At 40.9% G+C, this 72,089-nt stretch overlaps 1 protein-coding gene across 1 annotated transcript; it reads right to left on the reverse strand.

The window, feature by feature from the left end:
• Positions 1-30,546: 30,546 nt before the first annotated feature.
• LOC147884803 (17.4 kDa class I heat shock protein-like) lies at positions 30,547-31,450 on the reverse strand. The gene is made up of 2 exons (XM_087397908.1): positions 31,223-31,450; positions 30,547-30,969 (listed from the first exon to the last, which is right to left on the reverse strand). Exons 1-2 carry the CDS (start codon positions 31,311-31,313, stop codon positions 30,716-30,718), a joined length of 345 nt encoding a protein of 114 aa, XP_087254034.1. The 5' UTR covers positions 31,314-31,450; the 3' UTR covers positions 30,547-30,715.
• Positions 31,451-72,089: the final 40,639 nt, after the last annotated feature.

The following is a 72,089-nucleotide window of genomic DNA, read 5'->3' on the forward strand; positions in this document are numbered from 1 at the left end:
ATAATGAACAGGACTCCCACTGTAGCAATACATGGCATGACGCCAGAGGAGATGTATACTGGTAGGAAACCAGATATTTCGCATTTGAAAATTTTTGGTTGCAGTGCCTATGTCCATGTGCCAGATGAGTTGAGGTCCAAGTTGGATCCAAAAGCTGAGAAGTGCATCTTTATTGGTTATTCTCTACATAGCAGAAAGGGTATAGATGCTATAACCCTTCTACACGTAAGTTCACAGTGAGCAGAGATGTTGTTTTTGATGAGATGAGCAGCTGGTATAAACCAGTAAATGTGATGATTGATGTAGATGCACAAAATGGTAATGCTGCACAAAATTCACAGCAGCAATCACAAAATATCAGTGGACCTAGAGTGTCCTCTAGCACTGGATCACATACTTCGCCATGGACAGGCAGATTGAGATCAGGAGAATCTCCTCAAAGCAATACAGAGAGTGGTACACGGGTATCATGAAAAGGAAAAGAGAAGGTAGATCAGCCCATGTTTGATGTGAATGCAGGTCACTCTTATGTGTATGGTGAATCCAGTGGCTCAGAACAGAGCATTGATGATGAGTTGGGTATTCCTTCTGTTGTTACACCTAGAGCAAGGAAGACCAGGGATGTTTTGAGAGCACCTGGAAGTGAGCCTATTTTGCGCAGGTCTACCAGGGTTAGGTATCCTGTGGATAGGCTAAAATATGATGGATTTACAGCCATTCACTATGCCTATATGGTCAAAGTGATACAGGAACCAGAACCCACTTCTTTTGAGCAAGCTATGGGGAATGAAAAATGGGAGAAAGCCATGGATGAAGAAATGGATGCCTTGGATGCTAATGCTACATGGGAATTGGTGCCTTTGCCTAAAGGCAAGAATGCAATTGGCTGTAAGTGGGTTTATAAGATCAAGCACAATGCAGATGGTTCTGTGAATAGATACAAGGCAAGATTAGTTGTCAAGGGGTATGCACAGACATATGGCATTGATTATGAAGAAACTTTCAGCCCGGTTGCAAGGATGGCAACCGTAAGAGCAGCCATTGCTATGGCTGCATCAAAGGGATGGTCTTTACATCAGATGGATGTAAAGAATGCCTTCTTGCATGGTGATTTGCAAGAAGAGGTCTTTATGGAGCAGCTAGTAGGTTACCTTGCATTTGGACAGCAGAGGCTGTAGGTTTGCATCTAGTTGATATCAACTTGGAGGCTGTTGAGAGTGCAGGCCCATGGGCTGAGTTCATTGGGCTTGGCTAATTGCATCACTTCATCATCCTGAGGATAATGGGTGGACTCTGTGATGGCCCGGCACCACACCTGGAAGTTGAGCAGGATGGGGTGGGTAGCAAGAATTTGAAGATTAGAGGGACAGAGGAGGAAGAGGCTGGCGGGTAAAGGTCGAGGGAAAAATATCACATGGTGAGGATGGGGTGGCAATGGTTGAGATTGTGGAGGAGGATGATTTGGAGTGCATTGAGAGGAAGGGGGTGGTGAGGTTTATGTGGAAGATGAGGTTTTGTGCACAGAGTGCATTGAAGTGAATTTGGAGTGTTTGAGGGATGATGCATGGGGTGAGAGTGTATGTGGCAAGTTGTGCAGAGACCTGTCAGTACATCTAGAACTCTTGTTGCTCCCTATCTTCCAATGCTACTTCCTTTGGGTAGCTAGAGGTATGCAGGCTCCCATTTTCTACCTGCATGGTTATGGTGAGGGCACACTCCTGTGCTAAGAGATATTGGAGGGTTTGAATCTACCTCCCTGAGTCTAGCTTGTTGCTCCTCAGCTTGCGCCCTACATTCTTCCGCGGTATGAAGGCTGGATTCTACCTTGTCCAACTAGGCCATGAGGGTTTGGACCAGGGATTCACTAGCAAAAAGCTCATCCTTGAGCTTGGTGATAGAGACTTCTAGCTCTTTGGCCTTGGCTTTTGATACTCCTCCACTCTGTCAAGGGTGGTTTGCCTTATAGTTTGTGCGACGACCATACGCATGTGGCTATCGCACATGTTGAGTTGTGCTTAGAGGAGAGTAGAGGATAGCTAGGAGGCATGCTCTTGCCTCCTTTGCAAAATTGTTCGCACCACCTATGGGAACTGGGCCATTGCATCCAGTAGAGAGCTCCATTTGATTGGCACAAGAGAGTTGCTCGTTGGCTGATATTGTGTTGTAGCCCCTGTGGTCTAATACTAGGGTGCGCTACAAAATTGGAGGGCTTTTATGAGCTCAGCCCATGGGGATGAGGAGGAGGTAGTCTCCTAGGGGTGGGCAGAAGCTAAGGTCGAGACTTGGGGAGCACAGGGGGTGGCCTAAGTGCCTTGGGCTTTGAGGTGGAGGCCAATGTGAACGGTGTTGTCCCCACAGAAGTCATCGACATTGATAGGGTTCTGGGGAGTAGCCTTGCCCTTAGAGTGCGGATCGAGGAGTGCTTGATTAGGTTTTACTTGCATAGGAATTCCTGCACCTGTCGGTATTCATATTGGACATGCAGCTGGTTGTTAAGGGGCGGCTAAGTGGGATGGCTGGCAAGGGTGGCACTCAGCTCTGTCCTTGGTCGCTTAGGTACTATGACGCCAAAAATTGATATTTCTTATTTGGCATTGGTATTGTTTTCTTCTATGTTTGATAAGAGTTTGAGTATCAAGTGATAGCCTAGTGGCTCTCACTTATTTCTATTTTCTAAGATATTTATGGCATTGAGAGGAGAGTGGAATGGATCATTGTAAATACCATAGGTATGAATTATAAATACCTTGGTATGGGGTGAGAGTTATTTGTGTATGGGATATTATGGGGTTTTTGAAAAATAGGAAGAGTGAGTCATATAAAGAGGTGGGCTCATGTCCATGTGTTCCAATAATATAAGAGAGGCCACATGCCAAGTGTGTGGAAGGCATGTCGAGGAGTGTGGAGTCAAGAGGAATCCTTCTAGAATTCCCATGTGGAATAAGGAGGATGTGGACATATGAAAAGAGAGGGTCCCTATGGGCTCCATGTGGGGAGACTCTTGACTTTCTCAATATTTTAAGAGTCTTGAGCATCTTTTGATGGGACACATGGCAAGAGTAGCCAAAAAGGACATGGATGGTGACATATAGGCTTATGTGATTGATGGGGAAAGGAATCTATAGGCAGCAATTGTAAATGGGTGAAGGAGGGTGACAAAATTTCTATAAAAGGAGCCCTCCTCTCCCTTGTTCATCATTATCTCTTCCACCATTAAGCCTCATATTGTTGTAGCTCATCTCCTCAAGCCTCTTCCATGAGCCTTTTCTCCCTCTTGTAGATATTTGTAGACTCTTGAGTCCATCTCTCTCTAGTTCATTCTCTCTCTATGAGTAGTCTTGGAGCTTCCGCTCCCTCTTGTACATATGAAACCTCTTCTTCTCCCTTGTGTTTATAGTATTTTGAGTTGCATTGGAGTGGAGTCTCACTCTATTGATAATGAAGATCACTTCGTATTCCCTCTCTTTGAGTCTCTCTTCCCTTTTCTTCCTTTCAAAGCCTTAAAAGTTCCTTCTATTCGGCTGCTCATTGCACACACATGGTCCATCCATTTCCTGAGCCACCAAGGAATTAATCTATTCTAGGTGAAATCTATGAGTGGTGAATCATTTGATGAGGTGGAGTCTTGAGGGAGCATCCTGCTCAGGCGAAATTAGCATGGGTGGAGGGTAGTTTTCATGATAGTTTGACCCCCTGTTAGTATTTTGCTCATAACTTTCCACTCGTTAGTCCGATTTTGATGAAACTTATATCAGCATGAAGCTCTCTTAAAAACGCATGTCTTTGTGTTATTACTGTGTCTAATGATAGTCTGTAGAGTGCTTTGAGCTAAGTGTAAAGGTATCTATGAAGGAGGTGCAATGTTTCCTCAGATTCTACCCACCGGACCCAATTAGACACTTCAAGCTCCTTGATATATATCAGTTCATGTCATGTTGAGCCGCAAGATCTTCTTTCAACAACGTATTGCTCTTCTCTTTGGTGCAGACCAGCTTGCTGAGATTATAGCCTCTGTTGATCCTTTCCTTCTCCCTATGCTTGAGTACATCACTTGGGATGTTATCATCTTCATTCTCATCTAAGGGAGGAAAGTATGGTGTGGTATCTTGATATAAAAGCTTCTTTTTAACATCCCTTTCCCAATGATGAATATCTCTATCACTCAGTTTGAAAGCAGTAGGAAGTGAAGAGGTGCGTGAACTTTATTACCCCCAACTTCATGTCACATCTTTTTGGTGGAGACGCCCGGTACGTATGGTATTGGATTCATCCCACCTTACTAAATGGTCTCGGGTGTACTTGATTGCGTGTTATGCCTAGTATAGGCATGTGTTTTTTGATGTGATAAAGAAGATGCCTGGAAGAACTCCGTTAGAAGAGATTGCAACCCGTTTAAGAGAACTAGAAGATTGTGAAGGTGATGCTCAAGCTATTCACATGGTCATCATGATCATATCCTTTATGTTTGTGCTCTTGAATATGTTGGTGAATTGACAACACTGGCAATAGGTACAATGATAGATTGGGGATTACTTCATGCACTAGCAGCTTTGTGTCAAGAAGAGTTGAGTCTTTAGGTAGTTTTTGACTATAACAATGGAGTGGTGATTCTCAATGCTTTCAACTTCTTTTGCTATGCAAATGATGAAGCGTACAATATCTTGAAGCTATTATATGCACTTCCAATTGTGAGAAGTGTGATTCTTGAATGCATGTATACACAATGTTTTCATGGTGTCGGTTGGTCACTTATTTTGGAAGATTTTGTTGAGGATCACATTGTGGAGGGTTTTCAACAAGTGGTTATGCATAATATCTTGTTTGGATCTTGCTTGGGATATAAGTTGTGGATCTTGGTGTTTCCTTTTTGTGTTTCATCATGGTGAAGATTCCAATGTTTTGAGGGACCCAAGGGGAACACTCGGAGTCTTATCTTTGAGGTTTTGTTCGAGAATGCTAGCTTTCTGGATGGTCCATGAAGGATCGGGCAGAGATTTTGCCTGATTTTCTTGAAGGTGTGCCCTTGAGTTGGCATGAGGCCTTGCCGGACTCTACCAAGGAGGACTGGGACCAAGTGGTGGCAGCAATGAAGCAGAGATTTGGGGCAGTGGAGTCACCAAATGCTTTCATGTTGCAGTTGGAATGGTTCTATCAAGGAGAGGGTGAGATGGTCTCTACGTTGGCAATCCAATATGAAACTTTATGGACAAAGTATGAAAGGGCATCTTTGCAAGATGTGGCATCTGCATCATCGGCTCCTCAAAGTCTCTCAAGGATGGAGCACTTAAAGATGAGCAGATTTGTTATGGCTTTGGAGCCTCGTCTTTGCTCAAAAGTAATGAGTAAAGATCCAACAACATACATGGAGGCACTTTGCATTGCGACCAAGAAAGAAGCTTCTCTAAAGATCGAATCCTCTTTTGTGTCTTCAACAGCTTCAACTCCTAAGGTACCAAAATCCTCTGAGTTAGATCATAATATCTCTCAATTGATGGCAGAGTTTTCTAATTTGAAATTGCATTTGGTTAATGCACGATAACCTAGAGCACTAAAGAGTGAGGATAAGCCTCGAGATAAGAGTGGGGTCACTTGCTATGAATGTAATGAAAAAGGTCACTATTGCCCCAAGTATCATAGATTGAGAAAGAAAGAAGAAAAACAAGTATCCTTCTTAGAAGCTTCTTCAGGGGATGAGGAAAGAGAGGTAATGATGGCTAAATGGGGGCATGGTAAAGCAAAAGAAGAAGAAGAAAGCAAGGAAGAAGCAGATGAGGAACATCAAGAAGAGGAACACCGTATTAAGAAAAAGAGGGCATCTAGAAGGAGAATTAGCCAATCAGACTTTCCTTTAGGACAAGGCATTGGAAGCTATGACTTGTTATCCGACCTTAAAGAAAAGGAAGCTTATATCACCTTTGGTCAATTACTTGCTTTGTCTCCAAAACTACGGAAGGAATGGGGAAAGCTAGCAAGCACAAGAGTGTCAAAGAAGAAAAAGAAGAAAAGTGACATTCTTGTTGTTCAAAAGGTAGATATAGATGTTGGTGATGATGTACCTATGGTTGATGTGATCATTGATGGTCAAGTGATTTCTAATGTGTACATTGATGGAGGTGCATCGATTAATGTCATGAGTGAGAAGACCATGATAGATGCTAATTTAAAATACTCTAGTACTACCTCTCCTTATCACACCAAATTGGTTGACAACACTAGGGTAAAGACCTTGGGAGGTGAAGAATCTAGAAGTGGATGTATGTGGAATTTTTGTGCCAACTGCTTTTCAGGTGATCCCTACCAAGCCAGATGCATGTGCCTATCCATTGAGTTTGGAAAGCCTTGGCTACACAAGGTGAAGGCTGTTCAAAAGTGGGATACTAGAGAATTAATTTTGTAGGGAAATGATAAGAAGGTGTGCTACAACATTAGAAGCTACAAAAAGGAAGTTGTCAAGGAGGAGTTTTCAACATCAGACAGTTCAACCGATGAAGAAGAAGAGACAGGGTGTAGCTCCGAGGAGTCCAACGTAGAGGGTGAGGTGGAAGGAGTGGCCTTTGGTCTTTGTCTTGGCGTTGATCGAGATGAGTCAGGAAGGAACAAGGTGGTGGTGCAAGATCCTGTAGAGACACTTCATGTGGAGGATGTGGAGCACACTAAACAATGCCAATGCAATGAAGAGCTTGTTGGTGATTCTCTATCAAGTAGTGAGAAGCTCGAGTACTTGGATATGTTAGATGATTTTCCATATCTCTTTACAACAAGCTATTCACAGGTTCAACCAATCTCTGTTGTGGAGCACAAGATTGAAATGAAGCCAAAAGGCAAGCCAGTTGTGCAATGCTTAAGGCGATTGGGGGTGATCCAGTTGTGCAATGCTTAAGGCGATTGGGGGTGAGGCACTAAAGAAAGAGGTAACACAATTACTTGAGGTGGGATTCATCTTTCCTATTAATGATTCAGAATGGATATCTCCTATAGTGGTCACACCAAAGAAAGGAAATAAAGTGGTGAGTTTGTGTGGACTTTCATCCTTTGAATGCATGCACTAAGAGGGATCATTTTCCTTTGCCATTCCAAGATGAAATACTAGACCAAGTAGCAGGGCATGAGATGTATTCTGTATGTGATGGGCATTTTGGGTACTTTCAAATTCGTATTCGGGAGAAACATCAAAAGAAAACATCACTTGTCAATGTACAAATTCATTTTTACATATACTTTTGGAGTAGTTTTCGGATAAAATTTAAGAAAAACCCAATCTTCAAAGCACATATAAAAACATAAAACAAGCATTTTTAAATATATTTTTAAAGAAGATGAAACTCAAATTATAAAATTTAACGCAGCCTAGATAAGTTACAAGAAAAAATAAGATTCAGTAGTTGTAAACTCTCTTAATATTTAATGGTGTTAATAGACACCTTCAAAAGTTACAAACTCTCTTGATATTTAATGGTGTTAATAGACACCTTCAAAAGTTACAGGAAACTCTCACCATATTTATAAAGGTGTTAAAAAACACCAAAAGTTACAATAAGCCTCAGATAAGTTACACAAAAAAATAAGATCTAGTAATTGTAAACTCTCTGAATATTTAATGATTGTGTTTAGGAAGCACTTTCAAAAGTTACAAGTGGAAGTAGCAAACTCTCACAATTTTTATAAAGGTGTTTACAAACACCAAAAGTTACAATAAGCCTCTCACTGGAAGGCAAATCCATTTTCTCTCTCCATCCTAAATTCAACCCATTCAAGAGCTTGAGCTCATCTCATCCTCATCGATGTAGTTAAAATTATAGAAGAGAAGTAAGGATTGATGAATTTTCTCCTTCATAACACTTTGCTTATTCCGAATGGCTTGCACTTCCTGGGGTGAAAATCTTCCATAACGAGCCACACGTGAAGATATCTCACTTAGAAAGTCTATTAGCTCTCTCCTATATGACTGCAATTTATCTATTTCACTAGTAGCCATACTTATTTTTCTTTTCTCCTCCTTCTCTAAGTCCTTCTGACAAGCAAAGTCATCATTCTCGTACTGGGTTAATGGAGCTAGATTTTGCTTTCTCTCCTCTCTCTTTCCCTGGGGTTCTCAGTAATCCATAGTTTGTTGATGCCAATGGCTTCCTCGACGAAATCGTTTACTTCAAAAAGATCCATGGAAACGAGAGGAGGAAGGTAACGAGAGCAAGGAAGGTAACTAGAGGAGGTAAGGCAAGTTGGAAGGAGTATGCTTGAGGACAGGAGGTAAGGCTATGGGCAACCAAGATGGAAGGAGTAAGCTTGAGGAGAGGAATAAGGTAAGAAGAGCAAAGTGGAAGAAGTATTTGCTGCGAGCAAGATATAGAAGACTAATGACTACTAAGGGGTTTATAGAAGTGCAGACTCAAAATGTGAGATGAAAGGAGTAAGCTTGAGGAGAGGAGTAAGGTAAGAAGAGCAAAGTGGAAGAAGTGTTTACTACGGGCGAGATATAGAAGACGAACGACTACTAAGGGATTTATAGAACTACAGACTCATAATGTGAGATGAAAGATTTAGAATAAAGAATTGGTAGAGGCTAAGATGACTAGATTATCTAAAGTAATAGATGCAAGACCGTAATGTGAGACATGTGAGACATGTAAGACAGTGAGTACATTGAAATCTATAAAATAAATTGATGGGATGTAAGACCGTTATGCGAGACATGTGAGACATGTAAGACAATGATTAGTACATTGAAATCTATAAAATAAAATGATGGAACACAAGAATGATATAATTATTAGAATCTCATCATGAGATATTTTTTTAATATAATAAGTTAGACAAATAAAATCATGGAACACAAGAATGACATAATTATTAGAATCTCATCATGAGATATTTTTTTAATATAATAAGTTAGACTTGCTGATGCAAGACCGTAATGCGAGACATGTGAGATGATAGATTTTGAGTACATTGAAATCTATAAAACAAAGTGATGGAACACAAGAATGATATAATTATTAGATTCGCATCATAAGATATTTATTGTATATAATAAGTTAGACTTCAAAAAAAGTAAAACCAATTTAATAAATCTAGAGAGGTGAGTTGTCCATTGAGTGAAGTAAAAAATAAAAGACCCTAAATGTGAGAGACACATGAGATGATAGATTTTGAATCGGTTTAAATCTATGAAATAAAGTGGTTGAAGACAAGAATAATATAATTAGACTCTAGTGGAAGAGACAGGATATTCTAGATGTATACCCTAATGCTTAGATTAGTAAAGATGGTGGAGTCAAGATTTTGAGCTTGCCAACAGACCTCCAAGATGTGCTGAAGAAGACCATTCACTTATTTCTTGATATGAGAGGAACCTGCAAGTTTTGGCAGGTTTAGAGCAACTAAAAGGACATGATGTATCTTTCTCAAGGGCGATCTCAGTCCACTAGAGTTACAATGCACCTGATGGCATCTACCCTCAAAGGGATTTTTGAGCAATACGATAAGGAGATGTCTCAAAAGGTGACTTTTCTACAAGAGAAAGTCACCGATGCAGCAAAGGCAATGCAACTTGAAAAAAGACTCAGGGAAGATGTAGAAGCCTTTCATCCATCCTAGTCCTTCTACAAGCACATTCTTCGTTTATCACTCTTAATTTATCATCTCTCCACCCACCATGGATGTCCTTGGCATCATCAAAGACATGGAGTCCAGAATCAATAGTCTCAAACAATGGGTTGCTGACCAAGGAGCAAGGAGAGATGCAAGAATTCGACAGGGCTCTCCACTGACACGGATGGAGAGAGAGGAATTCGATGCATAGAGGCAGACAAAGAGGGAGGAGACTCAGAAGAAAGCAGAGAGCAAAAGACTTATACAATGTATTATAAAAGCACGACAAGATCTCTTGGACTTCTTAAGCAACCTACGTTATCGAAGCACCCGGTATGGTCGATTTGATCGAGATGTTAAAAGAACAATAAAGACCTCCCAGAGAGATTATAAAGAAACAATTTGTGACTGTTTGAATTTCTTCCTTCATTGTAATTATGTTGACGATACGAAAGTGGAGTCCATGGAAGATTGGATTGTTGAGAAGATAAGAGATACTAACTCGAGGGGGTCACTCATCATATGTAACCCTATCACGTGAGTTCAATAGAAGGATATTTTTTATTTCTAAAATTTACAAAATTAGATATACATAAGGGACTATTTAAAATAGTTTTGGAAAAAATTTACAGATTTGTATAGAAAAGGGGTACATTTTATTAATGAAAATTTTACAAATAAGGGATTTTAGAAATAGGCCTTGAACGCACGTGATATAGAGGGTTTATACATAGTGACCCCCCCGAGGATACTAATGATGAGATCTTCTATGTGATCTCGGCCTCTGTGGCCTGTCCATCATGATTGCTTGAATTTCTTCCGTCATTGTAATTATGTTGAGGATATGGACATGGAGTCTATGGAAGATTGGATTGTTGAGAAGATAAGAGATACTAATTATGAGATCTTCTAGTGTGATCTTGGCTTCTATGGCTTGTAATAGTTTTGTATTCTCTGCAACAAGTTTGGTAGGGCTGACCAGATCATATTAGAACTACTAATACAATTTATTTTTTTAGAATTTCTAAAATAATACAAATTAAATAAATATCAAAAGTAAATATCCTAATGTATTGTAACATTTAACATAAGTTTAAAAAACACTATCATTAGTCAACACGAACAAGATAAAAATATTCAAGGACTCATGTTTCTTTCTACATGCTTTACAACTGAATAGAGTCTAATGAGACCTCTTGAGGCTGTGATGCTCTAAGAGTACATTGAGTCTCTACTTCTTGTGTGGATGGTGTACATTGAGATTCTACTTCTGGTGCAATCGGGATAGACTCAATCTCTTCCTCCTTTGCAAGATGTGATGTTGTGAGAGTGCTCTCAACGGAAGCATGAACGGAAGAGGGAGAGAGAGAAATAGAGAGCCACACAAGTTTTGGTGGGTGCAGAACCACCTAATCTTCTTTTTCATTCATTTATATATGTGTTTGAGTATTGTATGTTGAGATATCGAGCTCCACTCGCGATATGCCAGGGTGACCGTTGTGTATTTATGTCACCGACTTGTTAGCTGGAGATGCGGTTGGTACACCACCCACGAATAATAGCTGGATGACAGCTATCCTTATCTACTCTAGTTTGTGGCTCAGTTAGTATGCCACCTTAGTTAGTTGAGTTTGGTTTGAGACCCACATATAGGGTTCTTCTATTTTCTTTGTACTAGAGTTCTTTTGGCTTTCACAACTAAGAAGAGGAAAACTGTTTTCAGCCTCCACCTTTGTGTGTATTCCCCCATTGTGCATGTGAGAAAGCCGCAAGTGAGACTCCTTCCCTCTCTCCCACTTTCTTCACATTGTACATAACCAAGGTAAAGGTACAGTGACCTTTAACCCCCACAACCTCCCACTTAAAGGACAATGTGCCTTTAAGGGAGAACAACCAGTGAGCATGCTATCCAATGCCCATCAATACATGACAATACTCAAACTACTGACCAGGTAGACTCTTCGTCATTATATCTGCAGGGTTATCATCTATATGAACCTTGACAAGCTCTATGCGCTTGTCCTCAAGTACCTCCCTTATGAAATGGTAGTTGACCTCAATGTGTTTGGTCTTTGCATGAAAGACCGGATTTCGTGCTAGCTGAATAGCACTCATGGAATCACTATACAATGTCAGTACACCTATATGAATCCCCAAATCTCCCACTAGCCGATCAAGCCATATAGCCTCCTTGCAACCATTTGTGGCTACAACATACTCAGCCTCTGTGGTAGACAAAGCAATGCACTTCTGTGCGCGAGACATCCACGACACTGCACCACCTACAAAGGTGAACACATAACCAGAAGTGGATCTCCTACTATCCACATGCCCTGCATAGTCTGAATTGTGTACCCAAGTACACGCGTGTCTCCTCTACCAATGTAGATGCACATCTCCTTGGTACCCTTCATGTACCTCATGATGCACTTAACTGCCTCCCAATGCCTCTTTCCTAGATTATCCATATACCGGCTAACAACTCCCACTGCAAATGCAATGTCTGGTCTAGTAGCTATCATAGCATACATAAGACTCCCAACTGCTGATGCATAAGGAACCTTGGCCATCATGGCCCTTTCCTCATCTGATTTGGGACTATCTGTATGACTTAGTTTCACATATGGAGGCAATGGAGTACTCACTGCCTTCCCCCCCTCCATATTGAAATGCTGCAATACTTTTGTAACATACTCCTTCTGTGAAAGCCAAAGGAACCAAGTCCCAAGTCTTATTCTTCATAAGTGAACTCCTCTCTAATTGCATAGCATACTCCCACTTGCGTTCATCCTCACGCATCATAGCCTCTCTGTAGCAAGAAGGCTCCCTGCAATCAGCAAGCATCACAGTCGAGACTCCTGGAACAAACCTATCAAGCGGTCTAGACACTCTAGATGATTTTCTCAAGGGCATTTCAGCTTGCTGTCCCACCTGCGTATCAGCCACATTTGGCTCATCATTTCCACTAATACATGATCCATCATCTACCCTTGATTGTATACTTGTGGGAGTACTTGGTGGCACCATTTCTTGCACATTTGATACATGGACAGCTTGTTGTCTATCAACATATGCAGGTGGATTCACATCCTGGAAAGTGATTCTCCTCATTTCCACATCTCTCATGGGTGCCTTATGCATCTTCTTCTCATTGAAGACTACATCATGGCTGCGTATGATCTTCTTTGCTTCTAGATCCCAAAGATGATAGCCCATCTCTCCACTTTCACCATAACCTAGAAAGATGCATTTCCTAGACTTAGGATCTAGCTTCTTTCGAAGCTCTTTTGGCACATGTGCATATGCCTCACACCCAAATATATGCAAATGAGAGTAAGAGTGCTTCTTGCCACTCCATGCCTCTTCAGGAATACCACCATCCAAACTCTTACTAGGTGATCTATTGATCACATGCACTGCAGTCTTCATTGCCTCAGCCCAAAATCCACCAGAAAGACTTGCATTGGAAAGCATGCATTGCAAACTTTCTTGAATGGTATAATTCATCTTTTCTACAACTGGATTTTGCTCTGGAGTACGAGGGGAGGTGAGCTCCCTCTTAATCCCACGTGTATCACAGAAATGCTGAAAGTCATGAGAGAGATACTCTCCACCATTGTCAGTCTGTAAGCATTTAAGCATTCTACTTGACTGATTCTCAACCAAGGCCAGCCATTTTTAAAATACCTGGAACACATCACTCTTCCGAGCTATAGCATAAGCCCACACTTTCCTAGTTGCATCATCAATGAATGTCACATAGTATTCAGCCCCGCCTACTGACCGTGTAGGCATCAAACCACATATGTCTGAATGCACCAAATCAAGCTTTTCAAACTCTTTCTTTCCCCTTCTTTTATGGGCTGATTTAGTCTGCTTCCCATAGAGACAATGCTCACAAAATTCAAAATCAGAGAAACTCAAATGCGGTACATAACCCAAATGGCATAAGAGTTTCATTCCATTCTGGCTCATGTGCCCCAACCTGCAATTCCACAAAGAAGTGCTTGGCTACTCAGTTATTGCAACAACATGATCAAATACCCCTGATACATGTAAGGGATACAAATTCCCACACTTGGCACCCCTGGCCAAAAGCATAGAGCCCTTCTGAATTTTCCAACTCTGAAAGCCAAAAGTGGTGTGGAAACCAGCATCATCTAGCTGACCCACTGAAATAAGACTCTTGGTCAACTTAGGCACATGTCTCACATGTTTCAAAATAAGTGCAGACCCATTTGCAAAAGAAAACTTTATGTCACCTACTCTCATTATGTCACATGCATAGTCATTTCCAAGATGCACACAACCTGTCTTTCCACTGTCATAAGTGGAGAACCATTCCCTATGGGGAGTAACATGGAATGAAGCACTAGAATCCAAAATCCAATCCTGGGAATATGCATCATTTGAAGTGGTAAGCAACTCTACAGATAAGGTAGACATGATGAGAACGCCATTGTCACTATCATGTGTGACTGCTTTGATCTCCTCGATCTTCACTTTTCCTTTGTCCTCCCTTGGGCTCTCTTCCTTTTGATTTGCACCCTAATTTGCATTCTTTTTCTTATCCTTTTGCTCTCTTTTTAGCTTGTAGCAATCCTTTTTCATATGGCCCTTCTTGTCACAATGGTAACACTCAATGTTCCATGCCTTGGATTTGCTACAAGACTTCCCTCTTTCTTGGGACTTCCCCTTGAACTGTGATCTTCCCCTTTGCACATTTAAGGCTGCATCCTGCTTGTTGCCATCCATAGACTTCCATCTAATATCCTCGGCCAACAAGCTACCCACAACATCATCAAATTTCAGTACTCCACCAGGTGCAGAGTTAGTGACAGCTGTACAGAAGGTATCCCATGAGGATGGCAATGAACATAAGACAAATATTACCTTAGTCTCCACATCAAAATTCATCTTCTGAGCCTAAAGCTGGCTGAAAATAATATTGAATTCATTCAAGTGAGAAGTAATGGAGACCCCTTCCTTCATCTGCAGCTCAAACAACCTCTTCATGAAGTAAACTTTATTAGAGGTAGTTTCCTTTTCATAAGTGGCACACAGTTTCTTTCACAAATCTTCCATAGTCTACTCATTTACTATTGTGAAATAAACTGACTCTATAAGATGAAGTCTAATAGTAGATTTTGCTAATGCATCCAACTCAGTCCAATCATCCTCAAACATATTTGCAGGCTTAGCTTCAATCCCTGCCAAGGGTTTAATCTGCTTCTTTTGAATAAGCACATCCCTTATTTGTTCTTTCCACAAAGAAAATTTTTGTCCCATCAAACTTTTTAATGCTAAAAGACTCCTTTTCAGACATGGAAGAGGATGCCATGATGCAAATGAAGCAAAAATCCCAAATGCTAGTGCCTACAAGAGAGAATCACACCAAATACCAGATGCACCCAAATGTGTATGCCACAATAGAGTGAAATATTACCAAAACTCCTATCTTAAAGCATCTGACTCATGTGCATATACTATGCATCCATATGAGCAAATGTGGCCCAAAAGAAAATGCCAACTACAATGGCAATCCAAAATGCCAATAAGTGCCAAATGACTCAAGCATAAACACCGTCCACTGGCATATGCATTAATAATATCTCATCCAAGAAAGCATAGCACTATCAGTGCATCACCTGCAATGTGTCAAAGCTGTCTCTCAACATAAAATAGCATCCATGTGCAAAGCGTCCATTAAAAAAATAGCATCCCACAAGGCAATTTGGGCCTATCAATGCATCCAATAAGGACCACAATACATCCAAATGGCATATAAATCATCCACTACAACCCAATGCACACCACAAATGAGCGCACACTGCTCAAATTGCAACCAGAGTGATCTGCATAAGGTATGCTCAAGAAATCATAGTCCCACGGTAATGACCGCTACTGAAAATAGAACCTGAGATGCCTCAAAACATGGGTGCCATTGCATAATCGGACTCAGCAAGAAAATCTACAAATATCTCTCTTCTGCTGAAACTCCAAAATCCCAACCAATGAGTGAGAAATGGGAGTCAACACTTATCCATTGCCACGTGGCATAAATCTAAGGTTTCAAAACCTTAGAATGAAAAATGCATAATAGAGAGATGAAATTGAATACACAGAGATCTATAAATCTAAAAATCCTCCATTGAATCACATAAGAACTGACAAGTAGGGGTTTTTGGGCGTTCGGAACGCAATTGGATAGACGGTCTTGGAAACCGTGGTCTCAATCATTGGGTCCAACACACGGACTAAAAAACGCTTTTGGAAATAGAGATATTTGTAAACTCCACCAGAGTGTGGATGATGAGCAACATAGAAGTTTTAGACCTCTTGAGTCCACCGAAACTGACAGATCTGCAAATGGTTGCTCCAAACTTGAGTTCCAACACCCGGGCAAAAAAACGTAGAAACTGACACAGTGAGTCAAAAATCCAATGAAATGATCCCAGATTCAAGAATGAAGGTGTTTCCAAGCTCCTGAAGTGAAGTGGATAGCAAAAGCAAGTAGTAGTTGCCTCTACAGGTCAATACGGAGTCTATGTCATCGAACAGAATGGGGAAAGCTCAAAAAACGACTTTTTCTTTGAAAACACTTAACAGCCTCTCAAAACCACTTCGCAAAACCAAAGTGACTTTGTATATGTCAACAATGAGGTTTCACCACCGCTCAAATTAAAAATTTGAGCAAGGAGCAAAAAGCAATTATATCTAACACTCCACTCACAACTGTGGTCATCATTTTGCTTTGCTGCGGGGCATGTTACATACTCTATTTGATCTTCTAAGTCACCTTCCATTTGCATAAGTGCATCTATAGCACCTACCAACTTTCGAGCCGATCTACACATCAAAATAGATAACATAAATGAATGTGCACATTGCATAGGATGCATCTCATTGATGTAATTGTGACAAAAGTAGGTTATACTTACTCTGACACACTGCCATGGATAGATGCTATTGAATTGACAAAGAAACATTGCTTGGCTAAGATGTCCACAGTCACCAAGCTCTAATGCGAGCTGCATTATCAATTAAGAATAATTATTATTTGATATAATCCTCCACAACGTAAGAGATAAGCTAAGTAGGGATTGATACTCACTCCTCGTGATATGCAGTAAAGTTAACTCACGCTGCAGTCAAATCAACAGGTTGCAACCACTTAAAAACATCATCTATGGTCTTCTACTTATTGCTAGAAACAAGAGGATCGACCATATATGCACATCTCTGTATATATAGGGGAAGCTATTCTAAAACCATCAATAAAAAGAAAAGAATTTTAGTTCATTTGATCCAATGGAAATACAAAAGCATAAAGTCAAGAAAAAGTTTGTGTCAAACCTGAGGATGGGCTATTATGACCTTGTCATTAACCTCTTTCTTGAAGTTTAAAAGGATTGAAATGTCCTCTTCATCGAATGGAAAAGTAAGAGGTTGTTCTCGAACTTGAAAACTAACTTGAAATGACTTCTCCATTTGCTGCAAGGTATGATTATTTTCTAGAGTCATCCGATGGATAGCCACAGTAGCTTTGCTTTCTTGAGATGAGCTTCCTATATTCTCTACTCTAGCTATGTCCTCCTCATCCTCCTCCTTTTCCTCCTCCTATAAAAGGATAAAATAATTATGAAATTCAAAAGTTTAAATTAATTATAATTTTAAAAAGGCTTTTAAATGAATAAAGAAAATTAAAGATAAGTTTTCATACCTCTAGATATCTTCATGGTCTTTTTATGTAACCTTCTGAGGCAAGGTTAGTGTCATATCCATCTCCTTCAGCTTCCTTACTATCGCTGGTGTCCTCACTATCATATCCAGAGCTTTTAGCATTTTCATCATTTTTCTTGCTCTCATCATACATGGCCATCTCTATGTCAGCATCCTCTTCATGTGAGATCGGACCTTTCTTATCATACTTTATTATGAGAGAAGCCACGGTATCAAGGTGTTCCAAGCAAGCAGGGCACTCAATAATATTTACATGGTGTCCTTTTCTGATAAGAGCTTCAAACAAATGTCCCATTTGACACAATGTGACTTCCCATCCAGACGGCAGCAAAAATTTCATCATACTAATTAAAAGATCAGCACTTTTTGCTGGCCTTTCATAGTGATTTGTGTTGTGATGGAGGGGACTTGGAGCTTCATGCTCTTCTAGTAGTAGTTGCAATCTCTTTGTATTCCCTCTTATGTTGTTCTATAAGGAGTGATCATTGTAAGGGCTCTTCATGCACAAGAAAAAGTTTTCAAGAATCTGTATCTTGAGACCGCATTCTCTCTTGTCCCTCTTTCTTGAGTATATACCATTGTAAATCTTAAGCTCATTGCCATATTGTTTTTCTAGGGTAGTAGACATTTTTCCTCGTCATCTTTATCAGCAAATATGACTATGTTACATAGTCCCACTCTACTAATGGTGGTATGTAATATTCTGTCAAGGAGTTGATGAATGTCATTCGGTGATATTTCATAGAGAAAGAAAAGCTGAGGCCTCTCCCAAGCAGTGTCATCGGACAAAAAATCATTCAATGAAACTCCCTTGCACTCAACACTCTTTCTAGACTCTGAAATGATTTCACGTATGAAAAAAAAGCCCTTGTTCAAAGTTTTTGCTTTTCTGAGAGTGTGCTTATTGATGACTTTTTGTGCATATGCATACACATTTTCCGAAATGTCACTTGCCATAGGAGTAATTTCAGATCCATCATCTTCTACCTTCACCCATTTATGCACCCAAGCCTTTTGTTTAGCTGACGGTAAAGCTGATGCAATCTGCCTCACAATGCTATGATCAACTTTACATTGGCTAATTGGAATGTCTTTTTTCAACCAGCAGATACTCAATTGCACTCTTTACTGCATCACGCTTGACCTGTTGGATGATGCAATCTTCCATGCAATGATCCTTATCCTTTTTGCCAAAAAACCATTCTTTGGACATTAATTTCTCTGCAGCAAGACTTGCATATTTGTCTGGCAAGTTTCTTAGAGGCCTCCACATCCGAGCCATCATCTCTTTTTTCTCAATCTTCTTTGCCTTGTCTTTAATCAATGATGGAGCCTCATATGTGACATCTCCCTTCTCACATGCAAGACACATGTCTTTGATCTGATGAAAAACTTTATCACTATGGAAAAGTATGCTTGTGTAGTCTTGATACCTATCCCTTACTATCTTAAAGCTTGTTCCTGCTTTCCCCTTGGTACAATGGCACTCAAGCATGTGTAGAAGTCAAAAAGATTATCTGCTTCCACTTTAGTTGCAGTTCTTTTGAGAGTGGTCATAGGAGAATGAAAAGTTCTCCAAATGGTCCTAGCTTTGAGCAACATCTCTGAAGTTGAGGTGATCTTTCGTAGTGCATGAATGTCATGATTATGTCTTTCCGACTCAATCAAATATTTTTTCTCGTTCTTGAAAATACAAATGCATGCAGAATAGTAGTAAAATCAAGGCACACTCGCGAAGGTTTGATAAGTAATTTCTCCTTTGTTATATGCCTCTCTAGAAGGCTCATTACAAGCATAGGCATAGTGCTGACCATCTATTGCCTCAAATGTGCAATGAGCTAGGAAATTTCTCTTGGCATCCTTTATATGTCATTGTGGATCATTCACTGAACTGTGTCCTTCTTGAAGTGAGGGAATTTGTTTTTCGAGGAACTTAGTGAATTGCATCTCAAAATCTATAGGCTGAGAGAAATTGATGGATTGACTAGAATCTCCTCTGACTGGCCAAAATGCCCTTGGACGGAGTACCAAATTAGAAACAACTAGTTTTTTCCATTAATCAAAGCCTGAAAAATATTTTTAGTATAGACAATATCTAAGGTCCTGCTGTTGGTGAAGACGCTTGCTTTGACCACCGTTGAAGCATGTATAACTTGAGTCTTCTCGCCCCATATATATCCTGGATCCTCATCTGTCATAGCCTCATTCAAGCGAAGATTTAGGTTCTTCATTGATAACATTTCTGCCTCTGAATCTAACTCCATTTCAAGACCCTCTACATCCTCTTCGTGTTCTTCCTCTTCTCTTCTTTGCCCTTTCTTTATATATGAATGACCTCTCTTTCGAGTTATAGGACTTGGAACTGTAGCTCGTGAAGTACTTGCCTTTTGCATTTGACATCGGGGTTTATTTTTTAGGGGCTCTATGTGAACTGCTTTAGATTACCCTACTTCTTCTTCTATTGCCTCAACTTCAAGTATACTTAAGGGCTGCACTTGTTCTGTTATTCCATCAACTTCATGAGTTACACCATCTAAGTGAGTAATACCATGAACAAGAGATGCATGTGCATGTCTTGTCTTATCTAATGCATGTCATGTCTCAGTCAATTCAATTCCTGTTTGAGATGCATGTGCATGTCCTATATCATCTGATGCATGTCGTGTCTCAGCCAACAATTTAGTTCCTGTCTCAGATGTAGATCCCTTGTAAGCATCCATGTGTACAAGACCCTCATCCAATGCTACAATGTGTTCTATCTCATCCACTCTAGTTCGTCTCTCAGTTGTATTAGCATGAACCAAGTCTACATGGCATGTCTCATCACTTCCTTTCTCATGTGTGGATTCTTGCACCTTAGGTCCCTCCAATGAAGTTGAACCTTGTTCAATGACACCCTAAAAGTATTCAAGGATAATCTTTGACTGCATTTTTCTTGCTTCCTCAATGGGAAATTCCTCCCACACATGTTGGAGGATCTCTAATGCAGGAACCAATTCAAGAAATCTAGGTGCTTTTGGCGGCGGCATCACAAAGTGCATTGCATCTTTCTTTGAAAGAAGAACCAATCTGTTGCTCATTCTTGACTTTGTGTAAATCATCATTGTACTACTATCTTTTTCAATTTTTATTCCTAGTAAGGTGCCCCCTTGAATCAAATTGCTCTTTGAGACTGATGCCCATTCATCTTTCTCCAACTCTCTCTTTGTCATCACTAGGATGAGATTGCCTTTACTCAATACCAAGAACCAATGTGGATATTGTGGCAAGCTTGGACATAGAGAAGAATATTGCTTCAAAAAGTGAGATGATATTGCTCAGAAGAACAAAGGAGAAAGTGCACATGTAGCAGAGGAGGTCGTGGGACTGTGTGTTGCAAGTTCAAGCAACAGAGATGAATGGGCATTTTGAATTCCGTGTTCATACGTAGTCGACAACATAGATTAGATTCTTGATTTGCATAATAATAATACCTAAGTTTGTCTTGTCCAAAGGCATGATGATTAGAGTTCTCTCTTGCTTTGAGAAGATGTTTACTTTATGTTCACTTATTGTGTGGATGATAATTAAAAAAAACTTCTTGCTATCCCTGACTTGCTATGTCGGGAAGCATTCTTTGATGTACATTGCCCTCCCTTTTGCTTGAGGGGGGTGTTGGTGTAAGCAAACTCTAGGTTGGTCAATATTAGAGCATGGTTGAAAGGAGGGACTGGATCAGCCTCTTGTCACTTGCATGGTTGGCTGCATGGAGTACCTTGAGAGAGAGATTAAGGGCCGTAGTCTCTCCTGTAATCACGGGTTGTTGGTGGCACAGTTGTCTCTCGAGTTGGTGCACTTGATTATGCCTTGGAAGTCGACCATGATGAGCATGGCCACAGTCTCCCATATAGTTCGTGGCTCGGTGCCTCTGTCAATCAGTCATTGTAGCTAAGTGTGTGTGAGTTGTAACTCCAACAAGCTCGGTTGAGCTGAGGAGATGAATAAAGCTATCACCTACGAATAAACGAGACTATTTTTCATATCTTTCACTATTATTTCATGCACTATTTCATTCACTAGTTGCTCAGACAGCCCTTGGAATAGATAGCGATCTCCCTTTTTCTTACTGCATGCAATAGTTTTATACGAGTTGAGATCCATCACAACTCTGGCAAGATACGCAGTTCAAGATGTGCCTTGCCAATTTTCCCCGTGACACTATTGTATCTGTCATAGATTTTGCAAAAAATTATTCTTTTCAAGAACAAGATGAGATACATAGTGCTGATTGGTACAACAAGCACATAACAATTCTTGTGCATATCACGTATAGTCATTTGCTTGATTCTTCCACACATGATGCCAATCTACTTGATGACTCACAAGAGTCCAAATCAGTGCAATGCACTTACCATTTCTACATTTCAGATGATAGGGAATATGACACTCTATTTGTGCAGCATAGTTTTCTACTACATTGGGAATGTCTGAAAAAGAAAAATCCCCATGCAGAAAATATAAAACAACATTGGGTGTGGTCAGATGGTACTGCCTCTCAATTTAAATCAGCATGTGGATTCTACTTCTTCTCAAGGTTCAAATCCCTAATTGGTCTAGAAATGATGTGGAATTTCTTTGGATCTAGCCATGGGGTGAACATGATGGATGCGGTGCTATTATTAAGCAAGCTCTGTTTAAACACCAATTAGCATGCCCTCAAGAAAAACTCAATGATGCCCATGATGCTGTAACATGGATTACAACCAACCTCTCCATGGGAGTGCATTCAACATATAGTAAACAAAGCCTTAAGAATACTATAGTATGCAGAGTGTTCCATGAAGTGAAAGTGGATGAAGTGCAAAGGAGAAGATGGCACGATTGCAAGAAAAGTAAAGGAGTTCATGGTCTGCATAGCATATGGGACTTTTCAAACAACTAGTTAATTAAAATGAGAAAACTTTCTTGTGTCTGCAGTGCGCGCATCATAGGGGATCATGACGATTGTGAGAACATTGCAACTACGAAGACATGGGATCGAGTTCAAGTTTTTCCTCTATGTTCAGATGGAGTCACAAACAATGGAGAGACAAACGAATCGCCACAGTTTGGGGAGTGCTTCGATGACCTCACTGACTGTCTGGAAGAGGGGGATAACTTTGCAGTTGTCATTGATTCTCAAGAGAATGAGGAAGATGACCCATACTTTTTTGTTGCAGTGCACAAAACCTAAGTACAAGGTTGGGGAAACATTTAAGGATAATTGGGGAACAACCTATTAGAAGTGGGATGTAGTAGTTGGAGCTTTTTGGTACAAAAAAACATCCAAGAGAGGCCGGATTACAAAATGCTACATAAGAGTCCACAAACACTCTCATCTAGTAAGAGCTATTAAGTTCCAGATGCAACCTATACCACAACGAAAGAAGGGAAAGAGTGTCTTCAAATTGGATTTAGACATGCATGAGCACAACTTGGGGTGTCTTGGAGCAGTGGATGAGGATGACTGAGATAGTACTAAGAAAATGTATGTAGTCTCATTGCAAGAAAACAATATGTCCACTTGTCCTACAAAATGGAATTTGTATTGAGACTGCTTCTTATATCCCAAACAACCATTGTGTTGGTTTTAGTAAAACCCAAATGGTAAAACCCATGCTTGTTTTTAGTATATCCCAACAACCACCGTGCTGGTTTCGCATAATGAATCCACACATCCTACAAATCCATTCATCTTGTAATAATAGAAGCAAACCACCGAGCTAATGGCTGTTCATATCCTAGAGCAAACCAATTACTGCACTCGCGATAACTTATCCTGCACTACTACCATGCTATCCTAAAATTTGTTGCATAGTGCTATACTAAAACAGTGCCCTTTAGACTTTATATAATTTCGTTAACTATCAGATTTCATCCCATTCTTGCCTCGGGTATATCCTAACAACCAGCGCACTAGTTTCCCATAATGAATGATCCATTCATCTTGTAATCATAGAAGCAAACCACCGTGCTGGTGGCTATTCATATTCTAGTACAACCAACCACCACGCTGGCAATAACTCATCCTACACGAATCTTGCACAACTACAGTGCTATCCCTACACTACTGCCATGCTATCCTAAAATTTGTTGCACAATCCTAGTGCCATTTAGACTGGTTATTGTTAATTTTCAGATTTCAATCACCAGGCTACTTAAAATATTTAAGTACTAACATGGAAGCAGGTCGATACAAAATCAGGTATTACGAGCACCATGAGAACATCCACAAGTTCAAGAAATGTCTGCAAGATTTATTTCAAGGAAATTTCAGACTCACAATTATCTTATCAACCTCCCTATGCAAGCATCTCCCAGCTCTAGAGGCCAGTCTACTGCACTATGGCAGACCTCTTCTCACACTCGAATCACACACTGCTTGCTTGACTCTCCTGACTTATACACCCTTATTAACTCCTCCTTTCACTGGGGGTCCTCTTCATCCTACTCTTTGCACTCTATACATATTTGAGCCTCTTTCATGTCCTGTCAAAAGAAACCTACATCATGAGCTTGACAAGTACCTTAAAGGAGCATAAAAAACAATAGCCAGGGAAATTACTAATCACCATCTGTGCCGACTCCAAGTAATACACCCACTATCGAAGTAGGTCCTCCTTGCAGCTATTTTCCTCCTTCTTCTTAGGGTCTGTTTCTGTGAGAATGCCATCCAACATTGTTTTCAGATAGAACAAAAGCATTCCAAAGACTTTTGGGTATGCCATAGACTCATAGGAGGTGGATCAATGTATAGAGTTTTGGGGCTAGATTTTGTAATGGGCTCTTAGTTGTGTCTGCACTGCACTTAAGTAGGGACAGAGTTCATTGAGCCCAACCTTCTCATTCTTCAGTCTCATGTTAGTTATCTAATCTAAATCTTTCATCTCACATTAGTTGTCTAATTGAAATCTTTCGTGGTACAATAGTTCACTAATCGAAATCTTTCACTCTCACATTAGTGATCTAATCAAAATCTTTCATCTCACATTACGTGTCAAATCGAAATCTTTCATCTCATTATTATCACCGCACTGGCATGGATCAGAGGACACTATCTAGTCACTTAGCTGAGAAAACATTGCCCAAGTAAACTCTGGAGAAGATTAAAAATTCAATAGATTACAATTTCAAAGACTCCTTCCCTTCATGCCACTTCCTCTTTCCTTGATTTGAGCTTCCTAGTTGTAGGATCACAGCCCTTTTTGCTCCTTTTTGGAAGGGGGTTGGTTCCTCCCTTCAGGCTCCTTTTCCTCGCAGTCAAGTTCTCGGTCTTGGCCTTCTTCAATTTGAGCTCCTTGTCTTTAAGAACTTTTGCCCAAATGGCAAATTGAGCTGTAGCATCTACTTTCTCGTCATAGATAGCTATACAGGAGGCAAGCACATTTGATCTATCCATGACCTGGGCAATGGCAAATGGCATTCTCTACATAGCAATTTTGTATGCACCTACACTCCAAAGCAAAAGAAGTGCACAGGGTGGTAGCATGCAAGCCATCAGATATAGTAGTCATCTATGATGGGGGTATGGCAAACCATGCATTTTAGACATTGCTGCATAGTAGGATAGGCATCTAATTTAACTATTGTGGCCGTCAATACCACAGTCTTGCTCTGTACATGATGAAGTTGCTTCTTGATTCCTTCCTCCCTCATCCTAAGGTTGCGGATGTTCTCCTTCATCTCCTCCACTTTTGCTCACTATGTGCAATAGATGCATCAGAATCCCTCATCATTTGTTGAACTTTTGTAAATTTCTGGAAAACTTCTTCATGGGCGGTCTCCAAGACTTCCACTCTAGTTTGAAATCTCGCAGGGCGACGGACTGCTTTCCATAACTATCAAAAGCCATGGCAAGCCTGTGCAAACATCTATCGTGATCTTTTTGCAGGGTATTGTAGGCTTCTCTTTAGACTTCCAATAGTGTTTCATAAAAACAACCCTCACTGTGGCTACTGCAAATTTCTCCACCACGATGGTTGGAACTTGCTCCACTGTGGTGGCTGCTCTCTGCATCCTTCCTAGCCTGGGGAGCTGCCTCGTTGTCTTCTCTACCCCGATTGTTCTTTGCCCCATCCTTCTTGGCCTCGAAGCTCTCTCGTAGTTCTTGTGATGTCACCTTTTTGCTTTTTGCATTCTCCCTTTTTAGCTCCTCCATCATCTGGTCTTTTTCAATGTTCAATGAGTTTTGCATGTTGCACCGTAGTGGTTGGCCCGAATTTTGAATAATTCAAGGTGGTAGTACTGACTTGCATGGTAATGAATGATTAGATGTGGTGGCATCTAAGATTGCTAGCCACGTTTGTCAGTTAATTACCAGCCACCGCAATGGCCTACAATTACTCAGCTTCTAGTTACCACCATCGAGTTTGCATGCATGATTACTACGAGTGTAGTAAATTATGGGAATGAGGGATTAGAGGTGATAAGGCTTCATGATTTACTTTTGTGGGAATTATTGCCTGATTATGGTGGTTGTCATTAGCCATGGTATAATTCCACCGTGCCACCGCTCACCCAGCACTGCACTTTAGCATGCATGATCACTACAAGAGTAGTAAAAATTACTAGTCATGCCACCGGTCACCTACCACCACGCTTTAGCATGCATGATTAATATATATGAGTGTAGTAAATTACAATAATGAGGGATTATAGGTGATTAGGCAAATTATTGCCCGATGGTGGTGGTTGTTATCAGTCATGGCTACGATTCCACCGTGCCGCCACACCATGCTTTAGCATGCACGATCACTATGAATGCAGTAAAAATTACCAGTCATGCCACTGCTCACCCACCACCGTGCTCTAGCATGCATGATTACTACGAGTGCTGTAAAAATTACCAATCATGCCACCGCTCACCCACCACCATGCTTTAGCATGCATGATCACTATGAGTGCAGTAAAAATTACCAGTCACCGGGAATGAGTGATTAGACATGGTATTGAGAATTATTGCCTGGTGGTGGTGGCTCTCATCAGCCATGTCTGTCATGGCTAAGTTGATTACTAGCCACCGAAGTGGCACCACATGGCGTCTTCTTCATGATTACCAGCCCCGTCTGGGGGATTCCACCGTGGTGGCTTGCAATTATGGATGGAACCCTGGGCTCTAGGTACCATGGTGGCTTGAACTTTATATATATATAAGATCTGTGGCATTTGGCATTTTACTATGTTGCTCTGATCCACCCATGCTCTGCTACTTTTCTCCACACCCCTTCTCTATCCTCTATCTCTTTTCTGCCTCTACTCTACTTTGCTCCATGCTCCCTCTCCAACTCTCATCATTGAATCTACTCCCCTGCTCATCCTCTGCTCACCCACTCATCTTCAGCATGCCTAGTTGGTCCCCCCCTTGATGCTCTGTGATTCCAATAATATCTTCCTTCACATATAAGGTCATTGTGTTGCACTCACATGGAATATAAATGCTCGCACTAGTGGAGACTCTTCGTTCCCACAGGCGACTCCCCATGCATTTGAATGTCATCACCTTGGATAACATGCTCACAGAGGGCCTCTTTGTGGTGGCTGTGCTGTATGGGTTCCCCCTAGATGTCAACAAAGCACTCAATATTTTCTTATCAGAGTACTCTCGACTTGCTAGGGGGGTAATTCACTGAGTCCTGGCAATGTGCATGGTCTTCAGCCTCTCCATCATATCGTCCTTTGGCTCCCTCAAAATTGCTAATGCAACAAGCTAGACTGGCTGAAACTGAGTTATACAAATTCCTCACTGTATGTAATGTTTTGGTCTCTAAGAGACTAAGGCAGTTATGTAATCTTCTTTTGTTCAATTTGAGGCTCTCAGTATGCACTGTTGTTAACTTTTATATTTGTATTTGAATGGTTATGGCCGCTACCTATAATCTTTTGTTTAAGGCTCTTAGCAATTGTTGATTTTTTATAAATGTAAGATCCTCCGTTCAATTTTTGCTCGGTATAAGTTGATAATTTTTATATAACCTGTTATTGGACGTAAATGTACATTGTAATCTCTTTTGCTCAATTTTCACTCAATAAATTATACTTTTGCCATCATTTATATTTTGAGTAACAAGGACTAAATACCAAGAAAAAAGGACTACAATTTCCTTGGTTTATGACCAAAATAGTGCTAAAATAACTCCAACAACCCCATCGTTGTGGTTGCATGGAGATACATCTCGAAAAATACAATTAAACTTTTAGAAAATGCAATTGATGATATGGCCCTTGAGGGGTCCCCTTTAGGGGCAAGGGTCATATCGACATGCCATTTCTGTCCAGTGACATCCTAGATCTTGTATATTGCACGTAGATATGGCCCTTGCCCCTAAAGGGGACCCCTCAAGTGCCATATCGTCAATTGTATTTTGCTTGGTTGCACAACAGAATACATTTTCCTTGGTAGACAAATATGTAACACCAAGAACTGGCACGGTGGCTTTCATAGATCTCCTCCCATAATACATAAAAATAGGTAATGGAGCTATAACTCCAAGAACCAGCGCGGTGGTCTCTCCAAGAGAACCTTGAATTCTGGGCGATGATAGGTGGTCATGCCAGAGACTGTGCTGAGGCGATGCTCATAATGATAGATTGTGTCTCATTATTACGCCAAAAACCAGCACGGTGGTCTCTCTAAGCCAACCTATGATTTGCATGGGCTGCCGGCAAAGAAGTCGCAAAAGGCTGCATGATGATACGTGGTCACTATGCTATGCGACAGTGTTTTGAATGATAGGTTGTGTCTAATTATTATGACAAGAACCAATGCAGTGGTCTCTCCACTGAGCCAACCTTCAATTTTAATGATTTGCATGGGTGTGTGCCCAGTGATAGGGGGCAAAGCTACAGCAAAAGGCTATGCGATAATAAGTAATCAGGCGGCGTAGGCCAGAGACTGCACTATGTGAAGCAGTGCAGAGATGCCATGTGTCGAGCTATGTGGTGTTCTAAACAAATAGATTGCATCTCATTATTATTATGCCAGTGCACCTTCATAACGCCGAAAAAAATTTCAACGAGAATGTGGGTCCGTGCAAAATTCAAATATTCACCCAAAAGCGCATCATGTCGCAGCCCCAAAATGGCCCCAAAAATAGTTTTGCGATTGGCTACACCAAAGCTAATGTTGACCCCAAACCAAAGTTTGCGCAAGGTCATGTCGAGGTGCGTGTGGGTTGCAAGGCATTTGCAGGGCGGGGCAGGTTGCAGGTACTTAATCTTCCAAGATTTGATGGGTAGAAGGTGTGAAAATTCGAAATGCATGGGAGTAGCAAAATTTCAGCCATCGATTTTCTCCCCTCTGGTGATACACGTCAACAGAATTTGATATCCCAAATAAGTGCAATGTGGCCTAAAATGCTTCAAAACACAAATAGGCCAAAGGACACACTATCGGGTTTGATGCTATGTATTATTAAATGCAATTACCTTTGGCATGCTTATGAGACATATAGCAAGCAAGTGCATGGAAAAAGAATTGTAAATAGTGTTGGATTTATTAAAATATATTTTGACGTGCACAAATTACACTTTTCCAACTTCTTCCATTTTAGGGTGAATCTAGATACCAATAACAACAACTATCAATGTTTTAAGACCACCATGCACTAGTCCCACTAGTTTGGATTCCAAATTTTCAATCCGTTTTGGTTGTCAACAAATCAAAAAAAAGTTATGGATTGAGGAGAAGCTCACGTAGTGTACTTTTGAATGATTACTTGGTTGCATGTACGTATAGAATAAAATTTTGATGTTTTTGAATAAATTACTATATCCTGTAGTCTTTAGGATGCATTCTTCACATGTAACATAGCAGTTGTAATGCTTTAATGGTCTTGTTCCAAATCCTTATTTCATAATTTTTTGTTGTCATGTTCAAGTTTGGAATGTGTACTACAACTTGAAGACAAAGTTTACTGAATTCTATTGAGCAATGCATAAGTTATGGGTCATGCAAGATACCTATATATAGAAAAGTCCTTGAACCTCACCAAAAATGGCTACACCCAAGCAAACAATGACCACCAGGCACTCTTTTGCAAAATGCCTGCTTCTTTTACAAAAATAGCAAGCATCCAAGAAAGCACCAAAATAGATTTCCATGAAAAGATTCCACCCATTAAGCAAGACAAGTTCCAGAGCCTCTAACAATTCCTTGCATCTATCTCACAGCATGCATACCTTTGGTGAAGCTCTTTTCGGCTACACAACCTTTTCAAAGAGACTTGAAATGATATTGAGCTGAGGGTGAAGGATTTCATTAAGTCTCCGAAAGTGGACCCAAACTGGGCATTCATGTTGGAAGACCTCCTCTAGAGTGAAGGAGGCATCACGTAGACCAGATTTCCCTGATACCCAACCGGACTAAAAATGAGCCACTCCCTTTCACGTGCAGACTCCACGGTAGCTTGAAAAAATCCCCTTCCAATGAAGCGAAAGTTGACCAAGGAAGATTTTCCCTGGTAGGCTAATAAGAACCAACGAGGGAACTTGTCTTCACTCAAGATTCTCCCAAGGAACAACATATGCACACCATAATCGAGAAGCTGCGGCTGTACTCTGTACAGAGAGCCTCCAGTTGGATATCAAGTTAAAACCTGGCAACTCTCCGGTTAGAGCCCTCGCATGCCTGAAATGACTCCCTCTTATAGAGCTTAATGCGTTGGAGATCATTCCCCAAACAAGCAAGGTCTATCACACCGCAACTTTCAACTCTCTCCTTAACTACCTTGGCTAACCTGTCAGGAGGAATGCACTCAGTTAAGTCATCTCCCTCTCCACCAGCTCGCTCCTTTCTTGACATCAAACGTGCAAAAATGTTTGCATTGAGAGCTAAATGGGATGAACAAGAAACTGAACATAAATGCTATTGATCGAGAGAACAAAACGTAATCATGTAGATGAATGATTAACAAAGTTTCTAAACACACATTTGGAGTTATGAGCTTCTTTATACACCTAGAAGAGATGTTCTCAAGTGCATACAATTGCATATGTTTGTACACAATTGTTTACATGTTTGCAATGACTACTTATACAAGCATAATTGATATTATGGATGGAGAATTTGCATGATTTATAGATAAAATAGCATGTGCGTGTAATGATGCAAGGAGACATTTATACTCGTGTCCCACGTATAGTATGTTGCATAATGTATATACTTATTACACTTCAAGAACTTATATTTACACTCATCGTATTCTCATAAAATCTTGATACCATACACCCCGAGGCAGAGTGTGCCCGTTTTGTTAAGTCCGGTGATATGGGAATACATCAATTGCATTTTGTTACGAAGAACACACACGTCGTAGATCTTATTGCGATATCAAACTCTACAGCTGTGGCATGCAAAAGCTGGCACAATCTAGAGCATGGCTATGGGAATGGTGCGAACACGTTTCTTCGGCACTTTCACAATCAGAACGCCGTCTGCATCGTAAGCCTTCACCTCCTCAGCACGAACCTCGCCTGGCAGCTGGAATTTCCGAAGGAAGCTGCCCGTCTGCCTCTCCTTAATGTGCCATTTGCCATAGAACTTATTGGTGCTCTTGCGTGTGCCGCTCACTTGTAAAGTGTCACCGCCCAGAATTTGCACTTTGACGTCCTCAGTTTTCAAACCTGGAAATCAAGGCATCTCTCAGAGGTTACTCAGAGAAAACTTGTAGGTGTTCCAATAGCAGAAATCCCATAGAGGGAAAAGTTATTGCGTTGTATGACTAGTGCACCATCATTCTAGATCGAACACGATCAAACCGTATTAGGAGACTTCGAATGGCACTAAAAGGCACGAAAGACCTTAATAACAAATTCTGCAGATGAATTTGAAACTCGAAAGGAGGAAAAAATGTAGCTCTGCCCGCGGCTAACTGACCAGGGAGATCAAATTTGAAGACGTGGACCTCGTCATCTTCAACCCAGTCAACATCAATTCCTCCGTAGGTGGAAGCCGTGAAGCTGTCCATGGCTGCGTGGTGGTAAGGTCGACGTCGAAGGGATGGAGGATAGAACGAACGCAACGGTGTGGCAAGCAAAGAAAGGCGATCAATTTATGAGGGGAAGAGAAAACGTCGAGGGGTTGGAAGCATCTTCCGTTGCAGTAGCTTTAATGAGTCGACAACAGTATAGCTTTAGAGCTTTAATGGCTCGACAGCAATTTCTAAACCCTCACCGTAAAGAAAGAGCTGGATGCCTGAGCTTTTCTAGCTTTACGCAACAACATGTTTCTTGCCAGCCAAGGAAATCCTGTTCCGCAGAGACCTTTCCGTCCTCGGTTACATCTCTATTCTATTCTTTGCATTCCTTTATTGCCGGGGTTTCAAAGGATAGGGGCCTTATCATCAGTATATGTATGTATCTCTGTCTCTCTCTCTCTCTCTCTCTCTCAATACTTCGCTTGATTACCAAGTTTTAAATTTCCCTACGCTCTTCATTATATATATATATATCTCTCAATACTTCGCTTGATTACCAAGTTTTAAATTTCCCAACCCTCTTCATTCTTCAATATTGTGACATGAGTGCAAAAGTGCACGAGGGCACTACCTCCTAGTATAGTGGTAAAGCAAGCCTTCTGGGGTGGGGAGAGGGGGCGAGGGACAAGCGGAGGGGGGGGTGTCGATTTGCCACTCATAAATATGTACGAGCATATTACATGGGTTCAATAGAGGGGTTTTTTTTAATATTTCTTTTGCATAGTTTTTACACACAAAAGGGTACCATTTAAAAGGACTATTCACAAATTGAATAGCATTTTATTCACAAAGAATTCATAGATAAGGGATTTTTAAATCAAGCCTTGATGCACGTGATATAGAAGATTTGCATAGAGTGAACCCCCCAGAAAGAGAAGCAAACTATTTTTCAAAAGGTGTTGCCCAGCTATTAAAAGGCAATTTTTATAGGATGATCTCAATTTTTAATTTTTTGGAAATTCACAACAGAGTTTCAATCCTCCACCATAGCACTACCTTTAAGGAGGCAATGCTAACAAGTAAAAGACACTTTCTTCCAATTAGTTGTTGCCACCAGGCAACTTATGGGAAACAACCATGGAAAAATGGGATGGATAAAGTTCTAGAGACATTATCAAAATTTAGAAAACAATCTTGCTCAAAAGTGCCAAGAAGAAGTGAGGGAGAGATGGGACATCGCATTTGAAAGCATTTCTCCTAAGAGATGGTGCTACATAACAAGTTTATGAAGGTTGTTTTTTCACAATGGTATTATTCGATGATTAATTTTATAAATTGTGTTTCAATGATCACTCTCATTTCAAGAAGCCCACATGCTAAGTTTCTATTTAAAGATTAAGGTTTGCAACTTCTATTATGTGGTATCAGTCCAATTTTATGAATTTTTATCTCACATATTAATAAAGGGTTTTGTTATCTATGATAAAATAAAAGGGTCTACTAAAGCTATTTCCTTATTATCATGAGTAGCAATAGTCCAATTACTAATTAATAATTCTAATAGATAACTTACAATAAGTCCTAAAAAACATTTTTAAAAATATTATGTATTTCTTAAAAGCACTCTCCTTGTTTGTCATCCCTCTTTCCTAGCTGCCCTCACAAACTCATGTCATAGCATGAGCTTTCTCTTTAAAAAAATGCTTAACACCTTATTGCATGCTTACATTATTCCATACTTTAGTAACTCCTTTATTTATACACCCCATTGGATCTTACCGAATTCCTTCATTAGTTTGTTCATCTATACTTCTCATCTACCTATTCTTAAGTCCCTTAATCTCAACAGATTATTCTTAGGGATTTGGGGGAGATTGAAATTACTCAGTTCAAATTGATGATTTAAATATTTTAAAGCATTTAAATTTTACAATAAACCACAGTTCCACCCTCGTCTCCTACTCCACCCTACTCGTACTTCCACCCTTGTCTCCACCCTCTAGCTATGTGGGTATAAGCATGATTGGGTGGTATACTAGCTAGCACTTTTTGTAGTGATTACATTAAGGATGGCTTGCTACCATAATTAGTAGAGCTGGTAGTCAGTGCCAATTTGAATAAAACTCTACAGCTTTGTTGGATTCAATGCTAGTTTCCATTTTTAGCTCTACCATTCTATTGTTGGAGGCTCACCTCTATTGCACACAGTCGAGGCATCATGAAGATGCACGGGATAGAGAAACCCTCTGCCTCCTCCTTTCGTCTCCCTCTCTTGACTCAGTGATTCCTTATCCTTGACTCCTCCTTTGTTCCCAGACCACATGAAATAGAAGGTATCTCACCCTTTTGGGCTAGCTAAAGAAAAGGAGACAACTGGGTATACCTTCATCCTCTAGAAAATAGAAGGCAATGACTCCACCTTCACCTTAACCACCATCACCATCACCATCTCCTTAAGGAAAGGAACACCATCGAAAGTGCTGGAGGTTGATAGTCCATCTCCTCTGGTTTGGTTTCTAATTTCATTTCTATGTTGTGTCAATTTATCTCGTTCAAGATCGGATTTTCTTTTAAAGCATATGCATGCAAGGTTAGATGCACGTTCTTATAGCATGCAATCTTCTCCAAATATTACGGAGTATATCTTTAGTTCCAGCTATGCAAGGGTGTCGTTGAAGCTTTCCCAACTATGCAATATTGTCTTTGTGTTGTCGCTCAAGGATTGTGAGGTAGCATTCAATAGGCAATCCATGTTGTTGAGAAGAGCTAGAGCGGCTATTATGACATTTCACAATACCTTGAAAGCCATGAAGCCAAGCAACCTAAATGTAGCAACTTCGTGGGGGTTGTTTCTATTCTCTTGCGGTCACAGTCACTTGTGCAGCATTCGGACTACTTCTAGATAAGAAAGCAACATTACCTAACGCTGCTATATCTGAGTAGAGGATGCAAGCTTAAAATGTTTGGTTATGTGTGTGGTTTGCAGTAGAGAAAGAATTCCAGAGAAAGCATTCTAGGGCATGATGGAAAGGTGTGGGCAGCTTAAAACAAAACTATTAATTTCTTTGAATTCAAGTGCTTATATTCAAGTCATATCTTTCAATCCATTGTTTCTAATTCAAGTCATATCTTTCAAGTCATTGTAGAGAAAGAATTATAGGGCACAATGGAAAGATGTTTGCAACTTAAAACAAAACTCTTAAGTTTGTTGAATCAATTAAGTGCTCATATTCAAGCCATTCTTGAATTACTTAAGTGCTTAGATTGAAGTCATATCTTTCAAGCCATTGTTTCTAACTAAATAGTCAATAGTTCATGGATTTGATAGTCCCTTTGGTTCATTTTCATTTGTTTGCTAGTTTCTACTTTATCTGAGTATATTCAAGGTTAATTGAGTACATCTTTGTTTTCCCACTGTGTCTTTGAGAATGGGTGGCATCCTCCATTTGTGGCATTCAAGATGAAAAAATTCTTTTGCATGACTAATGCCCAAGTGCATGAGGTATACAACCTCTATGACAGTATGCATGATGCACAACTCCTTGGCGAGGATGATTTCACTGTGCAAGATTGGTTGGTTTGTTTTGAGGTTGTGCCTAAGAGAGGATCTAAGGTTAAGTATTGGACAGTGGGGCTAGAGTTTTGGGCAAGTTTCTATACTTTACTTATGACTGTATACCAAGAACCTCCTAGGAATTATGGTCTAGAGGTCATGAAATCATTTGCAAGGGGGTTTCTCTTTGAACATCTATTTAGGGGGCCAATTGATTGGGTCGATTTCTCTGAGAGCGTGTTATGCAAATATGGAACTTGGAAAGCTAATGCAGAAGTGATAGAGGTGGGCACCTTTTTGCTCTATGGATGCACCTCCAAATTCTTATTGAATGGAAAAGGTTGTGCCAGTTGAGGTAGGGGATACACCCACAGGGTCAGGTCAAAGTTTGAAGAAGAAAATGTTTGATGCCCTCCCTCTTGTAGACTTAGATAGTGTGCTAGTACAAGTTTTCAAAATGCATTCATTAGCACTATTAGGCTAGGTTCACACCACTTGCCCGGCCACATATAATGAAAATGGGGAGGAAGATGGGCACCAAGTGTGGTAATTCACACCATCTAGTGGCATGATATAAATAAAAGATGCCTCATTATTGCTTCAATGAATGATTGACCTGAAAAGAATATTTTGGAGACACTCTGCCCTCACTCTGCTTGGGTTCAATACTCAGTAAGAATGGTTCGCATGTTTTCTCACTCCTGGCCCAATGAGTTGGATGGCCCTCTAGATTTACCCATGCTTTTTCCCCCTCTGTATCTAGACCCCCATCCGCGATTGGACCATGTTTGAAAACAAACATGTACTTCATTTTTTGCACAATGGGTGAGCCACTGGTGAGCCTTAGAAACAAATGGGGTAGTGAAGGCACTTGAGGCACAGAAGGCAGATATGCATCATGATAAGGGAGAGCGAGAGCACTAGTAGATACTTTTATGGCACAGTTGGAGACTCTGTGTTCAAGATGTAGCATGCCTTGTAGGTGGAGGAGAGTGCTAGGATAGGTGATGCAAGCAATATGGACCAACTAAGGCACACAATTGGGAGGTTGATGTTGAACATTGATACACTTCACGATTCTTTGGTAGACACAAAATCTATTGATCTTATGGCTAGGGATGAAGTGGAGTTTGACTTTCAAGAAAGACATGAGAGTAATGTGTGTATCTGTTGATATCGACACATATGATTTATGTTATGTTTGTACAACTTTTGGCTTGTTGATGTATGATGCCAAAGCACTGTGTATGTTCTTACTTCCATGCAAGCATGCATACAACATGTTATGTTTTGTACACCTTGCCACCAGCTCAGATGAATGTATGGACAAAGAATGCAGCTAGATAATTACACCAAAGATACAATCATTAGTGCTCTTTGATGTTTGTGACGCATTGTACAAAAGCATTCATTAGCGTATGTTCCCAAATCATCCAACTTGAATTTGTTTTTTGTATCCTACCTGCTTTTAATTATGCCAGTGGTATCTATCTGCGTATGAGGTGCCAGGTACATGCTTGTAAAGTTGTAGATATCTAATTATCTAGCATGTGCTACCTACCAAGCTTGTCCAGTGTATGGTAGCTTCCATGCATTAGAGGGTGGCTACTGCCCACCAAATGCTACCTATCTGGCCCTGCCACAAATGGTAACTTCCACACACTAGGTGGCCAGTACTTAGCATCTACTAGCAACTCTATTAGAAAAGAGTTGGTAGCTACAACACAATTGTAGCTAATACATGGTGCATAGAAAGCTACAACCCATAGTAAGGTAGCTGTGAAGCTCTGAATGTTGGCTACTTGCCCACCAAATGCTAGCTACTAGGCCCTTCCGAAATTGGTAGCTGACACACAGTAGGTGGTAGCCATGTTGGCTACTAGCAGATAAGAGATGAAGCTACAACACTGTGATAACTACTGCATGGTGGTTAGATAGCTAGAACGTGGTGGTAGCTACCTCATGGTGGCTACAACACCATGGTAGCTACTACATCATGGATAGATAGCTAGAACACAATGGTAGATATTTACCTAGGGTAGATACTTGATAGATAGCTACCTCATGTCCAGTACATGGTGGATAGATGGCTACAACACATGGTAGCTGCCTCATGGTGGATAGATAGCTACAAATTAATATTTTGGTACCTACCACATGATGTATAGATAGCTACAACTTAAGGAGTAGTGGCATCATTTAATAGAAGGTATTGCCACATGGTGGGATGGGCTCTTTTGTAGTTATGAATTTCCTTTTGTACGCACTTGGGTGGAGTAAGCTAAGGGTGTCCACTTTTTGACCACTTTCCATGGCTTGGGAGGGGGGAGAACATCCTTTTTTTGCACACAAATTGGGAAATCTGATCTAGTTCCCTAAGTATTTAGTTCTTGAAGTCCTAAGACAAAACACCACACATGCCTTTGTGCACATAATGGTGTGATCTAATAAAAAATTGGAGTTACTCATAAAAACTTTGTTTCCGGCTGACTTAAGGGTCATAGCGCCTATCACACTTTTTCACAAACAGACACTATGACACTAGATTCACAATTTCTCCCTCATTATACATCAAATGAAGGTGAAACTTGATAGGAAGTGTGTTTACATATGGTGGAACTTAACTTGATTTTTTGGAAGGATTTATATAAATAATATTAATTTTTGTAAATTTATGAAGGACAAAAAAAGGCACATTTTTTTGTACCACAACATTTTTTTAGTAGTATGATTAATTGAACAAATCCAATTTAATAGAGGCTTAGTAGAAACACAAGGTTTTGTGCTAGAATTGAAAGATCACAAATTTAATGGTTGGATTTTCAAAGATCTAAGATTGATTTTTACTTTCACTTATTAGAGGAGTGGTAAAGGAAAAAAGGGAAAAGGGGCTAGCCAATCCAAATACCAAGCCTAATTAGGCTTGGAAAGGCAATCCTAGTGGCCGCCATTTGGGGGTTGGCATGGTGCACATGTGGAAGACTGACTCATCAGATAGCTCATCTAAATTGCGTCATCATCCCGCCATGTAAGAAAGTTTGACTATGGTCATGCATGCCACCTCCCCACCTCTTGCCACCTCACACATCATGAATGTCCACCTCATCAGCTCACCCTCTTCCACATCATCACATGAATTGTCACATCACCTTGCCACATCACAATGATTTTCCACCTCACCATTGTATATTTTTGCCACCTCATCAAGCCACATCATAGGCATCGTTGGAGCCTAGTCATCAGTCAGCCGCCACCTCAGTCTTCCACCTCATCTTTGCCAACTCATCATTGCCACCTCGTGCTACCATATCATAAAGCCATGTCACATGCTTGGCCACCTCAGCTTGCCACCTCATGCATGATGACCTTAGAGGCATGACACATGATGTGCCACCTCAGCAGGCAAGCATGGAGCCACATCACCCATCAACCATGCTCATGCATGCATGCATGCCCATGCTAATCTTCAAATCACGTGGTTATGCCAATATTCGTGGAGTTTCCCCTGCCAAAAAATATGTGTGGAATTTCCCCCGCCAAAAATCATGTGTGGAATTTGATTCAATAATTAGCATAGGTGAATTTTATTGCTACATAACTATAACAATACACCATTTTAGCATAGGTTAACGTAAAATATTTGCAACATAAAAATATTAGTACATAGCATTAGGTTAATATGGAAATAAAATTAAGAGAAAGCATAATATTTGCATAACATAATCAAAATGTTGGGACATACCATTAGGTTAATTTGGAAATAAGTTAAAATTAAACATAATAATATACCATTATATTATGCAAACATGAAATCCGATAGGATTCGATTCCTTTAAAATTAGTGTAAAAAAATAAAATTATGTCAAATTAGAAGAGCCACTTATTTTGGCAAATCACCACAACCACTAGATTTAGCCAAACTCCAATCAAATCCAATCAAGATTCAGATTAGAAGAGCCACCAAATCACCACAACCACTAGATTTAGCCAAACTACATCCAATGAAAGCCAATCAAATCCAATGAAGATCTAGGGGAGGATTGTCCAACCTCTCTATAAGTGACTACTTTTTTAGAACTCATTTCATGCATCCTTGTTTGGAGCCTCTCCATTCTTGCCTTCCCATCACTTGCCACTTTCTCCTACCTTCATTGAAATGGGTTCTCAAAGCCATAGATTCGATAGACGTGATAGAAGCAGGAAGCCCCATACTCATACTCTCGTGGTGGACACGGAGAGGAAGAGGAAGATGCATGAGCAAAAGAGAGCCTCAAGAGCAAGAGTGAGAGCTCGAGCTACTGATGATGCACCCTTACCCCCACCACCCCAAACTCCCTCCCTCCCTCCTCCCCCTCTAGCCCCCCCCCCACCACCTCATCACCCCCTCCCCTCCCCCCTCCCATGCATATTCTCTCCCCTCCCCCTCCCCCCCATACCCTCTCTACCTCCTTACCCTCTTCTCCCTCCACCCTTCCTCACTCCCTCCCCCATCCACTTCCCTCCTCACTCCATCGGGTCTCTGTTTGCCTTACATCCCTCCCCCCCTTCTTGTTCCCCCCTTCATTATTCCCCCTCCAGTCTACCTCCCCCCTCCTCCCCCCTCTAGCTCTTCCCCCTCCACTCTACCTCCCCCCCCTCCCCCCTCTAGCTCTACTCCCTCCACTCTACCTCCCACCCCTCCCCCTCCCCCCTCACCTCCCCCTTGTGATGGATCACGACGTGACTTCCTAGGACTACCATTCGTTGTTGTGCTAGTAGGATAGTGGAGTCATTGTTCAGCAACATTACACCAGCTTCACAGTCAACTCTACTCTCTTGCTTGATAGATCACCCTACCTTGGTGGAGTGTAGAAGGCTTGCTGGTCTTGTTGCATCTAGCGATAGGGCAATATGTAGCGAGGTCCTTTCTAGTGTTCGTTGTTCTTATGCATCCATCAAGCATAGGAACACCACAGATGCCTTGGCAGCACATCGTGCCATTGTGGTTGCCCTTAGTAGACCACAGATGGCTGGCCATGTACGCACCACATCGTGTCCCCTTGACATTGCACAGTGCACATTGCGAGCATTAGGAGGCAGAGTCTAGAGGACCATGATGTTGATTCTCTTTGGGCTTCAAGTGGCTGTGCGCCCTGTAGCAATCAACTATTGGATGATTGCACTAGGTCCATCATACAACAGTTTTGGGAGGAGCATTGTAGGGCATCTCCAGTGTTCAAGAAGGCAGTGCAAAAGAGGGTGTCATGTGGTGTGTACATTGAGCATGGTCCATGTTTTTTGGAGTGTACCCAGACTGAGTTGTACACTCAATTTGTAGAGGCACACACAGAGGTCAGGATTGGGCAGAGGTCATTTGAGTGGTGTAGGCCATGGTTTGTGCAGTGCTCTAGAGAGCATGACATGTGTTGTCACTATCATGTTGATTTTGTATTGATGTACGATGTATTTCGTTCCCTTGATGGTCACAAGGGAGTGGTTCCTACTAGCCCTCGTGACTTCATTCACTCCATATTGTGTGCAAGAGATGGCAATACTTTGTACTACTCCCTTGATTGTGTAGAGGGGAGGTGTACGGTGTGTGGTCACTTTGCTAGAGTGCCACGAGTTCCGCTAGATGTCAATGATGTGAAGATTGTGCACTGGGAGCAGTATGAGTACATCACGTTGACATTAGATGGTGGTGCATAGTCCAGGAGGTTGCAACTTGTGGAGTAGTAGACTCCACGTGTTGCTTTCATTGATGCTTTTTGAGGAAATTTGTACCACTACATATGGCACTCCCACACTGTGAAGTGGGAGGATCGATAGTTCTATGCTTGCTTGAGCACATTTCCTGTAGGGGTGGTTGTCTTGGTGGTGGACTTTGCAGAGAACTATACCTTTGCACCACAGCACAAGATCCAATCGGAGTATTTATTTTTCGAACAAATGACATGTAAACGATTATTGTTCTTACTTGTGTTTTCTTGTGCATTTCATTTATTTCTTTCCATCATCCTCATTGTATTTTATGTGCCATCTTGTAGGTTGCTATATTTGTGCATATTAGCTATCCTCATGTAGAGGCTCAGGGAGGCTCAGGTGGATGGCATTGATAGCACCATGGAATCGAGCGTCATTGTGCGGGAGTATCACTTCTACATTAGTGATGATTGCTCGCACGATGCCCATTTTGTGCAACATTGTTTCAATCTCCACAATAGTTTCTTGAGGGATCGGGGTGTGACATGGCAATAGTGCTGGGTTTGGTCTGATGGTTATGGTGGTCAGTTCAAGTCTGCCAGGAAGTTTTATTGGTTCTACAGATGGCACCATGAGATGGGCATTCCGGTGATGTGGGGCTACTTTAGACAGGGCATGGCAAAGAAGAGCATGATGGGGCAAGTTCCTACATGAAGCGTTCTTTGTGAGCGACGACACCAGTTGCATCATAGTGCCGCTCGCTTTGTGGATGCACATGATGTGGTGCGCTAATGTACCCCACACTTAGGCACTAGTGCATTGTTCTCATATCAGTCGCATGATGACAAGGTGGTCATATGGTTTTTTTGGTGTGTCGACATAGGGAGCATCAATTGTTCTAGGCCTTTTGATTGTTATACCATGCCTAGCACTCTTGATTTACATTCTATCAGGAGCACAGGCGACTTAGACCCCACAATCTTTTCTTTATGCTTTGCATGTTTTTGCTTGGCATGCATCGATGATGATTGGGAAGGTTGTTCAATGGTGCCATGGGCCGATCCATGGATGCGACGCGTAAGATCCAGTCAAGCCCTGGGAGGTGGTACGTGATGATCAGGATGCGGTTTAGTTCTAGCAGAGATTATGATGACCAGTTGATAGATCTCTTACATATTGATGGCATCTTCACGATCATTGCTCCAAAGGGCAATCCTGAGTGCATGGATTACTATCTGTTGAGATGCTCTATGGTGAAGAGCATGCTCAACTAGGATGCAGTGGATGGGCATGGGATCCATTTTGATGCTCACAGCATGATCGTAGTTGGATACTACTTTGAGTAGGTACATAGGCATGGTCACTTCTTTGAGTATCATGAGTACATGGCAGATCATGAGGCGTACATGTATTCCCATCTTGTTGTTGCAATCAGGGTTCAATTGACTCGTGTTCACAATCACAAGATGACATCCACTCCTCGATGGTGCCTTGCTCTTGAGGATCATGAGAGCATACTTGCGACTATTGGCATGAGATCATAAGGCATACATGTATTCCCATCTTATTGTTGTGATCAAGGTTCAGCTAACTTGTGTTCACAGTCGCAAGATGACATCCACTCCTCGATGGTGCTTGCTCTTGAGGATCATGAGAGCATACTTGCAACTACTAGCATGAGAGTAGATCCTGAGGAGTAGTTTAGGGTATATCATTGTATTGGGGCTTGCTAGTTTATTACATGTCATTGTATTGGAAATCTATAGTCTCACATTGTGAGCACACCATTGTATTTTGCATGGACTTTTTTTATGCATTTCACTGTATACGACATGATTGATTTTATACAATGTCATGCACATCTTGTATTTTACTCTATTTTATTCATGATCCGCATTGCCTCCATTACATTCCTTATTTTATCATCTGCAAGTGTTTATTATTAGTTATGTTCCAATGGCATATTGTGTTTTGGTGATTTAAGTGGTTGTTGTACACGTATCATGCAATAAAGGAATAATAAATCGTGTAAAGGATTTGCATGTCCATGAGTCTGATTTGGCTCAAAATTTGCACAGGGTTCTAAACCCTATGGTTTCCATGCTCTTGCAAAGTTTGAGTCCCATCCGACACTATGCACCTCGTTACATTAGTGAAGGAGCAAAATATGGAATGGGTCATCAGGATTTGCATGTCCATGTGTCTGATTGGGCTCAAAACTTGCACAGATCCTAAACCCTTTAGCTTCCATGCTCTCACAAAGTTTGAGTCCCATCTGACATGTAATGTGGGCACGCGGAGCTTAGAGGGCCTATTTTCACCCTATGCACCTCGTTGCATCAGTGAAGGAGCAAAATAAGGAATGGGTCATTCGGATTTGCATGTCCATGTGTTTGATCGGGCTCAAAATTTGCACAAGTCCTAAACCCTATGGTTTCCATTATCTTGCAAAGTTTGAGTCCCATCTGACACCGGATGTGGGCACGGCGAGGCCAGAGGGCCCATTTTCTCCCTATGCACCTCGTTGCATCAATGAAGGAGCAAAATAAGGAATGGGTCATTAGGATTTGCATGTCCATGTGTCGGATCCAGCTCAAAATTTGCATAGGTCCTAAACCCTATGGTTTCCATGCTCATGCAAAGTTTGAGTCCCATCTGACACCGGATGTGGGCAGAGGGAGGTCAAAGGTCCCATTTTCACCCTATGCACCTTGTTGCATCAGTGAAGCTGCAAAAAATGGAATGGGTCATTAGGATTTGCATGTCCATGTGTCCTATTGGGCTCATAATTTTCACAAGTCCTAAACCCTATGTTTTCCATGCTCTTGAAAAGTTTGAGTCCCATTCAACACCAGATGTGGGCATGGTGAGGTTAGAGGGCCCATTTTCAAAATATGCACCTCGTTGCATTAATGAAGGTGCAAAAAATGGAATGGGCCATTAGGATTTCCATGTCCATGTGCCCGATCAGGATCAAAATTTGCACAGGTCCTAAACCCTTTGATTTGCATGCTCTTGCAAAGTTTGAGTCCCATCCAACACCGGATGTGGGCACGACGAGGTCAGAGCACCCATTTTCACCCTATGCACCTCTTTGCATCAGTGAAGGAGAAAAATAAGGAATGGGTCATTAGGATTTGCATGTTTATGTGTCCGATTAGGCTCAAAATTTGCACAAGTCCTAAACCCTATGGTTTCCATGCTCTTGCAAAGTTTGAGTCCCATCCAACACTAGATGTGGGCACGGGGAGGTCAGAGGGCCCATTTTCACCCTATGCACCTGGTTGCATCAATGGAGGTGCAAAAAATGGAATGGGTCATTAGGATTTGCATGTCTATGTGTCAGATCAGGCTCAAAATTTTCATAGGTCCTAAACCCTATGGTTTCCATGCTCTTGCAAAGTTTGAGTCCCATCCGACATCGGATGTGGGCATGAGGAGGTTAGAGGGCCTATTTTCACCCTATGCACCTCGTTGCATCAGTGAAGGTGCAAAAAATGGAATCGGTCATTAGGATTTGCATGTCCATGTGTCTGATCAGATTCAAAATTTTCACAAGTCCTAAACCCTATGGTTTCCATTCTCTTGCAAAGTTTGAGTCCCATCGGACACTGGATGCGGGCACGATGAGGTCAGAGGGCCCATTTTCACCTTATGCACTTGGTTGCATCAGTGAGGAGCAAAATAAGGAATTGGTCCTTAGGATTTGCATGTCCATGTGTTGGATCAAGATGAAAATTTTTCCATGCTCTCGCAAAGTTTGAGTCCCATCCAACACTGAATGTGGGCACGGGGTGGTTAGAGGATCCATTTTCACCCTATGCACCTTGTTACATTAGTGAAGGAGCAAAATAAGGAATGGCTCATCGAGATTTGCATGTCCATGTGTCCGATTGGGATCAAAACTAGCTTACACGCACATGTTTCATTGGGTCATTTTAAAAAAGAATCACATTGGAGGACAATGCAAGCCACCCTTGGTCTATTCTTCTAAATGACATCAAAACAACATTAACTTATTTAGTTGTAATAATGAGCAACACTGTGTGAATATTTTAATTATAATTTGATAACCTGTTTAAATAAAGCTAGAAATATTTTTTTGGGGAGTGGCATCTCAAAACTAATTTATTTGTGTTTAATAATATTAAAAGTATAGCTGGAATGGTAGAATTTCATCAAGTTGAACTCTCATTTGAAGAGTTGTTATGGGTCTTTTGTTTTGTTTTTTGGGAGGACACTTGAGTGTTTTGTGCACTGCTTTGCCAATTTTGTGCACTAAGAGGCTCTATCTACACCTCCCTCTTCAAATATTCCCTCCTATGAAACTCTATCCTCATTTTTCTCCTTGAAATCTTTTTATAAACCACTGCAGCTAGCTACTACATAAACACAAGATGCAAAGTCTCTTTCCCTATGACATGTCACATGAGGCTAGAGTGTGGAACATTAATAGTATAGAGTCCCTATGACTAATTATTAGTGTGGACCATTAACAATATAGAGTCTTGAACTTAGATATTACAAAGCTTTGTCCCTCCTAAATCATAGAGTCTCCTTTTTGCTACTTCAAACTCTCATCAAAGTAGTTTTGAGAATATTCTAGAACAACTTCTAGCATAACGATCAAGCTTCAAACTTGTTCTAACCGTAAACAAAAGCACAACTTCACTTTTTATTCATAAAATTCAAACTCAAGTTGACACGGTGTTTATTAATAGTTGTCTCACAAGATAAACATATCAATCTATCGAAACACTTTGTGTATCAAAAGCCAATCATCTAGCTTGTTGTCCAAAACTTAATTTTAAAGAGAGTTGTAGTCATGGTGGTCCTTGTGCCATAAGTGCTGATGGTGTAGATACAATTGAGAGCAAACATATATATACAAATTACTTTTGTTTCAAATTCAAATATTTAACCTCATAAAGCATGTATACACATTGTGGTACACCTAGTTAAAACAATATTCTTCTCTACCTATGGTGCTTGATGGGTGTTCAATCCCCTTTAGCATATAGACACCCTTAACTTACTTGTAGTACAATGAGTGCTTTGATGGTTCGTATTTCTTCTATCCCTTCTATTGTACAATGCAAATTCATGGCATATAATGCGTTCAAGGCCTAGCCTCAAATCCCACTTCTTTTCTCAAACATTCATAACAAATGTTCCATTAAGGTGTTTGGATTAAATCCATTGCATTATTCACATTTTATGTGAGAGAAGATTGGAGAGAGAGAGAGAGTATCATGATAAACAAAGATACAATAGAATCACATGGTGAAAATAACATAACCACCATAATCATCACATATTGTGCAACACGCATGTCATCTACGGTCATCAATCATCATCATCAATGTACGTATAGCATCATCAAAGTAGATAACTCATAGTACATGCATGGTCATCAAAGTATGCCATGTACATCAAAGTACACATACATGATTGCCAAAGTATGTGCCACCTACATCAACTATCATCGAAGGAATCTGACAACTCGACATAGGTTCCTCTAATCACCCTCTGATGATGCTCCTGCATGATACGTTGCCCGATCGTCTGCTGTGTAGAAGGTTCAGCCTCATCTCCATGGGATGCAGTAGCACATTGAGCCACTGCCTGTATCTCCATAATCCTCGCGTCCACCACACATGCACGCCTAAGCTCCCAAAGTCGTTGATCTGTATGGATTTGTGCCTCAAATCCAACACGAGTAAGCTCCTCCTCACATTTAAACCACTGGTCCATATCCTCCCCAATATTTTGCTGCACCCAATCTTACAAGGATATCTCTAGGTGTGCCTCTCACTCGATGCATCATGCCACCTCTGCTCGTGCCTCATCGCCGAGCATGAAGTCTACATATGAGAACTATCGGCATATACATGCGGCAATTACTACAGCATCAAATCCCTCTTGCTCAAGCAAATCCCTCTGTGCCTCTCCCCTATAATGCTCTATCAAGATCGTGCGGACAATGGGGTCAATAGCCTAGCCACGTCCAGGGTATAGGTCATCCATGCCTAGACTGTGGTAGGTAGGCACTCCGATGTTACAAAAGAAACTGGGCAGCATGCCCGTGAAACCATATGGTGGGTCAGGCGGTGGAGATGAGCGAGGTGGCCGCATCCTAGGCCAAAAAGTCCGACGCTATCAAAATCCTCCTGGCAAAGGATGCATGTAGACATGGGGATCCTAGAGAGTACAGCTAAGTCTATGGGATGTCTAGTGGGGAAATCTACAAGAGGGGCAGGATACAAGGCCACACTAGGGTGTATCCTATGGCAACTCTCGTCACGTGATATGTGCCTCAATTGATACAAATAGTGCTCAGCTCGATGGTATGCAATGCATGCTAAGACCCTTTGCTCCTATAGCTTTGCCTCTAACTGTCATACTCAAGTATCCATCTACCAAACAAACACACATCATGAGGTGAGAAAGGGGCATAGCACATGAGTAACTCATGTGGCACCAAAATATAGTAAAAGATGATGAATTACTAACCTCGTTGGTAGACTCTACCAACCATGCCTCCAAATCAGCAATATGTGCATCACGCTCATCTGCGAGAGGTGGAATCTATATTGTGCACATGCAAAAATCATTCTAACATGACTTTGCAAAGGAAAAAATATGGTAAATTTTCTAGATCAAGAACAATGATCTCTACCTATATAGATCTCGACAAGGTGGAGACCATGTCGTGCAAGGACGTGGCTACAGAATGAACGTCTGAATGTAGTCATCCTTTGATAGATCATAATGCTGATGTAGGGACCGTATGAACCTCTGGTGCCTCGCACTGACATGGCACATCTAGCTCTTGATCCAGGATGCACACTGAGATAGCCACCCTATGCCCGAGTATAAACTTAACATATAGCTGCATTGCAAATGAGTGAGGAAACTGATGGTTGTGAGGCAACCGACCACCATTGGCAGTGATATACCTTGGATAGATATGCACTACCATTATGGGGTGTGTACACCATAATATGTGAAAAGGTTATCGTGAAGGAGGTCACTAGGATGCTGACCATCCCAAAATGGTAGATCTAGGGTCGCCCTATGAGGAGAATCACGCTCAAATAGGGCATGTATGGCTCTCCCATCCATGCCCTGATCTCCTACCTCGTCCTCTACTTGCTGTAAGACTGAAATGTCTACTGAAGGTCCTCGTAACCACCTAGTCAACGTAGATCATCAATGACTACATCCACACTCGCGACCAAGTGAGGGGGGGGCCCAGCGTCCTACAAAGTCCTCATCTTGACTCTCAAAATCTCAATCTACTATTGTATAATGGCAGGAGCTACATTAGATCTGCACAAATAAACACATATGTCTAAGGTCAATAATTCAAGTTGCATATGTACGTTTGCATGTGTCTACCTACATAAAAATGCATGCTCAAATGTAAAAGGGAGGTAGCAAGCTAAGGGTGTCCACTTCCGGACCACTTTTGGGTGAGTGTGACACTGCTCGAGTGAAAATACAAAGGTTTTGCTTCGGTCTGCGATACCTCGATCGAGGTATTATCTCCAATGAAAATCACACACGAGGACAACCGAGCCAAGCCGATACCTCGATTGAGGTCCTGGACTTTTTTCACCGAACCGAGCCTATACCTCAATCGAGGTCTCTTGGCATGCCACCTATACCTCATTCGAGGTATCGTGGCAATCTAGCTATACCTCAATTGAGATATTGTGGCAAGTCCACGTACCTTGATCTCGATCGTGTCATATACCTCGATCGAGGTATGTGCCATCCAACAGGGCAGTTGACATACCTTGATCGAGGTATGCTGGACCAATGACTTGGCCACATGTCCAATACGTCGATCAAGGTATGTGGCATCCGGCTGGCTCCTAACATACCTCGATCGAGGTATCGTGGTAGGTCCATACCTCGATCGAGGTAGATGGACCGATGTGTATGGGGCATGTCAAATACCTCGATCGAGGTATAGAGGTATGATGGAGCGATGTATATGTGGCATGTAAAATACCTCGATCGAGGTAACGTGGCATGTCTATACCTCCATCGAGGTATGATGGATCGATATGTATGTTGCATGTGAAATACCTCGATCGAGGTAGGGAAACCCTAAATTTTCATATATAAAGAGAGGGACCCCCCTCATTCTTCATACCTTGATCGAGCTCCTCCTCATCGAAATGGACGGATTTGTGGGAGCTCGACGAAATTCTGGCAGTGATGGAGAGCGACCAACGGACAACGACGGAGATGGATGGAGCGGGAGATTCCAGGTAAGGTTTTTTTTATGTAGCTTTTTTTTTTTGCGAAAATTTATTTAAATTTTAGGTTATAGGAATAATTATAAAATAATTCTAAATTTCAAATGCATTTTAAAGTTTTTTTATTTTTTCTTGGAATTATGTAATTTTTATTTAAAATGTGAAAATGTAAATATTTTTTTTTAATCATCTTTTTAAAAAAAGAGATTAATGTTATTTTTTAAATTAGTGCTATTTTTATTTAAATAAAAAACGTTTAAATTTTATTTTTAAAAATGATCTTTAAAAAAAAAAGAAAATAAGAGTTTAAGGTAGCTTTTGTGTTATGTAAGTTATCTAAGTTAGTGAAGTTTTTATTTAAATGTCAAAAAGTATATAATTTGTTTTTTAAAATCATCTATTAAAAATATATATATAACTAAAGTTTATGAATTATTAAAATTTTGAATTAAATATAACGTTTAAATTTTATTTTTAGAAATCATCTATTAAAAAAAAGAAAATAAGAGTTTAAAGTAGCTTTTATATTATTTTAGTTTATAGGAAAATGTAATCTAATTATAAAATATTTTAAAATATCAAATGCATTTTAAAAATTTTTTAAATAATTTTTTTTAATTACGTAATTTTTTATTTAAAATGCGAAAATGCATATATTTTGTTTTTTAAATTCATCTATTTAAAAAAAGAGAGATTAAAGTAGGTTTTATGTTATTTTTTAAATTGGTGCTATTTTTATTTAAATAAAAAAAGTTTAAATTTTAGTTTTAAAAATCATCTTTTAAAAAAAAGAAAATAAGAGTTTAAGATAGCTTTTATGTTATTTAAATTAGTGAAGTTTTTATTTAAATGTCAAAAAGTATATATTTTGTTTTTTAAAATTACCTATTGAAATAAAGTAGTTTGCATATTATTTTTTAAATTAGTGAAGTGTTGAATTAAATATAACGTTTAAATTTTAGTTTATAGGAATAATTATAAAATATTTCTAAATTTTAAATGCATTTTAAAGTTTTTTTAAATTATTTTTAGAATTACATAATTTTTTATTTAAAATGTGAAAATGTATATATTTTGTTTTTTGAAATCATCTTTTTAAAAAAAGAGATTAAAGTTATTTTTTAAATTAGTGCTATTTTTATTTAAATTAAAAAACATTTAAATTTTATTTTTGAAAATGATCTTTTAAAAAAAAGAAAATAAGAGTTTAAGGTAGCTTTCATGTTATGTAAGTTATTTAAGTTAGTGAATTTTTATTTAAATTTCAAAAAGTATATAATTTATTTTTTAAAATCATCTATTAAAAATATATATATAACTGAAGTTGATAAATTATTGAAGTTTTGAATTAAATATAACGTTTAAATTTTGTTTTTAGAAATCATCTATTAAAAAAAAGAAAATAAGAGTTTAAAGTAGCTTTTATATTATTTTAGTTTATAGGAATATGTAATCTAATTATAAAATATTTCAAAATTTCAACTGCATCTTAAAGTTTTTTTAAATAATTTTTTTTAATTACGTAATTTTTTATTTAAAATGTGAAAATGTATATATTTTGTTTTTTAAATTCATCTATTTAAAAAAAGAGAGATTAAAGTAGGTTTTATGTTATTTTTTAAATTGGTGCTATTTTTATTTAAATAAAAAAAGTTTAAATTTTAGTTTTAAAAATCATCTTTAAAAAAAAAGAAAATAAGAGTTTAAGGTAGCTTTTATGTTATTTAAGTTAGTGAAGTTTTTATTTAAATGTCAAAAAGTATATATTTTGTTTTTAAAATCACCTATTAAAAAAAAAAGAGATTAAAGTAGTTTGCATGTTATTTTTTTAATTAGTGAAGTGTTGAATTAAATATAATATTTAAATTTTAGTTTATAGGAATAATTATAAAATATTTTTAAATTTCAAATGCATTTTAAAGTTTTTTTAAATTATTTTTAGAATTACATAATTTTTTATTTAAAATGTGAAAATGTATTATTTATTTAATTTTAGAATTATTTAATTTTTTTTAAATCTATTTTTAAAAAAAGAGATTAAAGTAGTTTGCATGTTATTTTTTAAATTAGTGGAGTTTTGAATTAAATATAACGTTTAAATTTTGTTTTTAGAAATCATCTATTAAAAAAAAGAAATTATTACGGTGTGCGTTTATCTATCTTTATGTGGAATATTATAGATTATATAGTTGGTTAAGAGTTGTTTCATAATTTAGGTAGAGTAAGTAGGCTGAGTTAACAAGCTAGAGCAAGATGATCTAGTTAAGGCCTAGTGAAAAAGTTGTTTAGGGCTAGCTATTCCCAACTAGCTAGGAGCTAGTCATGCCAACCAATCATTCTCCAACTAACTAGATGCTCCAGGTCAAGCAGTATAACCACGATTATCTCAATGACCATAACCTATCTCTATCTTATAAATATTGTCATTTCCTACATATTCTATACATTTCAAGATGCTATTCTACATTAGTTTGGCATATGTTTAGAGGTGCAATTTGACTTCCACTTGCAATTATTGAGAGGTGCATTTATCCACCTTCATGTGGAATATTCTAGTATGCAGGTCTTGCCTTGGGTTATATCTTTCAACTTAGCATCTATTCCTTGTAGTTTATTATAATGTATTGTACATAACATTTTCTTTCTATCACTCAGTATCTTTACATCTCTCTTCCAAAAATACACCTCTACTACATACTTTGACATGCTAGTAAAGCCCATGGTAGTGTAGAGCCTCGAAAAATAGAGGGAGCATCTAGAACAAAAGCTATTTGCTATTAATACAGCAAGGGTGGGTAGTATAGACAAGGAGAATGAGCTTGAAGAAACCGACTTTCTAAAGTAAACAACTTGTAAATAATTGTAAATACGAATTGAATTTGCAACATAGCACTGTTGTAGGCATAGCCACACATTTGGCCCATCTACCAATAGGTGCATAGGATGATCCCAACGACATCCTAACTCATCAAGGAGGGGTGTGATTTTTTGGTGAGCTTTTTGTCATGAGCTTTTTTTCAATTTTCATGAATATTGCGAGCTTTTCATTCACCTGAGAGAGAGAGAGGGGGGGGGTTCATGCAGTGGGGTGGGTTGAAAGTTTGGGTTGTGGTTGCAGTTAAGAGGAGAGAGGGGGGGAGGGGAGATAAAGGAAAGGGGGAGGGACGGGCGCATGGGTAAGGTGGCATGGAGAAGGGAGGGGAGGGGAGTTGGAACATATATTCGTTATCATAGTGGAGAACGTAGAGGGGGAACTTATAAGGTATGCAAAGAGGAGTGCAAGGAGGAGAGAGAGGATGAGGAATGTGAAAGTTATGTTCATCTACTAAATGCAAAGGGGAAGGGAGAGCATGTGGGAAATTTGTTCATTTTCAAAGTGTATAATTTGACAAGTTTGACCTCATATTTGGATTCCTGTCATTTTGAGTACCAACATGACCGTCGAATTCCGGTCATTTTGAGTACCAACATGACCATATTCCGATAAAAATTTTAAAAATGGTGTTTTTGTCATGAATTCAGTTTTGGCCTGTTTTGGGCCTATTTTGAGTCTGCGCAGACTCAAAATAGGCCCAAAACAGGCCAAAACTGAATTCATGACAAAAACACCATTTTTAAAATTTTTATCGGAATATGGTCATGTTGGTACTCAAAATGACCGGAATTCGACGAGGAATCCAAATATGAGGTCAAAAGTTTCAAATTATACACTTTTAAAATGAACATATCTCCCATAGTTCCTCCCTTCTACTTTGAATATGGACATATCTTCCATAATTTCTTGCCTCCTACTACCACTCACATCCGCCCCCCCCCTTGTGCATAGTATACACTCTTCCACCCCTCCCACATGCTATGAAAATGAACATATCCTATATCCTCTCCCCCTCTTTCTAACCTCCCCATCTTTCTTATAACAAAAACACATATGGATTTCTAAAAAAAGCTCGCAAAAAAAAAGGAAATGGTAAAAAAGCTCACGTTAAAAAGCTCGCCAAAAGATTTTCCCCATCAAGGAGTATGTACAAATAGTTTTCATTACATAAATAGATTATAAGTCATATTGAATAGAATATTATTTTCATTACCCAAATAGAATATTAATTTCCATGTGTTTTTTTTGTGCATGCGCTAGCCAGCGCACAGGTTTTGGCACCACTATTCATATGCAGATAGAGATTCTAAGAGCTGAGATGAGGGCACTACAGGATGCTAGGGCACCCCCTCACTTGGTTGCGAGTCTAGATTCAGTCATTGAGGCTCTGGGTCAATTGGACATAGTTGAGGACGTTGTGGATACCTTTCAGGCACAGGCTGAGGGCAGAGATCATTGGTCATGGCTTGGATTGGAGAGCCATTCGAGAGTTGTTTGAGCGTGAGTCACCTCACAGGCAGGCCTTAGAGGATATTTTTTGGGATGGTCACACTGAGGCGATGCGACCACAATCAGGACTGCCCTTGCATATTTTACGTTGTAGGCACCCCATCATAGCAGCACACATTTATCCGAGATATCTCGCTGCGAATGGTGGTCGATTGCCTCACAACCGTTAGATAGCTAGGTCATTTGCCATGTAGCTATACGCTAAGTTTATGCTTGGTCATCGGGTAGACTACCTTAGTACCCATCTAGGATCAAGAGCGGGTAATGGTAGGATGGGGCATCAAGAACGTCGGCGTCGATGCGAGGCACCAGAGCTGCACACTATCCCTGCACCGGCATTGCGAGCTATTGGAGGATGGATTAGGGGGGATGTTCATTCAGTGGTATCATCCTTGCACGACATGGTCTCTGCCCTATCAGGATTACTTTTGATTCCACCTCCCCCACCTCCCACATCTATGGAGCCTCCCACATCTACAGCGCCTCAGCACCAATTGGAGACTCGAGACGCACGGATTGCAGAGTTGGAGGCATTGTTGGCCGAGTCTAGGGATGAGGTTAGTTATTCTGATTATTTTAGTTTATTTTTTTGTTGCGTGTTTTGAACTGAAGTTTTTTTGTTAATTCTCACCATGTACGCGACATGTTTGCATTGCAGGCACATCTATTGCGATAAGATATGGAGTCTCATGTACGACAGTTGGAGGCAGATTTGGAGGAGTAGAGGATTCGGACACGCATAGCGTACCATCGTGTGGAGCACTATATTTTGCAGTTGAGACATATTAGTCGTGATCCATCTCGCCATAGAATCGGCCCCAACGTGGCCCTATACCCCGCTCCTCCTGTAGATGTGTCGACTAGGACACCCATAGACATACCAGTCACAGCCAGGTTTCCTACCACCACTTGTGTCCTTTGCCACGGGGAGTTTGACACCGTAGGGTGGTTTCGACTAGGGTGTGGCCACATCGCACATCTCCATTGCATGACCCACCACATGGTGGCACGATCAGTGTGCCCTGTATGCTTTGCTGACATTGATGTGGCCACATACAAAGGACTAGGCATGGATGATCTGTATCCTGGTCATTGTCAGGCCATTGATCCATTTTCCTACATGGTCTTGATAGAGCACTATAGGGAGGAGGCACAGAGAGCTTTGCTATAGCAAGAGGGTGCTGATACATCAGTGGTTGCAGCGTGTGTTCCGCGATGCTTCTCATATGGTGATTTCATGCCAAGTGACGAGGCACGAGCAGAGAAGGCATGCCGTATTGAGCGAGAGGCAGAGCTTCAGACATCATTGTAGCAGTGGGTGCAGCAGTAGCTTGGGCGGCGGGGCAGAGACTAGCATCTTCTACATGTAGAGACGATTACTTGCACTGGATTTGAGGCACGAGTATTCATAGATGCACGACTTTAGGAGCTGAGACGTGCATACATAGAGGAGGCGAGGGAGGCAGAGATGGCAGCGGTGGCTTGTGCAGCATGCCCTCCTCTTCATCAGGATGAGGCTGGCCTATCTCATGCAGGAGATGAGGCTAGCCCATCTGATCCGGCTTTGCCTGAGGGCACACAGTGGATGGTTGGGCAGCGGGTCATACAGGAGCCACGTTAGAGGATGACTAGAGGATCATATGTGGAGTTATCAGATTCTAATTCAGGATGATTGTTTAGGCTTCACACATTTTTTATTAAGGGATGCACTTCTGCACGATGATGATGATGATGTACACATTCATTTTGGTACTTTCATGATATTGTTCTTACTTTTATGATGTATGTGCATTTTCATACTTTCATGATGTTCTTCTTACTTTGTTTATCTCAGTTTATAGTTTGTTCAAATCCAACATAAACATTTAAAATTAGGAGTATGATTTTGAATTTCAAATATCTCAATTCACACATCTAATACATAAGGTATTTTTAAAATAATGCCATGTGAAGTAATTGTAAACATTAAGCATTGAAAAAGTGTTCAAGTATAAGGTCTCTCTCTCTCTCTCTCTCTCTCTCTCTCTCTCTCTTTCTCGTGCTATGAACTTTATCATTTTGAATATCATATTGAATTTCGTATATATCAATGCTTGCAATTATTACACTAAACCTAAAAGCCATGCGAAGTTTCATCCCCATGTGCGCAGTTGAAATTAAGAGTATGATTTTGAATTTCAGATATCTCAATTCACACATCTAATACATAAGGTATTTTAAAAATAATGCCGTGTGTCATAATTGTAAACATTAAGCATTGAAAAGGTGTTCAAGTATAAGGTCTCTCTCTCTCTCTCTCTCTCTCTCTCTCTCTCTCTCTCTCTATCTCTCTCTTTCTAGAGCTCTCTCGTGTTATGAACTTTATCATTTTGAATATCATATTGAATTTTGTATATATCAATGCTTGCCATTTTTCATACGTAGTCACTAGTAGGGATTATACCTTCCACGTGGCACATACGAAATCAGTTGGAGACCAAATCTTGCATGGATGTATGCATTATACCTTCCACGTGGTGCATACCAAATCAGTTGGAGACCAAATCTTGCATGGATGTACGTCTAGGGTAGCCTAAGAGCCGTGCAAAGTTTAATCCCCAACAGATAAGTCCACATGTGTATTTGGTTAGTATGTGCACCATTTTTCATACGCAATCACTAGGAGGGAGTGCTTGCAGAAATGTACACATTATACCTTCCACGTGGCACATACCAAATCAGTTGGAGACCAAATCTTGCGTGGATGTACGTCTAGGGTAGCCTAAGAGCCGTGCAAAGTTTTATCCCCAACAGGGTTTAGGGTTTAGGGTTTTTTAGGGTTTAGGTTTAGGGTTTAGGGTTGTCATGCTAGTAGGGATTGAAAAAATGTACGCATTATACCTTCCACATGGCGCATACCAAAATAGTTGGAGACCAAATCTTGCATGGATGTACGTGTAGGGTAGCCTAAGAACCGTGCGAAGTTTCATCCCCAACAGGGTTTAGGGTTTAGGGTTTAGAGTTTAAGGGTTTTTTAAGATTTAAGGTTTAGGATTTAGGGTTTAGGGTTTAGGGTTTTTTAGGGTTTAGGGTTTAGGGTTTAGGGCTTAGTCATGCTAGTAGGGATTTGTAAAAATCTACGCATTATACCTTCCATGTGGCGCATACCGAATCAGTTGGAGACCAAATCTTGCATGGATGTACCTTTAGGGTAGCCTAAGAGCCGTGCAAAGTTTAATCCCCAACAAATAAGTCCACATGCGTATTTGGTTAGTACGTGTGCCATTTTTCATATGCAATCACTAGCAGGGAGTGCTTACAAAAATGTACGCATTATACCTTCCATGTGGCACATACCAAATCAGTTGGAGACCAAATCTTGTGTGGATGTACGTCTAGGGTAGCCTAAGAGCCATGTGAAGTTTCATCCCCAATATGGTTTAGGGTTTAGGGTTTAGTCATGCTAGTAGGGATTGTAAAAATGTACACATTATACCTTCCACGTGGCGCATACCAAATCAGTTGGAGACCAAATCTTGCGTGGATGTACGTCTAGGGTAGCCTAAGAGCCATGTGAAGTTTCATCCCCAACAGGGTTTAGGGTTTAGTCTGTGGGGGTTAAAGGTCATTGTGCCTTTACCCCGGTTATGTACAATACTCAAACACATATATAAATGAATGAAAAAGAAGATTAGGGTGGTTCTGCACCCACTAAAAAACTTGTGTAGCTCTCTGTCTCTCTCTCTCTCTCTCTCTTCTTCTTCCATTCTTGCTTCCATTGAGAGCACTCTCAACTAGTATCAGAGCCCGGGTGATCTAGCTGAGCATGCGTGAATGCTGGAAGCTCAGCAGCTCTGTGGGAGGAAGGAGAAGCTCTGTGGGAAGCTTTGTGGGTGACTTTACTTGCATCCAAGTGTGCAGAGACCTTGGAGGAACCTTTGGAAAAGCCACTTTGGTTTTGCGAAGTGGTTTTGAGAGCCTGTTAAGAGTTTTCAAAGAAAAAGTCGTTTTTTGAGCTTTTCCCTGTTCCATTCGATGACAGAGACTCCATATTGACTTGTAGAGGCAACTATTGCTTGCTTTTGGTGTCCACTTCACTTTAGGAGCTTGGAAACACCTTCATTCTTGAATCTAGGATCATTTCATTGGATTTCTGACTCACTGTGTCAGTTTCTGCGTTTTTTACCCGGGTGTTGGAACTCAAGTTTGGAGCAACCATTTGCAGATCTGTCAGTTCCAGTGGACTCAGGAGTCCTAAAACTTCTATGTTGCTCATCATTCGCACTCCGGTGGAGTTTACAAACAGCTCTGTTTCCAAAAACGTTTTTCAGTCCGTGTGTTGGACCCAATGATTGAGACCACGGTTTCTAAAACCGTCTGTCCCATTGCGTTTCGGACGCCCAAAAACCCCTACCTATCAGTTCTTGCACGATTCGGTGGAGGATTTTCAGAGTTATAGATCTCTGTGTATTCGATTTCGTCTCTCTGTTATGCATTTTTCATTCTAAGGTTTTGAAACCTTAGATTTATGCCACATGGCAGTGGATAAGTATTGACTCCCATTTCTCACTCATCGGTTGGGATTTTGGAGTTCTGGCAGAAGAGAGATATTTGCAGATTTTTTTGCTGAGTCCAATTATGCAATGGCGCCCATGTTTTGAGGCATCTCAGGTTCTATTTTCAGTAGCACTCATTACCGTGGGACTATGATTTCTTGAGCATATCTTATGCAGATCACTCTGGTTGCAGTTTGAGCAGTGTGCGCTCATTCGTGGTATGCATTGGGTTGCAGTGGATGATTTATAGGCCATTTGGATGCATTGCGGTCCTTGTTGGATGCGTTGATAGGCCCAAATTTGCCTTGTGGGATGCTATTTTTTATGGACGCTTTGCACATGGGTGCTATTTTATGCTAAGGGACAGCTTTGACACATTGCAGGTGATGCACTGATAGTGCTATGCTCTCTTGGATGAGATATTATTGATGCATATGCCAGTGGATGGTGTTCATGCTTGAGTCATTTGGCACTTATTGGCATTTTCTTTTGGGCCAGATTTGCTCATATGGATGCATAGTATATGCACATGAGTCAGATGCATCTTTTGATGCTTTGAGCTTTGAGTTTTTGGTGATATTTCAGTCTATTATGGCATACACATTTGGGTGCACCTGGTATTTGGTGTGATTCTCTCTTGCAGGCACTAGCATTTGGGATTTTGTTTCATTTGCATCATGGCATCCTCTTCCATGTCTGAAAAGGAGTTTTTCAACATTAAAAAGTTTGATGGGACAAACTTTTCTTTGTGGAAAGAACAAATAAGGGATGTGCTTATTCAAAAGAAGCAGATTAAACCCTTGGCAGGGATTGAAGCTAAGCCTGCAAATATGTCTGAGGATGATTGGAATGAGTTGGATGCATTAGCAAAGTCTACTATTAGACTTCATCTTGCAGAGTCAGTTTATTTCACAGTAGTAAATGAGCAAACTATGGAAGATTTGTGGAAGAAACTGTGTGCCACTTATGAGAAGGAAACTGCCTCTAATAAAGTTTACCTCATGAAGAGGTTGTTTGAGCTGTAGATGAAGGAAGGGGTCTCCATTGCTTCTCACTTGAATGAATTCAATATTTTTTTCAGCCAGCTTCAGGCTCAGAAAATGAATTTTGATGCGGAGACTAAGGCAATATTTCTCTTATGTTCATTGCCATCCTCATGGGATACCTTCCGTACAGCTGTCAGTAACTCTGCACCTGGTGGAGTACTGAAATTTGATGATGTTGTGGGTAGCTTGTTGGCCGAGGAGATTAGACGGAAGTCTATGGATGGCAACAAGCAGGATGCAGCCTTAAATGTGCAAAGGGGCAGATCACAGTTCAGGGGGAAGTCCCAAGAAAGAGGGAAGTCACGTAGCAAATCCAGGGCACGGAACATTGAGTGTTACCATTGTGGCAAGAAGGGCCATATGAAAAAGGATTGCTACAAGCTGAAAAGAGAGCAAAAGTATAAGAAAAAGAATGCAAATTGGGGTGCAAATCAAAAGAAAGAGAGTCCAAGGGAGGACAAAGGAAAAGTGAAGATCGAGGAGATCAATGCAGTCACACATGATAGTGACAATGACGTTCTCTTCATGTCTAGTTTATCTACAGAGTTGCTTGCCACTTCAGATGATGCATATTCCCAGGATTGGATTTTGGATTCTGGTGCTTCATTCCATGTTACTCCCCATAGGGAATGGTTCTCCACTTATGACAGTGGAAAGACAGGTTGTGTGCATCTTGGAAATGACTATGCATGTGACATAGTGGGAGCAGGTGACATAAAGTTTTCTTTTGCAAATGGGTCTGCATTTGTTTTGAAACATGTGAGACATGTGCCTAAGCTGACCAAGAGTCTTATTTCAGTGGGTCAGCTAGATGATGCTGGTTTTCACACCACTTTTGGCTTTCAGAGTTGGAAAATTCAGAAGGGCTCTATGCTTTTGGCCAGGGGTGCCAAGTGTGGGACTTTGTATCCCTTACATGTATCAGGGGTATTTGATCATGTTGTTGCAATAACCGAGCAGCCAAGCACTTCTTTGTGGCATTGCAGGTTGGGGCACATGAGCCAGAATGGAATGAAACTCTTATGCCGTTTGGGTTATGTACCGCATTTGAGTTTCTCTGATTTTGAATTTTGTGAGCACTGTCTCTATGGGAAGCAGACTAAATCAGCCCATAAAAGAAGGGGAAAGAAAGAGTTTGAAATGCTTGATTTAGTGCATTCAGATGTATGCGGTCCCATGCCTACACGGTCATTAGGCGGGGCTGAATACTATGTGACATTCATTGATGATGCAACTAGGAAAGTGTGGGCTTATGCTATAGCTCGGAAGAGTGATGTGTTCCAGGTATTTCAAAAATGGCTGGCCTTGGTTGAGAATCTGTCTGGTAGAACGCTTAAATGCCTACGGACTGACAATGGTGGAGAGTATCTCTCTCATGACTTTCAGCATTTCTGTGATACACGTGGGATTAAGAGGGAGCTCACATCCCCTCGTACTCCAGAGCAAAATCCAGTTGCAGAAAAGATGAACCGTACCATTCAAGAAAGGTTGCAATGCATGCTTTCCAATGCAAGTCTTTCTGGTGGTTTTTGGGCTGAGGCAATGAAGACTGCAGTGCATGTGATCAATAGATCACCTAGTAAGAGTTTGGATGGTGGTATTCCTGAAGAGGCATGGAGTGGCAAGAAGCCCTCTTACTCTCATTTGCGTATATTTGGGTGTGAGGCATATGCACATGTGCCAAAAGAGCTTCGAAAGAAGCTAGATCCTAAGTCTAAGAAATGCATCTTTCTGGGTTATGGTGAAAGTGGAGAGATGGGCTATCGTCTCTCGGATCCAGAAGCAAAGAAGATCATACGCAGCCATGATGTGGTCTTCAATGAGAAGAAGATGCATAAGGCACCCATGAGGGATGTGGAAATGAGGAGAATCACTTTCCAGGATGTGAATCCACCTGCATATGTTGATAGACAGCAAGCTGTCCATGCACCAAATGTGCAAGAAATGGTACCACCAAGTACTCCCATAGGTATACAATCAAGGGTAGATGATGGATCATCTATTGGTGGAAATGATGAGCCAAATGTGGCTGATATGCAGGTGGGACAGCAAGCTGAAATGCCCTTGAGAAGATCATCTAGAGTGTCTAGACCACCTGATAAGTTTGTTCCAGGGGTAGACTATGTGATGCTTACTGATTGCGGGGAGCCTTCTTGCTACAGAGAGGCTATGTTGCATGAGGATCAACGCAAGTGGGAGTATGCTATGCAATCAGAGATGAGTTCACTTATGAAGAATAAGACTTGGGACTTGGTTTCTTTGCCACATGGAAAGAAAGCATTGCCATGTAAATGGGTCTACAAAATGAAGGTCACAGGTGATGATGTGCCTAGGTACAAGGCCCATTTGGTTGCTAAAGGGTTCAAGCAAGAGAAGGGTGTGGACTTTGATGAGATATTCTCTTCGGTTGTGAAGATGACCACACTTAGATGCATGCTTGGACTAGTGGCATCAGAGGATATGGAGCTTATGCAGATGGATGTCAAGACAGCTTTCTTGCATGGGGATTTGCATGAGGAAATTTACATGATGCAGCCGGAAGGCTTTGAAGAAAAGGGCAAAGAGCATTTAGTTTGCAAGCTGAAGAAGAGTCTCTATGGTCTTAAGCAAGCGCCTAGAGAATGGTATCAAAAGTTCGATGCTTTCATTCGGTCCCAGGGTTTTAGAAGGAGTGAAATTGATCACTGCCTCTACACTAAAAGGGCTAAGGATAATAGCCTGATAATCTTGGCACTATATGTGGATGATATGCTATTGGCTAGCAAGAATACTTATGAGCTAGATGCATTAAAGGCCAAGTTGCATGAGGCCTTTGATATGAAGGATTTGGGATTTGCAGGTCATATTCTTGGTATGCGCATCACGGGTGATCGGAGTAGGAAACTCCTTTGCCTTTCACAAAAAGAGTATGTTACAAAAGTATTGCAGCGTTTCAATCTGGAGGGGGGGAAGGCAGTGAGTACTCCATTGCCTCCATATGTGAAACTGAGTCATACAGATAGTCCCAAATCAGATGAGGAGAGGGCCATGATGGCCAAGGTTCCTTATGCATCAGCGGTTGGGAGTCTTATGTATGCTATGATAGCTACTAGACGAGACATTGCATTTGCAGTGGGAGTTGTTAGCCGCTATATGGCTAATCCAGGAAAGAGGCATTGGGAGGCAGTTAAGTGCATCATGAGGTACATGAAGGGTACCAAGGAGATGTGCATCTGCTTTGGTAAAGGAGACATGCGTGTACTTGGGTACACAGATTCAGACTATGCAAGGCATGTGGATAGTAGGAGATCCACTTCTGGTTATGTGTTCACCTTTGTAGGTGGTGCAGTGTCGTGGATGTCTCGTGCATAGAAGTGTGTTGCTTTGTCTACCACAGAGGCTGAGTATGTTGCAGCCACAGAGGGTTGCAAGGAGGCTATATGGCTTGATCTGCTAGTGGGAGATTTGGGGATTCATACAGGTGTACCGACATTGCATAGTGATTCCATGAGTGCTATCCAGCTAGCACGGAATCCGGTCTTTCATGCAAAGACCAAACACATTGAGGTCAGGTACCATTTCATCGGGGAGGTACTTGAGGACAAGCGCATAGAGCTTGTCAAGGTTCATACAGATGATAACCCTGCAGATATGCTGACAAAGAGTCTACCTAGTCAGTGGTTTCAGTATTGTCGTGTATTGATGGGCATTGGATAGTATGCTCACTGGTTGTTCTCCCTTAAAGGCACATTGTCCTTTAAGTGGGAGGTTGTGGGGGTTAAAGGTCATTGTGCCTTTACCCCAGTTATGTACAATACTCAAACACATATATAAATGAATGAAAAAGAAGATTAGGGTGGTTCTGCACCCACCAAAAAACTTGTGTGGCTCTCTGTCTCTCTCTCTCTCTCTCTCTTCTTCTTCCATTCTTGCTTCCGTTGAGAGCACTCTCATAGTCGTGCTAGTAGGGATTGTAAAAATGTACGCATTATACCTTCCACGTGGTGCATACTAAATCAGTTGGAGACCAAATCTTGCATGGATGTATGTCTACGGTAGCCTAAGAACCTTGCGAAGTTTCTTCCCCAACAGGGTTTAGGGTTCTTTAGGGTTTATGGTTTAGGATTTAGGGTTTAGGTTTTTTTAGGGTTTAGGGTTTAGGGCTTTTTAGGGCTTAGGGTTTAGGGTTTAGGGTTTAGTCGTGCTATTAGGGATTGTAAAAATGTACACATTATACCTTCCATGTGGCGCATACCAAATCAGTTGGAGACAAAATCTTGCGTGGATGTACGTTTAGGGTAGCCTAAGAGCCGTGCAAAGTTTAATCCCCAACAGATAAGTCCACATGCGTATTTGGTTAGTACACGCGCCATTTTTCATACGTAGTCATGCTAGTAAGGATTGTAAAAATGTGCGCATTATACCTTCCACGTGGCGCATACCAAATCAGTTGGAGACCAAATCTTGCGTGGATGTATGTCTAGGGTGGCCTAAGAGCTGTGCAAAGTTTCATCCCCAACAGATAAGTCCATCTGCATATTTCGTTAGTACGTGTGCCATTTTTCATACGTAGTGCCAGTAGGGATTGTAAAAATGTACGCATTATACCTTCCACGTGGCGCATACCAAATCAATTGGAGACCAAATCTTGCGTGGATCTACATCTAGGGTAGCCTAAGAGGTGTGCAAAGTTTAATCCCCAACAGATAAGTCCACATGCATATTTTGTTAGTACGTGCGCCATTTTTCATACGTAGTCGTGCTAGTAGGGATTGTAAAAATGTACGCATTGTACCTTCCACATGGCGCATACCAAATCAGTTGGAGACCAAATCTTGCGTGGATGTATGTCTAGGGTAGCCTAAGAGCCGTGCAAATTTTAATCTCCAACAGATAAGTCCACATGCATATTTCATTAGTACGTGCGCCATTTTTCATACGTAGTCATGCTAGTAGGGATTGTAAAAATGTACGCATTATACCTTCCACGTGGCACATACCAAATCAGTTGGAGACCAAATCTTGCATGGATGTACTTCTAGGGTAGCCTAAGAGCCGTGCAAAGTTTAATCCCCAACAAATAAGTCCACATGCATATTTCGTTAGTACGTTCGCCATTTTTCATACGTAGTCGTGCTAGTAGGGATTGTAAAAATGTATATATTATACCTTCCACATGGCGCATACCAAATTGGTTGGAGACCAAATCTTGCATGGATGTACATCTAGGGTAGCCTAAGAGCCGTGCAAAGTTTAATCTCCAACAGATAAGTCCACATGCATATTTCGTTAGTACATGCGCCATTTTTCATACGTAGTCGTGTTGAGAGTTCATGCTCAACATCATGTGATCATGTGCGCATAGCACCATCATGTGATCATATGTGTATAGCACTAACCTTATAGAGTGCTATAAAGGAAAGGGTTAGATCCCCTAACCCTAACCCTAAAAGGGTTTGTATATATTCTATTTTTTCAACTAAATCTAGTGTACAGTTAGTCATTTGTTGTGTGCTCTCTAGCTGTGCCCTCTGTCCTCATCTCCACTCTTCTCCTCTCCCCTCTTCATATTTTGTCATGGTATTAGAGCTTCCTTGTCTTTCGCTGAGACATTGCGATTCTTGAGAGTGTGAGAGTGATTGAGAGATTGAGAGTGAGTGATTGTTCTTTCATTCCGACGATGAAAGGTTTGCATTGAGTGATAGAGAAAATTCCGCCCATGGAGAGAATTTATGTCCGTATTTTGTGAAGAGGAGTTCATCTCTTTTGAGTGATTGTGAGATCTTGTGAGGAAGAGAGCTTTGTGAGAAATCCCATTGTCAAGACAAAGAGAGGTCTACTTTCCTTGAGTACTAGTGAGCCTTTGAGGGAGAAACAAGCTCTCCTTGTGCTCCTTGAGCCACCAACTGGATTCGGTGACCTCCATCAACTACTTGAAGCACCACAAACTCTTTGCAGCAGTGTAGTCATCTACAATGTTACTTCATGCAACAATCGACTCAACGACTGCAACAAAAGAGTAGTGAGCGGCTCCCCACAATAGCTCCTCGCCAACCTCTATTTCTGCGAGGTACTTTTGCACAGCGTACTTTCCTGTAAATTTACAAAAGTACGACTCGCCCTTTTCCCATGACAAAGAAGCACCATCACTAGCAGCCCACAGAGCACGCAGCCTCCAACTATGAGCCAAAGCTCACGGGCCATCTTCATCGAAGGACTGAGTGGCTCTTTCCTTCTAGTTCCGAGACCTCCAACAACGCCTGTTGACAGCAACAACGAACTCCAAACGACGGTCATCCACAAAGGCTTAGTTTCAACGACGACCTCGCTCTACCTATAGCTTCCACGCCCGCGCTCTGACGATGCCTCCTAGGAGCCATCGACGGCCACCCGAAACAGAGCGAAGGAGCTCTGGATCGTTGTGCGATGATGGCTGAGTGCTGGCTATGGAGGTGGAAGCTGTCTACGGTCGCCTCAGTCGACTTCAAACAGCGCCTCCTGTAGCTTCCATCTCCATCGACTTCTCGGAGAACGCCAACGCGAACGTAGAGCTCAAGGCTCTCACGGTCGACTCGATGGATATGAAGACAGAATCTCCCTAGATTCCATCAGAATCTTCAAAAGATTCTGTGAAGCGACATAGCGACACGTGGCAGATAGCCTTAGCCACAACTGCCATGTCATCAGTCTGCCACATCATCTTATCTGCCACGTGGCAGATAAGCGCCTCATAAATCTGACACGTGGCAATCGACTGCCACGTCACCAGGCCATGCCATCAGGCCACGTCACCAGGCCACATCACCAAGCCACATCATCAAGCAACATCACCAGGCCATGTCACCAGGCCACGTCATCAGGCCACATCACTAGGCCACGTCATCAGGCCATGTCATCAGGCCATGTCACCAGGCCACATCATCAGGCCATGTCATCACTGCATGTCATCTCTGCCACATCAGTAGTGCCACCTCAGCACTGACCCCTACAGGCACAATCCATTGCCAGGCACACTGTGCACACACTGCATGTGCACACTCTTGCCACCTCAGCACAGAGCTTCACTAGCACACCTCTTGCTAAGCACAGTGCCACATCATCACTGCATGTGACTCACAATGACACATCATCATTGAGCACCATTTGCACTCCTTTTGCCCCTCCACCTAGATCAAGTCATATCTCTTGATCTAGGAAGAATTTGAGGGTGCTCCAAAAAGGAAACTCGCTCGTTTTTTCATGCTCTACGCGTTCGTTACATTCGTTCGTTACATTACACACACATTTTGGTGCAAGTTACACTCACATTTGTGCCTCGTCGACAAAACCACTTCCTTCACGCACATTTGCCTCTACATCGACGCATCTGACCCAGCACTTAAAAAGAACAAAAGAAAGGAATTATTTGCTGCTCTTTCATCGATCAATGGTTGGTTTAGATCTAGATCAGAGTAGACTAGATCGCCATAGAGGGGACGCTTTGAATTCCCCAAGTTGCCAATCTAAGCCATGCCCGAAATTCCCGACTAGTACCTACTCGGAGTCAGTCCATACACTCACATCCGATTTCACATCATTACATTCCCTGAAACCTTACGTTCATCAGTTCAGTGAGCAGACTTCAGAGTACAGAGGCATTGTACAGATAGCACTTGATTTCACACACACATGCCACCATTGTAAAGCCTATTCCGCTATCTCACGGCATTGTGTACATCATTTTCAGCCTTGTAAAGCCTCTTGTCTATTCCCGGCATCATTGCCACGAGCCTTGTAGCACAGATCAGATCTTATATACTGCAGTTCTATCTTCACTGACGGTACAGAGATTTCACTTGGCATCTTCAGTGTATTTGTAGTTGATTCATACAGAGTTTTCCAGGACACTTTTTGAGTACATTGTTTGCACCATGTCAACTAGCAACCTCAATCTGGAGGCATCTGCTAAGTTAGACAACTCCAATTACAGTACATGGAAATACCAAATGGAGACCATTCTTGTGCTTCAGGACAAATGGGAGTATGTTGATGGATCTATACCTAGACCATTGGCCGATCCAGCAGAATGGACTAGGAGAAGGATATGAGAATCTAGTCCAGAGTATTGCCATCCAACGGCAAATTCCAACACTGGAAGAACTTCAATCAGTTCTACTTGGTGAAGAACTCAGGACTCAGGCCATTCAAGCACGTAAAGGTCATTCTAATGATCAAGCATTCACAGCTTCAGACAGAAGCAGAGGCAAAGGCAGAAACAGAGGTAGATCATATCAGAAAAGTGGTCATCATCAACAAAATCAAAGTCAAAATCAGCATCAGCATCAGCATCATCCTCAGCAACATTAGAATCAGCAAAGAGGAAATCATTCCAATCGAGGAAGATTTCAAGGACGAGGGAATGCATCCACCAATGTGTCAAACATTCAATGCAACTACTATCACAAGTTTGGACACTATGAAAGAGATTGCCGCAAGAAGCAATATGACCAAGGCGGTCAATCCAGCAATAATCGAGGGAATTCTCGAGGAAGAGGAGATCATCGTGGTGGACATTCTAGTCACAGTCATTGTGCAAATGAACATGGCAATATGTTCTTGCAAGTGAGGAATTGCATCAGACTGATACAATGCACCTAGACATGCACCTAGACACTGATTTCAATCCCAAAGAGGATTTCAGCTATCAAGTCAACCAAGTGGAACAGGATCCTTGGTACATCGACAGCGGTGCATCATCTCATATGACAAATCATCAGGAATGGTTCACAAAAATGAAGCCATTAGAAGGACAAAAGAATGTCATCTACATAGCAGACAATACACCGAATCCGGGGGACAGGTGTTATCCCTATGAACAATTTTACTGGTACAAAAGGATTAGTCAAAGATGTGCTCTATGTTCCAAAGCTCAGTAAGAACATTTTGTCAGTAGGTCAAATGACGGAACACAACTACAGTCATCTTTGACGGTGATGAATGCACTATCAGAGACAAATCCAAAAGAGGTCAGCTAGTAGCAAAAGGTGTCAAGGAAGGATGCTTATACAGGATGCTAGCTACAATACCAGATAAGCATGCCATGTCAGCTCAAATGCAACAGATGCCACTATCTGCAAAATGGCACAAGAGATATGGTCATGTCAACTTCAAGTACTTGTTAGATCTAAGGAATCAGAATATGGAAATTGGGATTCCGAAGCTACAGTTTCTTGGAAAGGTTTGTGAAGCATGCTGCTTCGGCAAACAAAAGCGAACCAACTTTGTCAGAAGTACCTCTCGTGCACGAGGTATTCTTGATTTGATTCATACAGATGTATGGGGTTATGCCCAGACCCGCAGCATCAATGGTTCACTTTATTACTTGACCTTCATCGACGATTACAGTAGATATTGTTGGGTCTACTTTTTGAAAGAGAAATCTAAAGTGTTTGCCAGATTTCAAGAATTCAAAGCCATGGTAGAAAACTAGACAGGCAGAAAGATCAAGGTCATGAGATCAGATAGAGGAGGTGAATACATGTCTTCAGCATTCATGAACTTTTGCAAAAATCACGGCATTCGAAGACAGTTCACATGTGTAGATACTCCTCAGAAGAATGCAAGAGCTGAAAGGAAGAATGCGACTTTAGCAGACAGTGCTAGAGCAATGCTTAGTGAAAAGCATCTTCCGAATCAGTATTGGGCAGAAGCAATAGCTATAGCTAACTATTTGCTTAATCGGCTTCCTACCGAACCGATACAAGGTATGACTCCTTATGAAGCATTCACTGGACACAAGCCACGCATTGGGCATCTCCGCATATTTGGTTGCATAGCATATGCCCACATACATGATGATCATCGTAGGAAATTGGATACGAAGTCACGCAAATGCATCATGGTTGGCTACAGTGAAGAAAGCAAAGCATACAAATTGTATGATCCCATCAACTGCAAAGTCATTATCTCCAGAGATGTAATCTTTGATGAGGAATCAGAATGGAAAACCTCACCTACACAAGAGATAGAAGCATCGACTTCACATTCATCTACAGAACAGGTTGATGAAGAAGAGCAAGAATTGCCAGCAACACCCCAAGCAGCGCCACAGCAGCTCAGACAGTCTACTAGGGAAAGCAGACCACCAGCCAGATTGACATATGCTCAGAAAGGCAAAGCAATTCAGGTGGAAACCACCAACTATGCTCTTATGACTACCATCATGGCTACAAAAGAGCCAGTGTACTTCGAAGACGCAGTAGACAAGCCCGAATGGCAAACTGCTATGAATGAAGAAATGGATGCTTTGTATAAAAATAACACTTGGGAATTATGCGACCTTCCACCAGGAAAGAAGGCCATAGCCAACAAATGGGTATACAAAGTGAAGTACAATCCAGATGGCAGTATTCAGAGATATAAAGCCAGATTAGTTGCAAAAGGATTTGCACAACAATATGGCCAAGATTATGATGAGACTTATGCTCCAGTAGCAAAGATGGATTCCATACGGTTCTTGATATCACTAGCGACACTCAGTAAATGGAATGTGTATCAACTCGATGTCAAGAATGCATTTCTCAATGGTTATCTAGACGAGGAAGTCTACATGCAACAACCAGCCGGTTATGTTGAACCAGGAAAGGAGAACAAGGTTTTCCATCTCAAGAAAAGTCTCTACGGCTTAAAGCAAGCACCTCGAAGTTGGTACAGCAGAATTGACAAGTATTTTGCTGATCTGGGATACATGAAGTCCAATGCAGATCATACTCTCTACTACAAAGTTCAAGGGGAAGATATTACTATTGCACTTTTGTACGTAGATGATCTGATTGTGACAGGAAGCAAGGATAGCTTCATCAGAAAACTAAAACAAGACTTATCTGCAGAGTTCGACATGAAAGATCTTGGACTTATGCACTATTGTCTTGGAATTGAGTTCTAGAGAGATTCAGATAGCACATTCATGAGTCAGCTCAAATATATTGACAGTCTCCTGAAGAAGTTTCATATGGCAGATTGCAAGATTGCAGCCACTCCCATGGAACAGAGTTTGAAACTTACTAAAGATTCAGAAAAGCCTACAGTCAATGACAGATACTACAGGCAACTCATTGGATCTCTTATATATCTGACAATCACACGGCCAGATATTTGTTATGCAGTAAGCTCACTAGCACAGTTTATGGCAAATCCAAAACAGTCTCATTGGAATGCAGCCAAAAGAGTCTTGAGATACATCAGAGGTACAAGACAGTTTGGGATAGAATACAGAGGAAGTCATCCACGGTTGCATGGATACTGTGACAGTGACTATGCTGGAGATCATGAGACCAGGAGATCAACACAGGGATATGCATTTTTCCTTGGTCAAGGTGCTATATCATGGTTGTCAAACAAACAGCCAACTGTTTCTTTATCTTCGACTGAAGCAGAATATAGAGCACTCACTACAGGTGCATGTGAGGCTATATGGCTCAGAAGACTATTGTCAGAAACAGATTACTTTGATGAGTCAAAGCCAACAACAATATACTGTGATAATCAATCTGCTCAAGCATTGGCCAAAAATCCAGTATATCACTCCAGGACAAAGCACATTGATGTCAGAGAGCACTTCATCAGAGAAAGAGTGTTACTTGGTGACATCACACTGCAGCATTGTGATAGCAAAGAAAATGTTGCAGACATCTTTACCAAACCACTCGGTAAAGAGCTATTCAAGAAACACTGACTAGCTCTTGGTTTGACGCAGAGGAAGGACATTCTCATTAAAGGGGTGTGATGGAATGTAATGCTCAGTCCTTCTTCGATTCCCCAGAATCATCATCTTGAGGGAAGGCCTACTTCATGATGTTGATCTTGACGGAAGGTGTTGAGAGTTCACGCTCAACATCATGTGATCATGTGTGCATAGCACCATCACGTGATCATATGTGTATAGCACTAACTTTATAGAGTGCTATAAAGGAAAGGGTTAGATCCCCTAACCCTAACCCTAAAAGGGTTTGTATATATTCTATTTTTTCAACTAAATCTAGTGTACAGTTAGTCATTTGTTGTGTGCTCTCTAGCTGTGCCCTCTCTCCTCATCTCCACTCTTCTCCTCTCCCCTCTTCATATTTTGTCAAGTCGTGCTAGTAGGGATCGTAAAAATGTATGCATTATACCTTCCACATGGCACATACCAAATCAGTTAGAGACCAAATATTGCGTGGATGTACGTCTAGGGTAGCCTAAGATCCATGCAAAGTTTAATCCCCAATAGATAAGTCCACATGCATATTTCGTTAGTACATGCGCCATTTTTCATACGTAGTCGTGCTAGTAGGGATTATAAAAATGTACGCATTATACCTTCCACGTGGCACATACCAAATCGGTTGGAGACCAAATCTTGCATGGATGTATTTCTAGGGTAGTCTAAGAGCCATGCAAATTTTAATCCCCAACAGATAAGTCCACATGCGTATTTCGTTAGTACGTGCGCCATTTTTCATACGTAGTCGTGCTAGTAGGGATTGTAAAAATGTACGCATTATACCTTCCATGTGGCGCATACCAAATCAGTTGGAGACCAAATCTTGCATGGATGTACGTCTAGGGTATCGTAAGAGCCGTGCAAAGTTTAATCCCCAACAGATAAGTCCACATGCATATTTCGTTAGTACGTGCGCCATTTTTCATACGTAGTCGTGCTAGTAGGGATTGTAAAAATGTATGCATTATACCTTCCATGTGGCACATACCAAATCAATTGGAGACCAAATCTTGCATGGATGTATGTCTAGGGTGGCCTAAGAGTCGTGCAAAGTTTCATCCCCAACAAATAAGTCCACACGTGTATTTTGTTAGTACGTGCGCCATAGCTTTGCTGCAGTCGTGCTAGCAGGGATTGTAAAAATGTATGCATTATACCTTCTATGTGGCATATACCAAATCAGTTGGAGACCAAATCTTGCGTGGATGTATGTCTAGGGACCAACAGATAAGTCCACACGCGTATTTCATTAGTACGTGCATGAATTTTCTTAGTCACGTTTTTAAAATGTCCTAAAGCACAAAACACAATTACAACATTACTACTAATAAACAATTTTTTGTTTTAGAAACACAACAAATCCCATTGAGAAGACATTGGACATCATGTATAAAATAGAATCTAATAGAATGATGTGTATGAACATGTATACAACCATCAGAGTGAAATACAAAATATGAGTCCATGAAAATTACAATGGTACGGTCACACAGTGAGCCTATACATATCGAATACAAAAATGTGTAATCAACTAGTGATACCCAATAAAAATCAATCTGATCAACTTATGATCCCAAAAAATATGATATGTAATGTGCTACTCCTCAGGATCAGCTCTCATGCCAATAGTTGCAAGTA

The sequence above is a fragment of the Dipteris shenzhenensis genome, chromosome 26 (assembly GCF_047967505.1).
Source record: "Dipteris shenzhenensis isolate YYH24624 ecotype China chromosome 26, Dip_SZ_1.0, whole genome shotgun sequence".
Lineage (NCBI taxonomy): Eukaryota > Viridiplantae > Streptophyta > Polypodiopsida > Gleicheniales > Dipteridaceae > Dipteris > Dipteris shenzhenensis.

What these genes read in the sequence shown, in the direction of transcription:
- LOC147884803 (XM_087397908.1), bottom strand. Translation starts at nt 31,313, where the DNA reads ATGGACAGCTTCACGGCTTCCACCTACGGAGGAATTGATGTTGACTGG. An exon ending in CTTCAAATTTGATCTCCCTG is followed by an intron (nt 30,970 to 31,222) that starts GTCAGTTAGCCG and finishes CTTGATTTCCAG; the next exon opens with GTTTGAAAACTGAGGACGTC.